Here is a 72,089-nt window from a genome sequence, read left to right on the forward strand (position 1 = left end):
CTAAAACAACTTAAACAAGATATTTTCAAATTTGTTCCATTTATTATTCGAATTTATTTTTCGAATTAAATAATAATTGAAATTTAATTAAAGTTGATTTTTTATTTAAACCAACTTTGATTTGTAATTTTTCATTATTATAATATGGAACTTGTTCGATATTTATTCGAATTTATTTTTCGAATTAAATAATAATTCAAAATTAATTAAAGTTGATTTTTTATTTGAACCAACTTTAGTTTGTAATTTTTCATTATTATAATATCGAATAAAATGATTATACAAAATACATAGATTTTCTTTAAATAATGAGCTTTTAAGCAAGAGACATTCGATCTCCATTGTTGGTTTTACATCGCGTTTGTTTTAGTGAGTAATCCTCCCTAATGGAGGAACGTTCATTAGCGATTTCGCACCGTTTAATCTCGAAAGATAAGTAGTTTGTAAGTGTTTTGTATGGTATAGATCACCCTAATGGTGGCGACCATACTTGATTTGCAAATTATGAAACAATGGTGGATGCTCATAAGATAGAATTGCCTTGACTCTCGCCTAAACGGGACAACGCTGAATTCCAATCTTGATCGAATAAAAGGTTGCTAGAATGGTTATCATTTTAGATGAGTTGAAAACTCTATTCAATGGATGATGCTTTGACTCTCGCCTAAACGGGACACTGTATCAGTTTGTTAAAAGATCTTGGAAAATAAACTATGTTAGATTTAGTATTTCTATAACATATGTCATTATTTGTTATTTTCTGAACTGTGTGTGAATTTATGAGCCAAAACCTTACTTCTGTTTTATTGATGTGTTGTAGTGTCATTATGAATAACCCTCACCCCGATCCTCTCCTAGTTAATATATGTTAGCAAAAGAACTCTATAGTGTGAAAATGCATCCTGGTAGTTGCATAAACTCGCACCTGTTGATGATGAATCTGAAGTTCCAAAAGGCAAATCTACTAGGAATTGATTTATCAAGAGAACAATGGGTCCAACTCTTCGTTAATAGTCTTCCTCCGGAGTATAATGAATTTATTATTTCTTATATGATCAACAATTTCAACTCCTCCGACATGGACAAGCTCGAAGCAGAATTACGAGCCCATGAACGTAATCTGATTGCAATAGGTCCCCCTGGGTTTGCAATTCATAATCAGAGGAAAAGGACTAGGTATGAAGGATCTAGCAAAGCTGCTTCTTCAAGTACAATTATCAGACATAATCTTCTATGTTCGAATTGTAATGAAAAGGGACATCAAGAAGAACGATGTCCCAGGCTTCTAAACAATTCAAACGAAGGTAATGCTTTTGTCTTTGAATCATGTGTTTTAGAGAACGACAAATCCGTCTGGATTGTTGATTCTGTTGGGTTTTATGCCCTAAATAAAAACTCATTTCAATATAATCAGATTTACTTATTAATATAGATCAGAAATAACATTTAATATTGCATGGTTCACATGATTTATTTCATGATTATATGTACATAATGTATAAATTCATCTGAAACCCTTTTCACATACTTGATCCTGTTTATTGTGCCGTCAACACATTAGAAAGTAAACATGACTATGTGAATAAAGTTTCCTAGATTTATCAGACATAGGGTTTTACTGATATGATAATCTACAACAGAGTTTACTTGCATTTGGAGAAGTGCTATGTTCTTTCCAGAACATTGGTTAAAGTAAAGCTCAGGTTGGATGCATGGAGTATGCATCGGAAGGGACCGATATTGAACTTTAACTTAGATTTAATTAAATTTACCGTAAAATCTATTCAAGTCAATATCGCCAAGTTGATCCTAGATCAAATGTTCTTAATCCTGTTATGATTAGGCTCAATCTTGAAAGGCTATTCGTGTTCTTTGATTTTTTAGTTAAGCCTACTTTTAGGTCAGGGTGATACGTACATTTTGGGAACACGGTAGTGCAATTGAGTGGGAGCGCTAGCATAAACATGGAATCTATAGCTTCTATCTGGCGAATAGTAAGCAAAGGAAGATCTCCTTCGAGCTTGACCAAACGAACATAAATGGTGGAGTACTCATTTCACATAAGCTGAAATATCATTTATACGGGGTCAAGTGTTTTAAGGAATAAATACATTGTAGGGTGTAACGGTAATTTAATTCCTTTACAGTGTAGATCATTCATATAGAGGATCATTGATCAAATTAGGATTATAACAATGGATAACTAATGATGCGTCTATATGGTGGAACATATAGAGCATTCTATATACTGAGAGTGCAATTCTAAGTTCTATGCGTAGATTCAACGAAGAATTAATAAGTTAGTGAATTTTAGTAATAAATTCTTGATCTACTTATTGGAAGCTCGGTTATATAGACCCATGGTCCCCGCACTAGTTGAGATAATATTGTTTGTAAGACTCATGTAATTGGTTTTGATTAATCAATTATAATTCTCAAATTAGACTATGTCTATTTGTGAAATTTTCACTAAGTAAGGGCGAAATTGTAAAGAAAGAGTTATTAGGGGCATATTTGTCAATTATGATACGTTGTATGGTTCAATTAATAAATATGATAAATGACAATATTATTTAATAATTATTTATAGTTATTAAATAGTTAGAATTGGCATTTAAATGGTTGAATTAGAAAATTGGCATTTTTGAGAAAATCAGATACAAAAGTGATAAAATTGCAAAATTGTAAAAAGTTAGGCCCAAATCCAATAAGCCATGGCCGGCCACTTTTATAGGAGTTGTACCTGTGATATTTTCATTATTTTAATGCCAAATAATTCAAACCTAACCCTAGTGGAATACTATAAATAGGTAGTGAAGGCTTCAGGAAAATTACACACTTTTCATTCAGAAAAACCTGAGCCTCTCTGTCTACCTTGGCCGCCACTCTCTCTCTCTCTTCTTCCTTGAATATTTCGAAACCCCTTAGTGATTAGAGTAGTTCCCACACACAGCAAGCAATACCTCAATCATAGTGAGGAAGATCGTGAAGAAAGATTTTCAGCAAAAGGAGTTTCAGCAATAAAGATTCAGAGAAAGAGATCCAGGTTCAGATCTTGATAATACTCTGCGACTGAAAGGATACAAGGGTTAGAGATCTGAACGGAAGGAGTCATTTAATTCCGCTGCACCCAAAGTAAGGTTTCCTAAACTTTATATGTGTTTATTTCATCGTTTTAGAAAGTTCATATTTAGGGTGTTAATCAACATACTTGTGAGTAGATCTAAGATCCTGGTAAAATAATTTCCAACAACTGTCCTCAGAGCCATGGTAATTGATATGCTTACAAGAAATTTGGACTTTAAAACGATTGTTTGATGTTTTGGATGGTATCATGTTGTATTGAGTGTTATTTGATAATTGATTGATGTTTATGAATTTTCGTGAACAACAATTGAATATCTGTTTTTGGAATTATTTTTATTGGATAGTATGGAAAAAATTAAGCAAGTTACGTTTTTACAGAACTCAATTTCGATTTAATTTGAATTAGTTATGATTTTTTGAAGTTTTGAAACAATTAGGGTTGAGCAGCACACCTCATGCGCGCGCGAATTTCATGCAAATCCTGCTGCCGCCGAGGTTGCACGCGCATGACACCCCAGCACGCGCGCGCGAACGGGTATGCACAGCGTCCCGTCCGTACAACTTGCAATTTTTTCGTTTTTCTTCGTTTTTTCATGCTTTTTCATGGAATTAACTTTCGAGTTTTTGTGTAGTTCTGTATTTATACATTTACTATTCCTAATTCAATTCTAATTATCATAATTAATTTAATTAATATTTTTTAAATTTAATTCATGATATTAGTGTAATTTTAATTTAAAAATAGTTAGTATCTATCTTTTTTGCTTAATTATCTATCTTATTTTTAAATTTTATTATATCTTATCTTATTTTTAAATTTAAAGTCAGATTTTAAATTTTTAAATTATTTTTTTTTTAAATAATTTGGCCTTATTTAAATTTAAAATAAGATAACTATAATCATGTAATTTTAAATAGATGTAAGATATTTTGCAAACTTTTAAATTTTGTTATTTTATTTATTTAAATTACATTTAGAATCTGAAAAAGATATTCATTTATCTTTTTTAATTTTTTATTTAATTTTTATTTATAAAATAACATTAAACTCTTAAAAAGTAGTTAGCAAATTTTGAAATGATATTTAGGTTGGTTGAAACCTAATTTTTCAAAATTGTAGGTTTAATTTTAAATTTATTTATTTTTTTTTAAATTTCGATTTTTTTTTAATTTTTTTTTTTAAATTTTTGAAAATAAATATTTTATTTATTTAATTAATTATTTTTTCAAAATTATTTATTTAAAATTAAATAAATCCTACATCCAACTATCCACCTAACCTTGTTGCAGTAGTATGTGTTTAGCTTGTTTGTAAGTTTTCAAAACCTATTATTACTTGATTGCAAATAGCCATGGTTACTTTTTGCCAGATCTAATGATCTGATGGCTCCCTTGGTCAAGTAAATAATTTGTAACAGGTATATTTACAATCTTCTTTCATCTGTGTATGACCTAGCAACATGATAGGACCCATCCAAAGTGTGCCTGTGTGAGCCTATGTGTTTAATTTCATTATAGATGCATATAGGTTGTTATTGCTAAATAAAATGTCATAGTTCTAGATAGATTTTATTTAGGCCCATTTAGTTTTTGGGCCTATTCAATTAATAACAGTTGTTCATTTTAAGGTTAAATTCCTCTCTTTTGGTCCTTGTGTGAGAATTGGGAGCCATAGAAGTGGGTTCGACATACTGAACCCAGCACCCCCTCACATGAACCACCCCGATTGTGAAGGCCCATTTGCCTGATTTGAATAACTGTACTAGGTTAATTAAATTAGTTTAACCTAATAAAATTGATTAGCAACATAATTAATTTCATTTATTTTGAAATTAATTTAAGAAAATCATAGTTTAAAGAATTTTATATTCTAAGCTAAACTATATGTATTTTCTTGTATTTAATTAAATATAGAATTATGACCATCTAGATTCTTTCTGAAGCTTAATTTAAATTTTTCATTAAATATTCCTATTTAAGTTGATATTTAGTTATCTATGACTAACCAACTTAAATCTGAATATCTTTTGGATTTAAAATTTCAAAATTAAGTTGAGGAATTTTAGGCATTGGTTATTAAGATTCTTTAGATATTTTTTAAGTTAATATCTTTTCGAATATTAACTTAAAATGGAATATTTTCAAATTAAGTGTTTATAACTTAATTTTAATTTAATTAAATCTGATTTGAAAGATATTTAAGTTGATTTTTTGGATTCTTCTAAAACAACTTAAACAAGATATTTTCAAATTTGTTCCATTTATTATTCGAATTTATTTTTCGAATTAAATAATAATTGAAATTTAATTAAAGTTGATTTTTTTATTTAAACCAACTTTGATTTGTAATTTTTCATTATTATAATATGGAACTTGTTCGATATTTATTCGAATTTATTTTTCAAATTAAATAATAATTCAAAATTAATTAAAGTTGATTTTTTATTTAAACCAACTTTAGTTTTTAATTTTTCATTATTATAATATCGAATAAAATGATTATACAAAATACATATATTTTCTTTAAATAATGAGCATTTAATCAAGAGACATTCGATCTCCATTGTTGGTTTTACATCGCGTTTGTTTTAGTGAGTAATCCTCCCTAATGGAGGAACGTTCATTAGCGATTTCGCACCGTTTAATCTCGAAAGATAAGTAGTTTGTAAGTGTTTTGTATGGTATAGATCACCCTAATGGTGGCGACCATACTTGATTTGCAAATTATGAAACAATGGTAGAAGCTCATAAGATAGAATTGCCTTGACTCTCGCCTAAACGGGACAACGCTGAATTCCAATCTTGATCGAATAAAAGGTTGCTAGAATGGTTATCATTTTAGATGAGTTGACAACTCTATTCAATGGATGATGCTTTGACTCTCGCCTAAACGGGACACTGTATCAGTTTGTTGAAAGATCTTGGAAAATAAACTATGTTAGATTTAGTATTTCTATAACATATGTCATTATTTGTTATTTTCTGAACTGTGTGTGAATTTATGAGCCAAAACCTTACTTCTGTTTTATTGATGTGTTGTAGTGTCATTATGAATAACCCTCACCCCGATCCTCTCCTAGTTACTATATTTTAGCAAAAGAACTCTATAGTGTGAAAATGCATCCTGGTAGTTGCATAAACTCGCACCTGTTGATGATGAATCTGAAGTTCCAAAAGGCAAATCTACTAGGAATTGATTTATCAAGAGAACAATGGGTCCAACTCATCCTCAATAGTCTTCCTCCAGAGTATAATGAATTTATTATTTCTTATATGATCAACAATTTCAACTCCTCCGACATGGACAAGCTCGAAGCAGAATTACGAGCCCATGAACGTAATCTGATTGCAATAGGTCCCCCTGGGTTTGCAATTCATAATCAGAGGAAAAGGACTAGGTATAAAGGATCTAGCAAAGCTGCTTCTTCAAGTACAATTATCAGACATAATCTTCTATGTTCGAATTGTAATGAAAAGGGACATCAAGAAGAACGATGTCCCAGGCTTCTAAACAATTCAAACGAAGGTAATGCTTTTGTCTTTGAATCATGTGTTTTAGAGAACGACAAATCCGTCTGGATTGTTGATTCTGTTGGGTTTTATGCCCTAAATAAAACTCATTTCAATATAATCAGATTTACTTATTAATATAGATCAGAAATAACATTTAATGTTGCATGGTTCACATGATTTATTTCATGATTATATGTACATAATGTATAAATTCATCTGAAACCCTTTTCACATACTTGATCCTGTTTATTGTTCCGTCAACACATTGGAAAGTAAACATGACTATGTGAATAAAGTTTCCTAGATTTATCAGACATAGGGTTTTACTGATATGATAATGTACAACAGAGTTTACTTACATTTGGAGAGTGCTATGTTCTTTCCAGAACATTGGTTAAAGTAAAGCTGAGGTTGGATGCATGGAGTATGCATCGGAAGGGACCGATATTGAACTTTAACTTAGATTTAATTAAATTTACAGTAAAATCTATTCAAGTTAATATCGCCAAGTTGATCCTAGATCAAATGTTCTTAATCCTGTTATGATTAGGCTCAATCTTGAATGGCTATTCGCGTTCTTTGATTTTTTAGTTAAGCCTACTTTTAGGTCAGGGTGATACGTACATTTTGGGAACACGGTAGTGCAATTGAGTGGGAGCGCTAGCATAAACATGGAATCTATAGCTTCTATCTGGCGAATAGTAAGCAAAGGATGATCTCCTTCGAGCTTCACCAAACGAACATAAATGGTGGAGTACTCATTTCACATAAGCTGAAATATCATTTATACGGGGTCAAGTGTTTTAAGGAATAAATACATTGTAGGGTGTAACGGTAATTTAATTCCTTTACAGTGTAGATCATTCATATAGAGGATCAATGATCAAATTAGGATTATAACAATGGATAACTAATGTTGTGTCTATATGGTGGAACATATAGAGCATTCTATATAACTGAGAGTGTAATTCTAAGTTCTATGCGTGGATTCAACGAAGAATTAATAAGTTAGTGAATTTTAGTAATAAATTCTTGATCTACTTATTGGAAGCTCGGTTATATAGACCCATGGTCCCCTCACTAGTTGAGATAATATTGCTTGTAAGACTCATATAATTGGTTTTGATTAATCAATTGTAATTCTCAAAGTAGACTATGTCTATTTGTGAAATTTTCACTAAGTAATGGCGAAATTGTAAAGAAAGAGTTTTAGGGGCATATTTGTTAAGTATGATACTTTGTATGGTTCAATTAATAAATATGATAAATGACAATATTATTTAATAATTATTTATAGTTATTGTAAAGCCCGCTTAGTTTAATTTGGAAATTAGCAGTTAATTATGATTAATTATGAAAATTATTTATAGCTATTTAAATAATTTATTATACTGTTATTTATTGAATTCAGTGATGCATTTAATGTCATTCAGTAGTTTTCATATTTTGCATTTCCGGTGCCCGATATTTTTGGAACCCGGCGTTTGGCTCAGTAGAAATCACAACTTAGTATGTTAGTAGTTTGGGACGGTTTATTAGACATTGGGAATGTCGGGAATGGCCGGGAATTTAGAATTTCCCAAAATACCCTTTTAGTGTTTATTATGTGGTTTTAGTGTGGAGGGGCAAATTGGTCTTTTGCCCCAATGATATTTTTGTCTTTTAGTGATTTTTATTATTTGAAAATAAATGTTTATTTTATTGTTTATTTGGCTGAAATGGAGTTGATTTATGTTATTTAGCTTTTTATTCATTGGATCAAAAAAATCACAAGTTAGAAAAGTTAGAAAATTTTCACTCAAAGCTCTCTCTCTCTCTCTCTCTCTCTCTCTCTCTCTCTCTCGGCTTGGTGTGAGCTGCTAGGGCTGGGAGTTTTTCTTAGCAATTCAAACACTTTTCAACCATTCTAAGTGTAGTTCTATTGTTGGTAAGGTTCTTGAACTTGTCCTTCTTTGTTTTCTTGGAATTTTTGATGAAAAGATGAGTAAATGCATGTTGATTTGGAGTTTGTTGTCATTCGTAATTTTAAGTTGTTTTCTATGATTTTCTATGCTTGAATTGAGGGGATTTAAGTAGGTTTCATGCATGCTAGTTGCTTGATTTAAGTTTGTGAAATTTTGTACAAAACTATGATTTTTGGAGAAGTATGTGAATCTGTAAATTGTTTGCTGTAGTTAATAGATTTCATTTTCAGAGAGTTATTCTATGCTTGATTAAGTAGAATTAAGCTGGTTTGAATGCATGTTGTTTAGATTTGCTCAAGTTTGAGTTTAGAACTCAAAGCTTGAGCTCCAATGGTGATTTTTGTTTCTGTGTATTCTGGGTAGGTTTGATGCTTTTGAAATGTTCTAGGGGAGGTATAGAACTGGTCTGGAAGGTTTGAATACATTTGGAGTTGAATTGGTTGAGATATAAATTTTTGAAATTCTGTCTGCGAGGAACCGGAATTCCGATTGTGCATCCGGAATTCCGGATGGGCTTCGAAAATTCCCAGAACCGGAATTCCGGTTGGGCAACCGGTCTGCCGATTGGGGAAATTTCGAAAACCCGTGTTTTCCTCATTTTTATGTTTTAGGGGGTATTGCCATGCTCTTTATCGATAGGGAAACTTTTAGTTCCTAGTTTAAGTCCCCGGAAAGTGATTTAGCGTGTCACTTATAGTGTTGTGATTTTTATGGTTTAGGAGCACATGTCCGCCGCTCGGCTAAAGTTCCGGTCGAGGTTGACGGCACACCGAATTCGGAATCCGGAGTAAGATTAGTATAACAGTATGCATAAGTAGATTACATGTTTAGCGTGCATGTAGGAAGCCTGTTAGATTACATTAGTTGTATGTTGGCTTCGAACCATCCAACCCTGTCACGTCGGTACGAGCCGGAGTATGACCAGCCGGAGTATGACCGGGTTCGACCGATCAGTGACACTTGGTTGGTGGTTCCGTACTATTGACGTATCCCGTCGGTACAGCCGGAGTATGACCAAGACGGAGTATGACCGGTTCGACCGATCGGGAGGATATAGTAACACGTCGGTACAGTGGAGTATGACCAAGAATGCGGAGTATGACCGGCTCGGCCGATCGGGTTGTTACGTGTCAATAGTACCGTCCCTATGAACGTTCAGAACTCAGTACCATGTTGGACATGGCAGTAGTGGCTCAGTACCGTGTTGGACACGGCAGTAGCGGGACTCAGTATCGTGTTGGACATGGCAGTTAGGGTTATGATCAGGGGTATGGGCGTCTGATCATGACCGGGATTTATGTATGAGTATTATTATGCTTTTCTTACTGAGTCTGTCGACTCATAGTTCTACGTTTATGTGTAGGTAAAGGCAAGGCTAGAGCTGATAGACCGTGAGCGAGCTTGTGAAGATTGTACATGTCGGGGCGGTTAGGCCTGGAGCGTACGATCATCGGGACAGCGAGGCTGATTTTGTAACTGGTCGCTAGGCGACATTTATTTTGTGTATCAGTTAAACAGTTAAACCTTTTTGTAAATTATTTTATAATCGGGATCCCAAATTAGATATGTTTTTTCAAATTTTGTGGAAAAGATACTTAGTCAAATAAGATATTTTCTAGATAGTTATTTCTAGACTACTTATTATTTCTAATATTAAATAGGAAAATATTATATATTGTGAAATTAATTATTTTAGATAATTAATTTTGGTACAATTTATTTTTTCCTAGTATTAAACTAGAGATTAATAATTAAGCCTTCTCTACACTTAGATATTTATTTCTTGAATTTAATACATTTAATTAATTTGAAAATGAAATATCTAAGTTGATTTTCATCATGATACTTAAATATTTCTTTTTGATGAAACTTAATTAAATAGAAAATTATTTTTTGGTTGAAATTTATTTTTTCAACTAAATTTAAATAATTTTCAAAATATATTTTTCTTTATTTTATTAATCAAATTTCAAAATTGCATTTCTTAAATGCTGGAATTTCGAATTTTATTTGAAAAATAGATTAAAGTTGTAAATTATTTATTTTAATTTTGGACCAACTTAAATCAATGATTTTTTCATTTAATGATTAATTAAAATAAATGAAGTAAAATATATTTTTCTTTATTTTATTAATCAATTTTCGAAATTGCAGTTCTTAAATGCTGGAATTTCAAATTTTATCTTGAAAAATAGATTAAGTTGTAAATTAATTATTTATTAATTTTTGGACCAACTTAAATCAATGATTTTTTCATTTATTGATTAATTTAAAATAAATTGAATTAAAGTATATTATTAGAAATTGAATTAATTAGTCAAAGGAAAATCTAGATAGGTGATATTTTTTTGCTTGAAGTATTTTTCTAGTGTATTTAATTAAATAGAAAATTAATATTTAAGTTGATTTTCATCATCATACTTAAATATTTGAAATTTTTATTATATATTTAATTAAATAGGAAAATTATATTTTTTGTTGTAAATTAATTTTATTAATTAATTTTGGGCCAACATTAAATTAGAATAATTTTTCCAGGATTAATTTTTTATTTTAACATGCATTTTCGAAGATTGTATCCTTGAATACTTCAATTTTTCGAAATGCAATATATATTTATAGAAAATTAAATTTGAGCTGTAAATTAATTTAAATTAATTTTGTAACAACTTAAATTGAATATTTTTCTAAATATTTATTGGAAATTATTACTAAGATGGAAATAATTCATGTTATTTTCTTATCCATCTAAGTAAAATTTATAAATATTAAATTAAAATTTATATTTAGAATTTTTTATTCTAAATTGGAAATTTTAATTAAATAAATATATATTTAAAATAAATAGATTAAATAAAAATCAAAGAAAATACAACTCTCTTTAAATAATGAGCTTTATTATTAAGATATTCGATCACCATTGTGGGTTTTACACCGCGTTTGTTTTAGTGAGTAATCCTCCCTAATGGAGGAACGTTCATTAGCAATTTCGCACCGTACACCTCGCATGATAAGTAGTTTGTAAGTGTTTTGTATGGTATGGATCACCCTAATGGTGGCGACCATACTTGACTTGCAAATTATGAAACAATGGTGGAAGCTCATAAGATAGAATTGCCTTGACTCTCGCCTAAACGGGACAATGCTGAATTCCAATCTTGATCGAATAAAAGGTTGCTAGAATGTTTAACATTTTAGACGAGCTGACAACTCTATTCAATGAATGGTAGCTTTGACTCTCGCCTAAACGGGACACTAATATCAGTTTGTTGAAAACCTTGGAAATTATTTAGGATTGTATGTTTTAGTATTTTCACTTGTCATTCCAACTTGCTATATGCTTATAATTTCTGAATTGTGTATGAATTTATATTGAACCATGTTATTTTCTGTTATTAAGTTGTAGTTTAATTTCGAATCTTCATTGTTGGTCTAACTTGGCTTGTTTATCTAATGAGATAAATCCCTAGTGGATTTTCACCATTAGACATACATAATAGTGTTAGATCTCGAAAGATAAATATTGTATATGCGACATCTAGCTGTTCATCAATTGATGACACCTTAGACTAGTATTTTTACGATATGAAACAAGAAGATTGTATAAATAAGATTATTTTGACTTTCGCTAATCGAAGCATCGTTGGATTCTTATTTATAAACGAAATTATCCTAATTCCTCTTAGCTTATTCATTTTGAATTAACTTCAAAACATATCATTGGATGAATGGTCTATAAATCATTTCATGTCATTCTATATTTTCTCTTAAGGAATTAAATGACACTTATGATTATAATCCCGAAATTCTATTCCCAATTGATATAAATCCTCAATCTTAGAAATCTCATACTTGTATGGGCAAATCAGACTTAGAATTAAATTGTAGTGGTGGTCCAAGATAGAATTACTCATTATATTTGGTATAAATTTTAAGTCTTTGACTTTAATTTTAGATTCCAAATAGAAATTTTCTTATTCCAGATACAATACAGTTACACTTTCTCAAGTGTTTAATATCCATCTTTTATTAATGGATTCAAACTGTATGGAATATGAGTTAGGTATTCTGTGACCAGGATCCACTTGCACTATTCTAAGAATTCTTTGAGGTAACTAAACCTAAGTCATCAAAAGACACTACCACATGTTTTTTAATCTATGGCATTTGTATCTTGTTCATAGTGGATTTGACAAGATCAATCTCTGCAAAGAGTTAATATGCCTATATCCACTGAAAGTAGTTCATCTCATTCGCAGATGGATGTACATTCAGGGGTGGATATGAGTTTTTCGTTGTATTCTTAAAACGATAACTCTAGATTATCCCTTTTAGCAAGAAATTTGAAATGTTTGAAAAATTTCATTAGTTTCTAGCAATGGTTAAAACCATTAAGGTAAGTGGTTAAAGATCTTGCGAACTGATAGGGGTGGAGAACTAGTTAGTAGATATGCAGTTCAAAGATCATTAAATTGATTTTTGAATTATATCCAAACTTACCTCCCCAGAAATTTCGAGTTGCATGTTGATGATTAGTTACTAGTCGTTGCCTAATTCCTTCTATGGTAATACAATTTCAGAATGATGCAATGGTTGTATACTTAATGTAAATCATTACTAGATTCATGGATGACCTAATCAAAATCTTAAGAAAAGCTAGAACTGTTAACCATGGTTTGTTAGCTATTCTAAATGATTAGGGGTGGACCATCCCATAGTCAATAGTGAGAAAGTGTTTGTTCAAACAAATACTACTTTTCTAAGAAAATGACTAAGTCTGAAAATAAAGTAGCAAATAAAGGAGATATTTAATTCTTGATTCCAAAAGTGTTCTATCATCTTATTTGACATATGATGATCCCACTGCCTCTGTTGTCTTGTCACAACCGAAGAGATCAATACCATTTAGTTTTCTTCGACATAATTCCCGGTACCTTGTCGTAGTGGGAGAGTTTCTAGGAACTCACCTTCTTATGACTTGGGAGACACTAGTGATTAAAATCCATTGTGAGTTTAAACAAGTAATGGATTGTCAAGATAAGAAACTAAGAAGAAAGCCAAAAAGAACTATGGTTTAATCCAGTCACATGGAATAACCTAAAGTTTTCTATTACAAGGACATAAAAGGAAATTTTCGTTTATAAGTCTATTCAATGGACTTAACAAACTTCCTGTTCCTAGTATTATAGGTTTGAGTTTATCTAAACCTATTGCTTGTGGTATACCTGGTAATTACTTACTCTAATGCAAGCAACTTACTTTAGTAAGATGCTAAAGCATTTTCTTTCTAATGGCAATCTATAGAAGCTTCACAACTTCTTAGACATAGATTTTATTTATTTAAGGAAAAGTCTCAACTATTCCAGAAAAGATAAAGCCATGAAAGAATTTCTTAAATCAACAGTGAGAGGTCTTAGATATGCTTTTGTATGCCTTAGACCAGACACCTGCTGTTGAGTGGGAGTAATGAGTAGGTATCAGATTAATCCAGGAGAAGAACATTGGAAGACAATCAAGTATATCCTAAGATTAAGAAGAGGAACTATATGTTAGTCTATAAGGGTGTGTTTAAAACTCTTAGACTACACCATATCAGATTTCAAAATTTGCCTTTGTGCTAGTAAATCATTCTGATAAGATGGTGATTACTCTGGGGGTGGAATAGTGATTTTGGAGAAGTGTAAAAACCTATCTGAAGTCTCTAGCTGTACCAGATAGGGATTAAATGTTAAAGTTGCAGGAAACGTTCTTATTCAGTCTAAGGAAAGTTCTATACATTTTTGGCACCATTCCAAATTGCCTTTACTACTTGTGTTACTTCCTGAATAACCAAGAAGTAGTTGCCAAAGGTATAAAATCCACTATCCCAAGAAGAGTAGACATATAGAGAGGAATTTCACATTATCAATGATTTTGTGATTAAAGGAAGAGTAATAGTGGAGGAAAGGTTGTGGTTAATTCAACCTTTCAGATCCTATTACGAGGAGTTTACTACTACTACACTTGATTTGCATATCAAGGTGTTGAGATTATTTGAAACGCACTTTTTGTTTTATATTAGTGCAAGTGGGAGTTTGTTGCGTTTTATGCCCTAAATAAAACTCATTTCAATATAATCAGATTTACTTATTTATATAGATCAGAAATAACATTTAATGTTGCATGGTTCACATGATTTATTTCATGATTATATGTACATAATGTATAAATTCATCTGAAACCCTTTTCACATACTTGATCCTGTTTATTGTGCCGTCAACACATTGGAAAGTAAACATGACTATGTGAATAAAGTTTCCTAGATTTATCAGACATAGGGTTTTACTGATATGATAATCTACAACAGAGTTTACTTGCATTTGGAGAAGTGCTATGTTCTTTCCAGAACATTGGTTAAAGTAAAGCTAAGGTTGGATGCATGGAGTATGCATCGGAAGGGACCGATATTGAACTTTAACTTAGATTTAATTAAATTTACCGTAAAATCTATTCAAGTTAATATCGCCAAGTTGATCCTAGATCAAATGTTCTTAATCCTGTTACGATTAGGTTCAATCTTGAAAGGCTATTCGTGTTCTTTGATTTGTTAGTTAAGCCTACTTTTAGGTCAGGGTGATACGTACATTTTGGGAACACGGTAGTGCAATTGAGTGGGAGCGCTAGCATAAACATGGAATCTATAGCTTCTATCTGGCGAATAGTAAGCAAAGGATGATCTCCTTCGAGCTTGACCAAACGAACATAAATGGTGGAGTACTCATTTCACATAAGCTGAAATATCATTTATACGGGGTCAAGTGTTTTAAGGAATAAATACATTGTAGGGTGTAACGGTAATTTAATCCCTTTACAATGTAGATCATTCATATAGAGGATCAGTGATCAAATTAGGATTATAACAATGGATAACTAATGATGTGTCTATATGGTGGAACATATAGAGCATTCTATATAACTGTGAGTGCAATTCTAAGTTCTATGCGTGGATTCAACGAAGAATTAATAAGTTAGTGAATTTTAGTAATAAATTCTTGATCTACTTATTGGAAGCTCGGTTATATAGACCCATGGTCCCCCCAATAGTTGAGATAATATTGCTTGTAAGACTCATATAATTGGTTTTGATTAATCAATTGTAATTCTCAAATTAGACTATGTCTATTTGTGAAATTTTCACTAAGTAAGGGCAAAATTGTAAAGAAAGAGTTTTAGGGGCATAATTGTTAATTATGATACTTTGTATGGTTCAATTAATAAATATGATAAATGACAATGTTATATAATAATTATTTATAGTTATTAAATAGTTAGAATTAGCATTTAAATGGTTAAATTTGAAAATTGGCGTTTTTGAGAAAATCAGATGCAGAAAAGATAAAACTGCAAAATTGTAAAAAGTGAGGCCCAAATCCACATATATAGGGCCGGCCACTCTTATAGGAATTTACCTGTGATATTTTCATTATTTTAATGCCAAATAATTCAAACCTAACCCTAGTGGAATGCTATAAATAGATAGTGAAGGCTTCAGGGAATTTACACACTTTTCTTCTGACACTTCTGATTCAGAAAAACCTGAGCCTTCTCTCTCTTTATCTGGCCGACCACTCCTTTCTCTCTTTCTTCTCTCTTAAATTTCGAAATCCTTAGTGTATGAGTAGTGCCCACACACAGCAAGTGATACCTCAATCATAGTGAGGAAGATCGTGAAGAAAGACTTTCAGCAAAAAGGAGTTTCAGCATCAAAGATTCAGAGAAAGAGATCTAGGTTCAGATATTGATAATGCTCTGCTACAGAAAGGAATCAAGGGCTAGATATCTGAACGGAAGAAGTCATATTATTCCGCTGCACCCAATGTAAGGTTTCTTAAACTTTATATGTGTTTAATTTATCGTTTTAGAAAGTTCTTATTTAGGATATTAATAAACATACTTGTGAGTAGATCTAAGATCCTGGTAAAATAAATTCCAACAGATTCTGGGTCTACTAACCATGTATGTTCTTCACTGCAGTTGCTTGAAACTTGGGAAAATCTGCTTCCAGGAGAGTTAAAGCTTAAAGTTTGCAATGGCGAGTTAGTGTCGGTCAAAGCTAGAGGAAAAGACCGCATCAAGTTTCAACAAAGATTTTTCATTTTAGAAAATGTTTTATTTATTCAAAACTTTAGTAGAAACTTGATTAGTGTCTCATGTTTGCAAACACAATCTTATATATTTAATTTTTCGAGTACAAACTGTACAATTTCTCGTAATGGATTTCAAATATGTGTTGCTACAATGGAACAAGGGCTTTATGTTTTAAGACCGAATACTCAAATCTCACTAAGTAGTGAACTTTTCAAGGTAGCTAAACCTAGAAACCTCAAAAGAAAAGAGATTGATAATGATGATCAAACTTATCTATGGCATTTACGTTTAGGTCATATAGGCTTTGATAGACTCAATAGGCTAACCAAAGGCGGTCCATTGAAAAATGTCATCTTAGGTGAACTGCCAGTATGCGAGTCCTGCCTAGAAGGAAAAATGACTAAACGTTCTTTCTCTGCAAAGGGAGAGCATGCCAAAATGCCCCTAGGGTTAGTGCATTCCGATGTCTGCGGACCTTTGAATGTCAAAGCCCGAGGTGGTTATGAGTATTTTGTCACTTTCATTGACGATTTCTCTAGATATAGTTTTCTTTACCTAATGCAAAAGAAATCTGAAACGTTTGAAAAGTTTCAAGAATTTAATGCTTTGGCCCAAAACCAATTAGGTAAATCATTAAAGATCTTGCGAACTGATAGGGGTGGAGAATATATGGATATTTAGTTCAACGATCATTTAATTGAACTTGGAATTGAATCCCAATACACTGCCCCAGGCACTCCACAACAAAATGGAGTTGTAGAAAGAAGAAATCGCAGTCTTTTGGAAATGGTTAGGTCTATGCTGAGTTATTCAACTCTGTCTACGTCCTTCTAGGGATATGCTATTCAGATGGCAAATGACATTTTAAATGTTGTTCCATCTAAAGCAGTCCCTAAGACACCCGTTGAACTTTGGAATTGTCGTACACCTAGTTTACGCCATTACAGAATTTGGGGGTGCCCTGCTCATGTCTTAAGAAAGAAAGAAGGCAAACTTGAATCACGTACCGAAGTATGCATGTTTGTCGGAAATTCTAAAGAGACTAGGGGTGGACTATTTTATAGTCACAAGGATAACAAAGTGTTTGTTTCTACAAATGCTACTTTCCTTGAAGAGAACTATATTAAAGACAACAAACCGAAAAGTAAAGTTGTTCTAGAGGAATTGCTATCAGATTTAAGTCATTCCAATGTTCCGTCCTCCTCCACACGTGAAGAGGATAATCCTACTCCCTCAGTTGAACAAACTGAGAAATCTACTACTAAAGTTTCTGTTCAGAAGATCACCGCACCTCGTCGTAGTGGGAGGGTTTCAACAAAAACAGCTCGTTATTGCTTGGATGGTGAAATCAATATGGTCGTAAGTGACGGTATTGATGACGATCCATTAACCTATAAACAGGCAATGGCTAGTCCGCAACGGAAACGATGGTCGGCCGGCATGGATTCAGAAATGGATTCCATGAAAAAGAACATAGTCTGGGAATATGTAGACACACCTGACGACTATCATCCGATAGGATGCAAGTGGGTTTACAAGAAGAAAAGAGGAGCTGGAGGCGAAGTCGAAACTTTTAAAGCTAGACTTGTAGCCAAGGGTTATACCCAAAGAGAAGGCGTGGACTATGAGGAAACTTTTAGTCCTGTTGCCATGCTCAAATCCATCCGAATTCTTCTCTCCATTGCTGCTGCTTTCGATTATGAAATCTGGCAAATGGATGTCAAGACTGCCTTCCTTAATGGGGTACTTGAAGAAACCATATATATGGAGCAACCAGAGGTTATGTTCTTCCTGGGCAGGAAAAGAAAGTTTGCAAATTAAATAGGTCTATCTATTTACTTAAGCAAGCTTCTCGCTCATGGAACAAAAGGTTTGATGAAATCATTAAGACCTACGGCTTTCTTCAGAATGAAGATGAACATTGTGTTTACCAACTCAAGGAAGACCAAATAGTAGTATTCCTGGTGCTTTATGTTGATGACATTTTGATTATTGGAAACAATGTCAAGAAAATGACTCACATCAAAGAATGGCTCAACACTCAATTCGATATGAAAGATTTGGGTGAAGCAGCCTACGTTCTTGGTATTCAGATTATCAGAAACCGGAAGAACAGATCTCTTGCTCTCTCTCAAACAACCTACATAGACAAAGTCTTAGAGAGATTCTCCATGAATAACACCAATGGCGCAAACATGCCTTCTAGATATGGTATTCGTCTATCTAAGGTACAGTCTCCGACTGATCCTCAAGAGATAAAGGACATGGCAAAAATTCCCTATGCCTCTGCAGTTGGAAGTCTAATGTATGCAATGTTATGCACTAGACCTGACATCTGTTATGCAATGGGAATCGTGAGCAGGTATCAGTCTAATCCAGGACATGAACATTGGAATGCAGTTAAGTATATTCTGAAATACTTAAAGAGTACAAGGAATCTTGTGTTAGTCTACAAGGGTGGTGCATAAATCCCATAGGCTACACTGATTCAGATTTCCAAGCAAGTCTTGAAGACAGGAAATCTAAATCTGGGATGGTGTTTACTCTTGGGGGTGGAGCAGTGGTTTGGAGAAGTGCAAAACAAACCACGATATCGGACTCAACTATGGAAGCTGAATACATAGATGCAGCTGAAGCTGCTAAAGAACTTGTCTGGCTAAGAAAGTTCTTCACCAGTATAGGTGTCGTTCCTGGAATGGAAAAGCCTCTGGTCCTACTTTGTGATAACAATGGAGCAATAGCAAACAGTAAAGAACCTCGAAGCCACAAGAGAAGCAAACCCATTGAAAGGAAGTATCACATTATCAGAGAATACGTGGCAAGAGGGGATGTACTAGTTGAGAAAGTTGACACAGAGGACAACCTAGCTGATCCATTCACCAAAGTCTTGGCCGTGACAGCCTTTGAAAAGCACCGTCAGAATTTAGGATTAATTGATATGTACTGATTAGTTTTATATTAGTGCAAGTGGGAGTTTGTTGGGTTTTATGCCCTAAATAAAACTCCATTTCAATGTAATCTATTTTATTCAACATCAATAAAGAAACAGAAGTATTTTTCATTCATTTGTGTATGTTTTGGTTCATTCTATCAATTGCTTGTCTATGTGATTTATAAATTCATCTTAAACCCTTTTCACATACTTGATCCTGTTTATTGTGTTGTCATCACTTTGGAAAGTAAACATGACTATGTGAATAAAGTTTCCTAGATTTATTAGACACAGGGTTTTACTGATATGATAATCTTCAACAAGAGTTTACTTGCATTTGGAGAATTGCTATGTTCTTTCCAGAACATTGGTTAAAGTAAAGCTCAGGTTGGATGCATGGAGTATGCATCGGAAGGGACCGATATAGAACTTTGACTTAGATTTAATTAAACTTACCGTAAAATCTATTCAAGTCAATATCGCCTAGTTGATCCTAGATCAAATGCTCTTAATCCTGTTATGATTAGGCTCAATCTTGAAAGGCTATTCGTTTTCTTTGATTTGTTAGTTAAGCCTACTTTTAGGTCAGGGTGATACGTACATTTTGGGAACACGGTAGTGCAATTGAGTGGGAGCGCTAACATAAACATGGAATCTATAGCTTCTATCTGGCAAATAGTAAGCAAAGGATGATCTCCTTCGAGCTTGACCAAACGAACATAAATGGTGGAGTACTCATTTCACATAAGCTGAAATATCATTTATACGGGGTAAAGTGTTTTAAGGATAAAATACATAGTAGGGTGTAATGTTAATCTAATCCCTTTGTAGTGTAGATCATTCATTTAGAGGATCATTGATCAAATTAGGATTATAACAATGGATGACTAATGATGCGTCTATATGGTGGAACATATAGAGCATTCTATATACTGAGAGTGCAATTCTAAGTTCTATGCGTGGATTTAACGAAGAATTAATAAGTTAGTGAATTTTAGTGATAAATTCTTGATCTCCTAATTGGAAGCTCGGTTATATAGACCCATGGTCCCCGCACTAGTTGAGATAATTTTGTTTGTAAGACTCATGTAATTGGTTTTGATTAATCAATTATAATTCTCAAGTAAGGGCGAAATTGTAAAGAAAGAGTTTATAGGGGCATATTTGTTAATTATGATACTTTGTATGGTTCAATTAATAAATATGATAAATGACAATATTATTTAATAATTCTTTATAGTTATTAAATAGTTAGAATTGGCATTTAAATGGTTGAATTAGAAAATTGGCGTTTTTGAGAAAATCAGATACAAAAGTGATAAAACTGCAAAATTGCAAAAGTGAGGCCCAAATCCAATAAGCCATGGCTGACCACTTTTATAGGAGTTTCACCTCTGATATTTTCATTATTTTAATGCCAAATAATTCAAACCTAACCCTAGTGGAATGCTATAAATAGGTAGTGAAGGCTTCAGGAAAATTACACACTTTTCATTCAGAAAAACCTGAGCCTCTCTCTCTACCTTGGCCGCCACTCTCTCTCTCTCTCTTCTTCCTTGAATATTTCGAAACCCCTTAGTGATTAGAGTAGTGCCCACACACAGCAAGCAATACCTCAATCATAGTGAGGAAGATCGTGAAGAAAGATTTTCTGCAAAAGGAGTTTCAGCAATAAAGATTCAGAGAAAGAGATCCAGGTTCAGATCTTGATAATACTCTGCGACAGAAAGGATACAAGGGTTAGAGATCTGAACGGAAGGAGTCATTTAATTCCGCTGCACCCAATGTAAGGTTTCCTAAATTTTATGTGTTTATTTCATCGTTTTAGAAAGTTCATATTTAGGGTGTTAATCAACGTACTTGTGAGTAGATCTAAGATCCTGGTAAAATAATTTCCAACATATACGAAGATTAATCAAGATGAGAGATTAGGGAGGTGAATCCTGTTAATAAGTTACCAATGTTAATACCTAATTGCTATCCTTATCTTAATACGAATGACAGATTATGAATTAACCTAACTCTTTTCAGATCTTTTAGGTTCTAAATCTCATGTTCTCTAATTAACTTCTTAATGAAATCAACATCAAATCAGCATTAAGCAATAATCTAATTGTCACTAAGTCTATGTAAATACTTTCATTTTAGATCAAAACCTAGATTATCCAATTTTAGCATTCTCAATTCTCACTTTTTCAGATTTCGAATTGAGATCATTAAACATGTAAAAGGTGATCAAACTTGCACATGGAATTAAACACAAATATAGATAGTATTCACAAACAAGATGGAGGAATGGCAATTATTTATTAACTAGGCATAAACTTAAACAACATTCATCATCACCCCTTAATGGGAAATTTAGCTCATAAAAATAATGAAAACATCCATGATTAAATCTGAAACAAAACTAAACATAAAAGAAAGAAATAAGGGTAAAAGAAAGAAACTAGAAAGTGATATCGCTCCGGGTCTTCAAGATAGCTTCCTCTCCACCTTCATCCACTTTTTAGGTCTTTTTCTGCTTAGGTTGACCTTCTGAGTCGTATTCCTTATATAGGGATGAGAGGTGTGCCTCCAATTGAAAGAAAAATCAAAATTAGGTCAAAACTGCGTTTTCCGTACGTAGTCGCGACTACAGGCAAACCTCGAAAATTCACGGTCCCGCCAAAATCTCGAAGTCGCGACCAGAGTCGCGACCATGAAAAAGGGTCGCGACTACTGATGCTTCTCGAGCAAAATTTTCCAATTTTTTGCCAAATTGTCCCGTCTTTTCACCATTTGACTGAATTTGAAGTTTGACACCCCAGGAACCTGAAACAATGAAAATCAAGCGTAAAACTGCTCCAAAAGACACCAATGGACGAGAAAATGCTTACTTTACAGACCCAAAACATAGGCTAAATATAACCTAACAAAATTCCCCCAAACTAGATTCTTACTCGCCCCCGAGTAAGGTAAAAAAAACTAACTACGCTATCAGATAATCACTACACTGCTGACTCATGCTCTGCTTTCTTCTTCGCATAAACTAGAATTTCGATCTTACTAACTCTAACAATTAACTCAGATGCTCACTTCATAACACTATGTATAACCACAAAATTTATCCCTATGTGAAACATTGTTATAAAAGTTTTACTCTTTCCAACAGTTTCACAGCCCGATAACTCATAAGCTTGCATGCTTACCTTTCTCCACTAATGTTGACACTATCCTTTGGAATCATTAGGTCTTTTCAATGTTTAGGAATTATGGCTCAGATATTCAGAAATAGACAAAAGACAGTTTTGGCTCAAGATATCATAAGCACACAAACAGAACCCACAAGCTTCTTACTTTTCTCCTTTTTTTTTTTCAAACCCCATAATGTTCCCGCATTTACCAAGATTGAGAGAAGATATCTCTATTATTTTTTTCAACATCACTGAATTTTTTATTTCAAACACATTCTTACTTTTTATTGTGGTTTTTTTTTCATCATTCATATTTCATTTTTTTTCCAGTGACAGTGAATTATACATTCTTTCTTTTCTCAATCTTGCAAGTTCTTCTCCCTCTCACTATTTTCTCACACTAAATATTTCTCCTCCCCCAAACTAATTATTAAGCTTATGATATCATGGATAAAATGGTGAAGAAAAATTAATAGTGTGGTTATAATTTTTCGAGTCAATGGGTGAAAAACATAACGGGTTTAGGCTCAAAAGGTTAACTAGGGATACACATTATTCCGGTAGGCTTGAAAGGCTCAAACTATCCAACAAATGCCTAAGTCATATTCCAATTGAACACTATCAAGGATTTCGTCTCAAAAGAATAAACATGCAAGTTCTAAGCTATCCTGTCAATCTTACCACAAACCATATTATAACAATTATAACAATTTTCACAGATTGAGTAATTGTAAATATACACAGGTTTCTATGCATCCAAACTAATCCAAAGAGTTAACAGAATCAAGCACACAGTTATTTTACAATTTCAGATCACATTACACTAATCAGCAGTATACAACTATCCTCTAGCTTATTGCCATTCCTTAACTAAAACAAAAACTAAAACAGAAAATTAAAGTGCAGAAAATTAAAATGCAGAAAATAAAATTTTTAAATCTCTCCCCCCAAACTAAATATGACATTGTCCTCATGTTGCTAAAATTTATTAATTACTACGCAAGTGCACGCAATCAAGTAGTATACTCACGCAAGTGAGGTCGAACCACTGGGAATTGGATTAATTACTACTAAACTATACTTATAATTCTATTTGGCAAATCGAAAGTATTTATGATTTAAAAAGAATGAAAGTAATTTAGAAAACTTAAATAACACAATTAAAAGTTGAGCAAGATGAGATAATAGGGAGGAGAATCCTGTTGTTGTTTATCCAAATCGTTGAGGCCTAATTGCTATCCTATTCTTGAAGTGAATGACAGATTATAAAGTAACCTAGCTCTTTTCAGATCTTCTAGGTTCTAAATCACATGTTATCTAATTAATTCCTTAATTAAACTAACATGAAATCAGCATTAGGTAATAATCTACTTGTCACATAAGTCATGTGAATACTCTCGTTTCACATAGAACATCGATTATCCAATTTTAGCATTCTCAATTCTCACTTTTCAGATTTTGAATTGAGATCATAGAACATGCACAAGGTGATCAATCTTAAAAATGAAATTAAACACAAATTAAGATAATTTCACAAACAAGAATGGAGGAATGGCAATTAAACATTAACTAGGCAAAACATTAAACAACAATCATCATCCTCCCTAAATGGGAAATTTAGTTCAGAAATAAATCCATAACCATTCCTATGACAATATTCAACATAAATAAATTAAAGAGGAATAGAGAAAGAAACTGTTGGTGGATGAATTCTGGATCTTCACTTTGATTTCCTCTGCTCTTCCTGCCGCTCTCTGCTGTGTTTTAGGGTTCCAAATCGCTTCCCCTGACTTCCAATCCCAGTTTTCTATTTATATCTAATTTTTAGGGTTCGTCGGACAAAAATACCCCTAACCGTACGGACGCTCGCCGCGGCCAAAAGTGCATCAAAAAACCACGTTTCTGCCAAGACTTTCTAGCCGCGGCCATGGAAATCTCGCCGCGGCGAGATGGAATTTTCTGCTTTGATCTGTTTTAGTAAAATGAGCATAACTTTCTCATCCAAACTCCAAATAAGCTGATTCAAGATGCGTTAGAAAGATAAAAAAGAGAGCTAAAACTTTTATGTTTTGACTTTTTTCCAAAATATGATCAAAACATAGTCGAATTTAGGCTTGAAGTTTTCAGCTTTATTCTCTTTCAAAATTTTCTCTATTTTATAGATCACTGTTTTCCGAAATTTGTCCAATTTATACATTCCAAGTGTAGAAACCTGAAATCATAGAAAACAAGCGTAATTCTATTCCAAAAACAATAATAAAGAAGAAAAACAACTATAAAATGTGACCCAAAACTTAGGCTAAAAATAGTCTAACACCTCTATGTATACAATAAAATGCAGAGAGAAGAGACTTACCTGAGACCTTCTCAGAAAGGGTTGGGTGGCGACGGCTGATCATATGGGTAGAACCGAGGAGGTTGCACCAAATAATTTGGGTCATCAATCCCGATGTTCATTCTATTGATGAGAGAGTTAAGTTGTTGAACTTGTCCCTCATTATGGATAATCCTCTGCACCATGTAGTTTTGCATGTGGTTATTCTACTGAATTATATAACTCAGCTGTGCATGAGTGTATTGCATCGTTGGATCGATAGGCCCAAGCAATTGCAGGGGCTGCTCCTCTTCTTCTTCAACACTAGGCTCTCGTTGCCTCCTGCGTCCTTGCGGTGCATCAGGTGGAGGCTGGCCATAAGGATGTGGATCTTTTAGCCTATTGACAAATGTGATGTCCATCTTGCGAAGTGGCAACACCGTGTTGTCATACTCCAATTGGGGAACTTCATATGCCCCGTAGAGTTCTGTTATAACACCCGCCAAACCAAAACTATCTCCCGTGGCTCCTTGTACAATTCGGTCAATGCTATGTCGGATGACTTGTCCAATATTTATGTTGTACCCCTTCATAATGGCGTACACATATTTTAGGTGATTCATTTGGACATCGGAGAAGTGCTTATTTGGCACCAACCGAGCACTTACGAAGTACAACCATGTCTTCGCCACTAGGTTTAATTCACACCGATAAAGGATGTTTGGCGACCCCTCTTGGCCATCGTTGTCGTGGAACCTCAACCCTGGAAATCTCATTGTCTCAGCCACATCCACCATATCAGACTGCTCTTCCTCCTCAATAATTCGGAGGCGTTGCTCTTCCCTAGAATAATCTTGGACCAAAAACATAACATTAAAAGCATCAGCAGTAGCGGGAACCTTCTTTCCTCGCACCTTTACCTCCCCATTTCGGCGCTCGAGGCAATTGGCAAGAAATTCACAGGCCATAGTCACATTAGCCTGGCCCCGAGCATCCACAAAGCTCCCCCACTTCATCCTCTCAATTTGGGCTCAAATTGTCTCGAACCGTGGTTGACGTCTCAAAGGATTTTCAGGGAATTCAATACCCCGGTCATCAATGTATGCCCTATTTTTCAGCCTCATAAAACGATTCTAGGCCTCCTCATTAACAAACCGGGCTCTATCAAAACCCGTAGTTGGTGGGTTTGATGACGAACCCTCCTCAACATGCCTAGTTCTCTTAGGTGCCATTTTCCCTCTTTCTAACAATAATAGAATACGTTTTTTTCTTTTCTTTTTTTACTTCTCATTTTTTTTCTGATTTTTTTTTTCTAAATAATGCTAAGAAAAAAAAAATGGGCAGCACCTCTCCTTAATTTTCTACTTTTCCAAAAATTCACAACCACTTAATAACTATGCAAATTATATCCCCAATAACTCAACACCACAATACAATACCAACAAACCCGATATCAACAATAATTCTATCACAATAGCACTATTACCACCCAAAATCTATAAAAGAATAAATGAAATTCCTTAAAGATTGTAGGAAGTGATACTTACAAACCCAAAGACGCTTTACTCCACCTCCATTGTTGAATGTCCTTGAAAGCTTAAGGTTGAAGATGAAGACAATGGTATTTTCGGATTTGGGGTATTATTGGTGATTTTTGGGATGGTTTTTGATGGAAAGTGAGGATTGATGAGTGAAAGTGGGTTTTAGGATGGATTGGAATTGAGAATTTGAAGAAAAGATTAGAAAGTTGAAGATTGGTGATGAAAATTTGAATTTTTGGAAGGGAGAATGGCTTGGGCGGCTTAGAGGTTATTTTGAATGTGTGTACGGTTGAATGGGGGGGAAAATAGGGCTTTTATAGAATTTCGAAAGCTGGTCGCGACTTGCCCAAAGGCTGGTCGCAACTAGCTTAAATTCAACAATAAGGGGGTTTCTGGAAAAGTGGCTAGTCGCGACTTGGAAAAAGGGTTGCGACTTCCAAAGGCCCAAGTCGCGACTTCTAGAACTTAAAATTTTCTTCGTTTCTGTAAAACCCGAAGTCGCGACCACGGTCGCGACTGCCAAAAAAGGTCGCGACCCAAGAACCTGATGTTCGCGACCACTCGGTTCCCAGTCCCGAAAAATATATATATATAATTTTTTTTCACGTTTTTCACGATTCAACTGAAAAAAATAATATCTGGTACTTAGCTAAAAATTGAAAATACTAAAAATACTAACACATAAACTAAAAACATAATCAAAAAGTCTGAAAAAAATTAAAGAGAACACTTGGGTTGCCTCCCAAGAGCGCTGTCTTTATCGTCATATAGCCGAACGCTGAGCTGTCTCTAGAGAGGCGCCAGAATAATGGCGGACTTGGCTTGGTCAAATTGACCTCCCAAGTAGAGCTTTAAACGATGTCCATTAACTTTGAAAGTTGCTGGACCTTCACCTTTTAACTCCACAGGTCCATAGGGAAATACCTTGACTATTGTAAATTGTCCTGACCACCTTGACTTCAACTTTCCAGGAAACAACTTCAACCTTGAATTGAATAGTAACACTTGCTGCACAGGTTGAAACTCCTTCCTTACTAAACCTTGGTCATAACAGTAATATTCTTGCCCCGCCAATCTGTCTAGCATTTGATCAATAAAGGGCAAGGGGAAGTGATCTTTTCGGGTTGCTTTGTTGAGTCTCCTATAGTCGATAAAAATCCTCCAACCAGTGACTGTTCTTGTGGGAATCAACTCATTCTTTTCATTCTGGATCACGGTCATTCCACCTTTCTTTGGAACCACTTGCACCGGGCTAACCCACTTACTATCTGAGATGGGATAGGCCACTCCAGCATCCAACCACTTGACTACTTCTTTTCTGACAACTTCCTTCATAGGTGGATTGAGTCTACGTTGTGCGTCGATTGTTGGTTTGGCATTGTCTTCCATCAAGATTCGGTGCATCACAGTTGAAGGACTGATTCCTTTGACATAATCCAGTGTCCAAGCAATGGCCTTGTTGTGAGCTCGTAGTACCCTAAGTAGTCTATCAGTTTCCACATCAGAAAGAGAGGCTGACACAATAACTGGCAACTTTTTGTCTTTACCCAAAAACTCATACCTCAAGTGACTAAGAAGCACCTTCAGTTCAAGTTCTGGAGGTTTTTCTGTAGATGGCATCAGCTCTTTTGGAACTACTCCCAACTCCTCATAATACCTTCTGTTCAAGGGCCCACAGGAGTCAAGCCATTTCACATAACCCATGACATCTTGCCCCTCTTGCTCCGTCAATTCATCTTCAGTTAGGCTCAGTTCAAGAAGATCATCTAGCAGCTTTTTCTCACTCAAAATTGTATCAATCAAATCAATGAAGAGATAGTTATCACTTGCCTTTGGGTATGTCACAGCCTTTAACACATTAAAGACCACTTCTTCTCCTTGGACTCTCAACTTTAATTCACCCTTCTGGACATCGATCAAGGCTTGGCCAGTTGCCCAGAATGGTCTCCCAAGAATGATTGGGACATTTCTATCGTCTTCCATATCCAGAACAATGAAGTCAGCTGGAGAGATGAACTTGTCAACTTTAACTAACACATCCTCAATGACTCCTCTAGGATGAGCTAGTGATCGATCGACCAATTGGAGAGTTACCGTGGTTTGCTTTGCTTCTCCCAACTACAATCTTTTAAACACTGACAGAGGCATCAAGTTAATGCTGGCTCCCAAGCCGCATAGTGCATTTATTCCTTCAATTCTCCCAATGGTACAAGGAATAGTGAAACTCCCTGGATCTCTTAGTTTGGGAGGGAGTTTCTTCTATAGAATGGCACTGCACTCTTCAGTTAGAGCCACTGTCTCGTAATCCTCCATCTTTCTCTTCTTTGACAGAATCTCCTTCATGAACTTCATATAACTCGGCATCTGTTCTAAAGCTTCAGCAAAGGTAAGGTTAATGTGTAGTCTTTTGGAAACCTCTAGAAATTTGGTGAACTGCTTGTCTAGATTGGTTTTTCGGAGTCTCTGAGGATAGGGTATTTTCACATGATCATCAATACTGATTATTGGAGACTGTTGTGGTGGTGCTGGGCTATCAGTAACCTTCTCTACTGTTGGTGTTGGGGTTGGCACTTGTTGAACTTTAATGTCCTCATCTAATGGTTGTGTCAATTCAGGCCCATCATATTTCTTACCGCTCCTCAGGGTAATTGGCTTGCAGTATTCTTCGGGATTGACTTCAATTGTGCTAGGCAAATTTCCTTGAGGACTATCTGAGTTGCTAGTTGGCCCATTTGAGTCTGCAAGTCTTTGATGGAAGATCTAGTTTCAGTCATGAATTGTAGCAATAAATCTGTTTGCAGACTAGTATTTCCACAGAGGCTTGTTGCTGAGTGTACTGTTGGTTCTGTGTCTGGTTCTGATTTCGTTGCTGATAGAACCCACTGTTTCTTCGGTTACCTCCTTGGTTGAACCCATAATTGTTGTTGTTGTTCTGCGAATAATTTCCAATGGCTTTTGCTTCATCAATTGGCAAATCATCCACATATACTTGACACTCTGAAAAGTGATGATTTCCTCCACATATCTCACAGACAACTTGGGCTTGTTTAGCTTGCGCAGCGATTAGCTTTGTCAAGGCCTCAACCTGAGCTGTCAACTTTGTAATGGCATCAACCTCTAGCACACCAGCTACTTTTTTAGTTTGACTCCTTTCAGTTGGCCACTGCTGATTGTTTAGAGCCATCTCCTCCAATAGATCGTAAGCCTCATTCGCACTCTTTCTCATAAAATCTCCACCAGCTGCTGCATCTATAAGAGTTCTAGTGTTACCAACCAACCCGTTGTAGAAATTGTGAACCGACATCCAGTTCTCTATACCATGATGAGGGCACTTTCTGATTAGATCTTTAAACCTCTCCCAAAACTCATGGAGAGATTCATTATCTTGTTGGCAGAAGTTGTTGATTTCTCCTCGTAGCTTGGCAAACTTTGCTGGAGGGAAGAACTTTGATAAAAATTTCGTTGCCAGATCATTCCAAGTGGCAATAGAGTTGGGTGGCAAGGAGTTTAACCAGCTCTTGGCTTGTTCTCTGAGTGAGAATGGAAACAGTCTCAGACGAATGGCATCATCACTAACTCCATTAACTTTAAAAGTCTCACAAAGTTGCATGAAGTTAGAGAAATGCAGATTAGGATCTTACGAAGGGAGGCCACCAAACTGAACTGAGGACTGCACCATTTGAAGTATGGCAGGTTTGATCTCAAAGTTCTTAGCATCCACTGCCGGTGGCCTGATACATGACTGCACTCCTGTTACAGTAGGGAGAATGTAATCTCTCAAGCTACGACCATTAGCTTGATCTTCAACGGCACCACCATTATTACTGTTATTTGCAGCATTCGCATTCACATTAGCAGCCATGATTTCTGATGTTTCAGCAGTTTCTGAAACTCTTTCTTGCCTCTTGTTCCTTCGGTTTCTCCTACAAGTTTTCTCAATTTCAGGGTCAGCTGGTAATATAACTGCTTGCCCTTGGCGGCGCATGCACTCAAAAATCCCTGAAATAGATAATAACAGTTTTGCAAGAGAAATGTTAGAAATTCAGCAAGAGAAAATATACCAAAGTATAAGTTAGTATAATTTTGTGTAATATTAATCTTTAAAAAATTCCCCGGCAACGGCGCCAAAAACTTGTTACGAATTTTATAATTACTATGCAAGTATACGCGCAAGTGAGGTCGAACCACAGGGAATTGGATTAAGTACTACTAAACTATACTTATGATTCTATCTGATAAAACAATACTTTTTGCAATTTAAAGAAAATAATTCAGAAAATTAAAAAGAATATACGAAGATTAATCAAGATGAGAGATTAGGGAGGTGAATCATGTTGATAAGTTACCAATGTTAATACCTAATTGCTATCCTTATCTTAATGTGAATGACAGATTATGTATTAACCTAACTCATTTCAGATCTTTTAGGCTCTAAATCTCATGTTCTCTAATTAACTTCTTAATTAAATCAACATCAAATCAGCATTATGCAATAATCTAATTGTCACTAAGGCTATGTAAATACTTTCGTTTCACATCAAAACCTAGACTATCCAATTTTAGCATTCTCAATTCTCACTTTTCAGATTTCAAATTGAGATCATTAAACATGTAAAAGGTGATCAAACTTGCACATGGAATTAAACACAAATATAGATAGTATTCACAAACAAGATGGAGGAATGTCAATTATTTATTAACTAGGCATAAACTTAAACAACATTCATCATCCTCCCTTAATGGGAAATTTAGCTCATAAAAACAATAAAAACATCCATGATTAAATCTGAAACAAAACTAAACATAAAAGAAAGAAATAATGGTAAAAGAAAGAAACTAGAAGGTGATATCGCTCCGGGTCTTCAAGATAGCTTCCTCTCCACCTTCATCCACTTTTTAGGTTTTTTTCTGCTTAGGTTGACCTTCTGAGTCGTATTCCTTATATAGGGATGAGAGGTGTGCCTCCAATTGAGTGAAAAATCAAAATTAGGTCAAAACTGCGTTTTTCGTACCTAGTCGCGACAAGCCTTTGAGCTGGTCGCGACTACAGGCAAACCTCAAAAATCCACGGTTCTGCCAAAATCTCAAAGTCGAGACTAGAGTCGCGACCATGAAAAAGGGTCGCGACCTGGCTCATTGGTGGTCGCGACTACTGATGCTTCTCGAGGAGATTTTTCCAATTTTTCGCCAAATTGTCCCGTCTTTTCACCATTTGACTGAATTTGAACTTTGACACCCCGGGAACCTGAAACAATGAAAATGAAGCGTAAAACCGCTCCAAAAGACACCAATAGACGAGAAAATGCTTACTTTACAGACCCGAAACATAGGCTAAATATAACCTAACAATTATTTTACCAGGATCTTAGATCTACTCACAAGTATGTTGATTAACACCCTAAATATGAACTTCTAAAATGATTATAAAATTAAACACATATAAAGTGTGAGAAACCTTAAATTGGGTGCAGTGGAATATAATGTCTCCTTCCACTCAGATCTCTAACCCTTGTATCCTTTCTGTCCCAGAGTATTATCAAGATCTGAGCCTGAATGTCCTTCGTGTTGAATGTCTTTCTTCACGATCTTCCTCACTATGATTGAGGTATCACTTGCTGTGTGTGGGAACTACTCTATCACTAAGAGGTTCGAAATTATTCAAGGAAGAAGAAGAGGGTGAAGGTGGCGGCTAGGTTTTGAGAGAGAAGGCTCAGGTTTTTCTCTGAAGGAAACAAGATGTGAAAGTGTATATTTCCTGAAGCCTTTACTTTCAATTTATAGCATACCACATAGGGTTAGGCTTGAATTATTTGGCATTAAAATAATGAAAATATAAGATGATATTTCCTATAAAAGTGGCTGGCCAAGGCTTTATGGATTTGGGCCTCACTTTTGCAAATTTTGCAATTTTATCAATTCTGCATCTTACTTTCTCAAAAATGCCAATTTTCAAATTCAACCATTTAAATGCCAATTCTAACTATTTAATAACTATAAATAATTATTAAATAATATTGTCATTTATAATATTTATTAATTGAACCATACAAAGTATCTTAATTAACAAATATGCCCTAAAAACTCTTTCTTTACAATTTTGCCCTTACTTAGTGAAAAATTCACAAATAGACATAGTCTAATTTGAGAATTATAATTGATTAATCAAAACCAATTAAATGAGTCTTACAAGTAATATTGTCTCAACTAGTGGGGGGACCATGGGTCTATATAACCGAGCTTCCAATAAGCAGATCAAGAATTTATAACCTAAATTCAATGACTTATTAATTCTTCGTTGAATCCACGCCTAGAACTTAGAATTGCACTCTCAGTATATAGAACGCTCTATATGTTCCACCACATAGACACGTCATTAGTTATCCATTGTTATAATCCTAATTTGATCAATGATCCTCTATATGAATGATCTACACTGTAAAGGGATTAGATTACCGTAACACCCTACAATGTATTTAATCTTAAAAAACACTTAACCCCGTATAAATGATATTTCAGCTAAGTGAAATGAGTACTCCACCATTTATTTTCGTTTGGTCAAGCTCGAAGGAAATCATCCTATACTTTCTATTCGCCAGATAGAAGCTATAGATTCCATATTTATGTTAGCGCTTCCACTCAATTGCACTACCGTGTTCCAAAAATGTACGTATCACCCTGACCCAAAAGTAGGCTTAACTAACAAATCAAAGAACACGAATAACACTCTTGAGATTGAACCTAATCATATCAGGATTAAGATCATTTCATTTAGGATCAACTAGGCGATATTGGCTTGAATAGATATTACGATAAGTTTAATTAATTCTATGTCAAAGTTTAATATCGGTCCCTTCCGATGCATACTCCATGCACCCAACCTGAGCTTTACTTTAACCAATGCTCTGGAAAGTGTTGGGTTTTATGCCCTAAATAAAACTCATTTCAATATAATCAGATTTACTTATTAATATAGATCAGAAATAACATTTAATGTTGCATGGTTCACATGACTTATTTCATGATTATATGTACATAATGTATGAATTCATCTGAAACCTTTTTCACATACTTGATCCTGTTTATTGTGCCGTCAACACATTGGAAAGTAAACATGACTATGTGAATAAAGTTTCCTAGATTTATCAGACATAGGGTTTTACTGATATAATAATCTACAACAGAGTTTACTTGCATTTGGAGAAGTGCTATGTTCTTTCCAGAGCATTGGTTAAAGTAAAGCTCAGGTTGGATGCATGGAGTATGCATCGGAAGGGACCGATATTGAACTTTGACTTAGATTTAATTAAACTTACCCTAAAATCTATTCAAGTCAATATCGCCAAGTTGATCCTAGATCAAATGTTCTTAATCCTGTTATGATTAGGCTCAATCTTGAAATGCTATTCGTGTTCTTTGATTTGTTAGTTAAGCCTACTTTTAGGTCAGGGTGATACGCACATTTTGGGAACACGGTAGTGCAATTGAGTGGGAGCGCTAGCATAAACATGGAATCTATAACTTCTATCTGGCGAATAGTAAGCAAAGGATGATCTCCTTTGAGCTTGACCAAACGAACATAAATGGTGGAGTACTCATTTCACATAAGCTGAAATATCATTTATACGGGGTCAAGTGTTTTAAGGAATAAATACAATGTAGGGTGTAACGGTAATTTAATCCCTTTACAGTGTAGATCATTCATATAGAGGATCATTGATCACATTAGCATTATAACAATGGATAACTAATGATGTGTCTATATGGTGGAACATATAGAGCATTCTATATACTGAGAGTGCAATTCTAAGTTCTATGCGTGGATTCAACGAAGAATTAATAAGTTAGTAAATTTTAGTGCTAAATTCTTGATCTACTTATTGGAAGCTCGGTTATATAGACCCATGGTCCCCCCACTAGTTGAGATAATATTGCTTGTAAGACTCATGTAATTGGTTTTGATTAATCAATTATAATTCTCAAATTAGACTATGTCTATTTGTGAATTTTTCACTAAGTAAGGGCGAAATTGTAAAGAAAGAGTTTTAGGGGCATAGTTGTTAATTATGATACTTTGTATGGTTCAATCAATAAATATGATAAATGACAATATTATTTAATAATTATTTATAGTTATTAAATAGTTAGAATTGGCATTTAAATGTTTGAATTAGGAAATTGGCATTTTTGAGAAAATCAGATACAAAAGGTGTTAAAATTGCAAAATTGCAAAAAGCAAGGCCCAATCCATTAGTGTATGGCCGGCCACCTATTGTAGTATTTTAAGTTGATTTTTTCATTATTTTAATGCCATATAATTCAAATCTAACCCTAATGGAATGCTATAAATAGATAGTGAAGGCTTCAGGAAAAACACTTCTTCTGATTCAGAAAAACTGAGCCTCTCTCTCTCCCTATCCTTAGCTACCACTTCTTCTTTCTCTTCCTTTGAATTTCGAACTATCTTAGTGTATGAGTAGTGCCCACACACATCAAGTGATACCTCAATCATAGTGAGGAAGATCGTGAAGAAAGATCATCAGCAAAGGAGTTTCAGCATCAAAGATTCAGAGAAAGAGATCCAGGTTCAGATATTGATAATGCTCTGCTACAGAAAGGAATCAAGGGCTAGATATCTGAATGGAAGGAGTCATTTAATTCCGCTGCACCCAATGTAAGGTTTCCTAAACTTTATATGTGTTTATTTCATCGTTTTAGAAAGTTCATATTTAGGGTGTTAATAAACATACTTGTGAGTAGATCTAAGATCCTGGTAAAATAAATTCCAACAGAAAGAACATAGCACTTCTCCAAATCGAAGTAAACTCTGTTGTAGATTGTCATATCAATAAAACCCCGTGTTCTGATAAATCTAGGAATCTTTATTCACATAGTCATGTTTACTTTCCAATGTGTTGACAACACAATAAACAGGATCAACTATGTGAAAAGGGTTTTAGATGAATTTATAAATCAAATAGACAAGCAATTGATAAGATGAACTAAAACATACACAAATGAATGAAAAATACTCCTGTTTCTTTATTAATGTTGAATAAAATGGATTACATTGAAATGGAGTTTTATTTAGGGCATAAAATTCAACAGTATCATGTTTCTTGATACTTCAGCTGAGATGTGGATTGAACTTAATTCTCATTTTGACCAAGGTAATGGCCCCATAATTTTTTGAGCTTCGAGAAACACTTATCACTCTTCGTCAAGGTGATGATTCGGTTAGTTCAAACTTTACAAAACTTAAATGCATGTGGGATGAAATTGAGGAATTAAGACCACGGATTCCTTGTACTTGTGCTGCCTCTATTGACAATTTGGTCTTCTTGAATCAAGAACAAGTTCACCAATTTCTTACAGGGTTAAGTGAATCTTATTTCCCTATTCGAGCATATATCTGTTGGAAATATTTTACAAGGATCTAGATTTACTAGCAAGTATGTTTTATTTACATCCTAATATGAATTCTAAAACAATGAAATAAACACATATAAAGTTCAAGAAACCTTACATTGGGTGCAGCGGGATATAATGAATGTTAGGTTTTATGCCCTAAATAAAACTCCATTTCAATGTAATCTATTTTATTCAACATCAATAAAGAAACAGAAGTATTTTTCATTCATTTGTGTATGTTTTGGCTCACTTTATCAATTGCTTGTCTAATTGATTTATAAATTCATCTTAAACCCTTTTCACATACTTGATCATGTTTATTGTGCTGTCATCACATTGGAAAGTAAACATGACTATGTGAATAAAGTTTCCTAGATTTATCAGACACAGGGTTTTACTGATATGATAATCTACAACAAGAGTTTACTTGTATTTGGAGAAATACTATGTTCTTTCCAGAACATTGGTTAAAGTAAAGCTCAGGTTGGATGCATGGAGTATGCATCGGAAGGGACCGATATTGAACTTTGACTTAGATTTAATTAAACTTACCCTAAAATCTATTCAAGTCAATATCGCCAAGTTGATCCTAGATCAAATGTTCTTAATCCTGTTATGATTAGGCTCAATCTTGAAAGGCTATTCGTGTTCTTTGATTTGTTAGTTAAGCCTACTTTTAGGTCAGGGTGATACGCACATTTTGGGAACACGGTAGTGCAATTGAGTGGGAGCGCTAGCATAAACATGGAATCTATAGCTTCTATCTGGCGAATAGTAAGCAAAGGATGATCTCCTTCGAGCTTGACCAAACGAACATAAATGGTGGAGTACTCATTTCACATAAGCTGAAATATCATTTATACAGGGTCAAGTGTTTTAAGGAATAAATACAATGTAGGGTGTAACGGTAATTTAATCCCTTTACAGTGTAGATCATTCATATAGAGGATCATTGATCACATTAGCATTATAACAATGGATAACTAATGATGTGTCTATATGGTGGAACATATAGAGCATTCTATATACTGAGAGTGCAATTCTAAGTTCTATGCGTGGATTCAACGAAGAATTAATAAGTTAGTAAATTTTAGTGCTAAATTCTTGATCTACTTATTGGAAACTCGGTTATATAGACCCATGGTCCCCCCACTAGTTGAGATAATATTGCTTGTAAGACTCATATAATTGGTTTTGATTAATCAATTATAATTCTCAAATTAGACTATGTCTATTTGTGAATTTTTCACTAAGTAAGGGCGAAATTGTAAAGAAAGAGTTTTAGGGGCATAGTTGTTAATTATGATACTTTGTATGGTTCAATCAATAAATATGATAAATGACAATATTATTTAATAATTATTTATAGTTATTAAATAGTTAGAATTGGCATTTAAATGTTTGAATTAGGAAATTGGCATTTTTGAGAAAATCAGATACAAAAGGTGTTAAAATTGCAAAATTGCAAAAAGCAAGGCCCAATCCATTAAAGTATGGCCGGCCACCTATTGTAGTATTTTAAGTTGATTTTTTCATTATTTTAATGCCATATAATTCAAATCTAACCCTAATGGAATGCTATAAATAGATAGTGAAGGCTTCAGGAAAAACACTTCTTCTGATTCAGAAAAACTGAGCCTCTCTCTCTCCCTATCCTTAGCTACCACTTCTTCTTTCTCTTCCTTTGAATTTCGAACTATCTTAGTGTATGAGTAGTGCCCACACACATCAAGTGATACCTCAATCATAGTGAGGAAGATCGTGAAGAAAGATCATCAGCAAAGGAGTTTCAGCATCAAAGATTCAGAGAAAGAGATCCAGGTTCAGATATTGATAATGCTCTGCTACAGAAAGGAATCAAGGGCTAGATATCTGAATGGAAGGAGTCATTTAATTCCGCTGCACCCAATGTAAGGTTTCCTAAACTTTATATGTGTTTATTTCATCGTTTTAGAAAGTTCATATTTAGGGTGTTAATAAACATACTTGTGAGTAGATCTAAGATCCTGGTAAAATAAATTCCAACCAAAAGAACATAGCACTTCTCCAAATCGAAGTAAACTCTGTTGTAGATTGTCATATCAATAAAACCCCGTGTTCTGATAAATCTAGGAATCTTTATTCACATAGTCATGTTTACTTTGCAATGTGTTGACAACACAATAAACAGGATCAACTATGTGAAAAGGGTTTTAGATGAATTTATAAATCAAATAGACAAGAAATTGATAAGATGAACCAAAACATACACAAATGAATGAAAAATACTCCTGTTTCTTTATTAATGTTGAATAAAATGGATTACATTGAAATGGAGTTTTATTTAGGGCATAAAATTCAACAGTATCATGTTTCTTGATACTTCAGCTGAGATGTGGATTGAACTTAATTCTCATTTTGACCAAGGTAATGGCCCCATAATTTTTTGAGCTTCGAGAAACACTTATCACTCTTCGTCAAGGTGATGATTCGGTTAGTTCAAACTTTACAAAACTTAAATGCATGTGGGATGAAATTGAGGAATTAAGACCACGGATTCCTTGTACTTGTGCTGCCTCTATTGACAATTTGGTCTTCTTGAATCAAGAACAAGTTCACCAATTTCTTACAGGGTTAAATGAATCTTATTTCCCTATTCGAGCATATATCTGTTGGAAATATTTTACAAGGATCTAGATTTACTAGCAAGTATGTTTTATTTACATCCTAATATGAATTCTAAAACAATGAAATAAACACATATAAAGTTCAAGAAACCTTACATTGGGTGCAGCGGGATATAATGAATGTTAGGTTTTATGCCCTAAATAAAACTCCATTTCAATGTAATCTATTTTATTCAACATCAATAAAGAAACAGAAGTATTTTTCATTCATTTGTGTATGTTTTGGCTCACTTTATCAATTGCTTGTCTAATTGATTTATAAATTCATCTTAAACCCTTTTCACATACTTGATCATGTTTATTGTGCTGTCATCACATTGGAAAGTAAACATGACTATGTGAATAAAGTTTCCTAGATTTATCAGACACGGTGGTTTTGCGATATGATAATCTACAACAAGAGTTTACTTGTATTTGGAGAAATACTATGTTCTTTCCAGAACATTGGTTAAAGTAAAGCTCAGGTTGGATGCATGGAGTATGCATCGGAAGGGACCGATATTGAACTTTGACTTAGATTTAATTAAACTTACCCTAAAATCTATTCAAGTCAATATCGCCAAGTTGATCCTAGATCAAATGTTCTTAATCCTGTTATGATTAGGCTCAATCTTGAAAGGCTATTCGTGTTCTTTGATTTGTTAGTTAAGCCTACTTTTAGGTCAGGGTGATACGCACATTTTGGGAACACGGTAGTGCAATTGAGTGGGAGCGCTAGCATAAACATGGAATCTATAGCTTCTATGTGGCGAATAGTAAGCAAAGGATGATCTCCTTCGAGCTTGACCAAACGAACATAAATGGTGGAGTACTCATTTCACATAAGCTGAAATATCATTTATACAGGGTCAAGTGTTTTAAGGAATAAATACAATGTAGGGTGTAACGGTAATTTAATCCCTTTACAGTGTAGATCATTCATATAGAGGATCATTGATCACATTAGCATTATAACAATGGATAACTAATGATGTGTCTATATGGTGGAACATATAGAGCATTCTATATACTGAGAGTGCAATTCTAAGTTCTATGCGTGGATTCAACGAAGAATTAATAAGTTAGTAAATTTTAGTGCTAAATTCTTGATCTACTTATTGGAAGCTCGGTTATATAGACCCATGGTCCCCCCACTAGTTGAGATAATATTGCTTGTAAGACTCATGTAATTGGTTTTGATTAATCAATTATAATTCTCAAATTAGACTATGTCTATTTGTGAATTTTTCACTAAGTAAGGGCGAAATTGTAAAGAAAGAGTTTTAGGGGCATAGTTGTTAATTATGATACTTTGTATGGTTCAATCAATAAATATGATAAATGACAATATTATTTAATAATTATTTATAGTTATTAAATAGTTAGAATTGGCATTTAAATGTTTGAATTAGGAAATTGGCATTTTTGAGAAAATCAGATACAAAAGGTGTTAAAATTGCAAAATTGCAAAAAGCAAGGCCCAATCCATTAGTGTATGGCCGGCCACCTATTGTAGTATTTTAAGTTGATTTTTTCATTATTTTAATGCCATATAATTCAAATCTAACCCTAATGGAATGCTATAAATAGATAGTGAAGGCTTCAGGAAAAACACTTCTTCTGATTCAGAAAAACTGAGCCTCTCTCTCTCCCTATCCTTAGCTACCACTTCTTCTTTCTCTTCCTTTGAATTTCGAACTATCTTAGTGTATGAGTAGTGCCCACACACATCAAGTGATACCTCAATCATAGTGAGGAAGATCGTGAAGAAAGATCATCAGCAAAGGAGTTTCAGCATCAAAGATTCAGAGAAAGAGATCCAGGTTCAGATATTGATAATGCTCTGCTACAGAAAGGAATCAAGGGCTAGATATCTGAATGGAAGGAGTCATTTAATTCCGCTGCACCCAATGTAAGGTTTCCTAAACTTTATATGTGTTTATTTCATCGTTTTAGAAAGTTCATATTTAGGGTGTTAATAAACATACTTGTGAGTAGATCTAAGATCCTGGTAAAATAAATTCCAACAGAAAGAACATAGCACTTCTCCAAATCGAAGTAAACTCTGTTGTAGATTGTCATATCAATAAAACCCCGTGTTCTGATAAATCTAGGAATCTTTATTCACATAGTCATGTTTACTTTCCAATGTGTTGACAACACAATAAACAGGATCAACTATGTGAAAAGGGTTTTAGATGAATTTATAAATCAAATAGACAAGCAATTGATAAGATGAACCAAAACATACACAAATGAATGAAAAATACTCCTGTTTCTTTATTAATGTTGAATAAAATGGATTACATTGAAATGGAGTTTTATTTAGGGCATAAAATTCAACAGTATCATGTTTCTTGATACTTCAGCTGAGATGTGGATTGAACTTAATTCTCATTTTGACCAAGGTAATGGCCCCATAATTTTTTGAGCTTCGAGAAACACTTATCACTCTTCGTCAAGGTGATGATTCGGTTAGTTCAAACTTTACAAAACTTAAATGCATGTGGGATGAAATTGAGGAATTAAGACCACGGATTCCTTGTACTTGTGCTGCCTCTATTGACAATTTGGTCTTCTTGAATCAAGAACAAGTTCACCAATTTCTTACAGGGTTAAATGAATCTTATTTCCCTATTCGAGCATATATCTGTTGGAAATATTTTACCAGGATCTAGATTTACTAGCAAGTATGTTTTATTTACATCCTAATATGAATTCTAAAAGAATGAAATAAACACATATAAAGTTCAAGAAACCTTACATTGGGTGCAGCGGGATATAATGAATGTTAGGTTTTATGCCCTAAATAAAACTCCATTTCAATGTAATCTATTTTATTCAACATCAATAAAGAAACAGAAGTATTTTTCATTCATTTGTGTATGTTTTGGCTCACTTTATCAATTGCTTGTCTAATTGATTTATAAATTCATCTTAAACCCTTTTCACATACTTGATCATGTTTATTGTGCTGTCATCACATTGGAAAGTAAACATGACTATGTGAATAAAGTTTCCTAGATTTATCAGACACAGGGTTTTACTGATATGATAATCTACAACAAGAGTTTACTTGTATTTGGAGAAATACTATGTTCTTTCCAGAACATTGGTTAAAGTAAAGCTCAGGTTGGATGCATGGAGTATGCATCGGAAGGGACCGATATTGAACTTTGATTTAGATTTAATTAAACTTACCGTAAAATCTATTCAAGTCAATATCGCCAAGTTGATCCTAGATCAAATGATCTTAATCCTGTTATGATTAGGCTCAATCTTGAAAGGCTATTCGTGTTCTTTGATTTGTTAGTTAAGCCTACTTTTAGGTCAGGGTGATACGTACATTTTGGGAACACAATTGAGTGGGGGCGCTAGCATAAACATGGAATCTATAGCTTCTATCTGGCGAATAGTAAGCAAAGGATGATCTCCTTCGAGCTTGACCAAACGAAAATAAATGGTGGAGATCTCATTTCACATAAGCTGAAATATCATTTATACGGGGTCAAGTGTTTTAAGGATAAAATACATGGTAGGGTGTTACGGTAATTTAATCCCTTTACTGTGTAGATCATTCATATAGAGGATCATTAATCACATTAGGATTATAACAATGGATAACTAATGATGTGTCTATATGGTGGAACATATAGAGCATTCTATATACTGAGAGTGCAATTCTAAGTTCTATGCGTGGATTCAACGAAGAATTAATAAGTTAGTGAATTTTAGTGCTAAATTCTTGATCTACTTATTGGAAGCTCGGTTATATAGACCCATGGTCCCCCCACTAGTTGAGATAATATTGTTTGTAAGACTCATGTAATTGGTTTTGATTAATCAATTATAATTCACGAATTAGACTATGTCTATTTGTGAAATTTTCACTAAGTAAGGGCGAAATTGTAAATAAAGAGTTAATAGGGGCATATTTGTTAATTATGATACTTTGTATGGTTCAATTAATAAATATGATAAATGACAATATTATTTAATAATTATTTATAGTTATTAAATAGTTAGAATTGGCATTTAAATGATTGAATTAGGAAATTGGCATTTTTGAGAAAATCAGATACAAAAGGTGTTAAAATTGCAAAATTGCAAAAAGCAAGGCCCAGTCCACTAAAGCCATGGCCGGCCACCTTTATAGGTATTTTAAGTTGATTTTTTCATTATTTTAATGCCATATAATTCAAATCTAACCCTAGTGGAATGCTATAAATAGATAGTGAAGGCTTCAGGAAAATTACACTTTCTGAATCAGAAAAACCTAAGCCTCCACTCTCTCTTCTCTAGCCGCCACTCTCTCTCTTGCTTCTTCCTTTGGATTTCGAAATTACCTTAGTGATTAGAGTAGTGCCCACACTCATCAAGCAATACCTCAATCATAGTGAGGAAGATCGTGAAGAAAGATCATCAGAAAAGGAGATTCAGCATCAAGGATTCAGAGAAAGAGATCCAGGTTCAGATCTTGATAATACTCTGCTACAGAAAGGATTCAAGGGTTAGAGATCTGAACGGAAGGAGTCATTTAATTCCGCTGCACCCAATGTAAGGTTTCTTGAACTTTATATGTGTTTAATTTATCGTTTTAGAAAGTTCTTATTTAGGATGTTAATAAACATACTTGTGAGTAGATCTAAGATCCTGGTAAAATAATTTCCAACAACTGGCCTCAGAGCCATGGTAATTGATTTACTTGCAAGAAATTTGGACTTTAAAACAATTGTTTGTATGTTCTTTGGATGGTATCATGTTGTATTGAGTGTTATTTGATGATTGATTGATGTTTGTAAAATTTTCGTGAAAAATAATTGCGATTTTATCTCTGGAATTATTTTTATTGGATAGTATGAAAAAAATTAAGCAAGTTAGCCTTTTACAGAACTTAATTTGGATTTTATTTGAATTAGTTATGATTTTTTGAAGATTTGAAAAAATCGGGGCTGTGCTGATATTTTCTTGCGATCGCAAATCTGTCCGTACAGTTCACAATTTTTTCGTTTTTCTTCGATTTTTCATGCTTTTTCATGGAATTAACTTCCAATTTTTTGTATAGTTTTGTATTTATACTATTACTATTCCTAATTCAATTCTAATTATCATTTTGAATTAATTTAATATTTTTTAAATTTAATTCAAGATATTAGTGTAATTTGAATTTGAATAGAATTAGTATCTATCTTCTTGCTTAAAAAAAAAATCTATCTTATTTTAAAATTTGATTATATCTTATCTTATTTTAAATTTAAAAATAAGATATTTATAATCTTGTAATTTTTAAATGATATAAGATATTTTGCTAATTTTTTAAATTTTATTATTTTATTTATTTAAATTACATTTAAAATTTGAAAAAGATATTTATTTATCTTTTCTAATTTTTTATTTAATTTTTATTTATAAAATAACATTTAAAATTTAAAAGTATTAGCAAATTTTTGAAATGATATTTAGGTTGGTTGAAACCTAATTTTTCAAAAATTGTAGGTTTAATTTTAAATTTTTATTTAAAATTTCGATTTTTTTTTTCAATTTTTTTAAAAATTTTCGAATTTTTTTTTATTTTAATTTATTTAATTAATTATTTTCGAAATTAAATATTTAATTTAAAATTAAATAAATCCTACAGCCAACTATCCAACTAACCTTGTTGCAGGAGTATGTGTTTTAACTTGTGTGTAAGTTTTCAAAACCTATTATTACTTGATTGCAAATAGCCATGGTTACCTTTTGCCAGATCTAATGATCTGATGGCTCTCTTGGTCACGATAATAATTTGTAACAGGTATATTTACAATCTTCTTTCATCTGTGTATGACCTAGCAACATGATAGGACCCATCCAAAGTGTGCCTGTGTGAGCCTATGTGTTTAATTTTATTATAGATGCATATAGGTTAATGTTGCTAAAATAAATTATCATAGTTCTTAATAGAATTTATTTAGGCCCATTTAGTTTTTGGGCCTATTCAATTAATAACAGTTGTTCTTATTAAGGTTAAATTCCTCTCTTCTGGGCCTTGTGTGAGAGTTGGGAGCCATAGAAGTGGGTACGACATACTGAACCCAGCACCCCCTCACACAAACCACCCCAATTGTGAAGGCCCATTTGCCTGATTTGAATGACTGTACTAGGTTAATTACACTAGTTTAACCTAATTAAAATTGATTAGAAACATAATTAATTTCATTTATTTTGAAATTAATTTAGAAAATCATAGTTTAAAGAATTTTATATTCTAAGCTAAACTATATGTATTTTCTTGTATTTAATTAAATATAGAATAATAACCATCTAGATTCTTTCTGGAACTTTATTTAAATTTTTCATTAAATATTCCTATTTAAGTTGATATTTAGTTATCTACAACTAACCAACTTAAATCTGAATATCTTTTGAATTCAAAATTTCAAAATTAAGTTGAGGAATTTTAGGCATTGGTAATTAAGATTCTTTAGATATTTTTTAGGTTAATATCTTTTCGAATATTAACTTAAAATGGAATATCTTCAAAATTAAGTGGTTACAACTTAATTTTAAATTTAATTAAATCTGATTTGAAAGATATTTAAGTTGATTTTTTAGATTCTTCTAAAACAACTTAAACAAGATATTTTCAAATTTGTTCCATTATTATTCAAATTTATTTTTTGAATTTAATTAATAATTGAAAATTAATTAAAGTTGATTTTTTATTTAAATCAATTTTGATTTGTAATTTTTCATTATTATATTATGGAACTTGTTCGATATTTATTTGAATTTATTTTTCAATTTAAATAATAATTGAAAATTAATTAAAGTTGATTTTTTTATTTAAACCAACTTTAGTTTGTAATTTTTCATTATTATAATATCGAATTTAAATGATTATACAAAATACATATATTATTTTTAAATAATGAGCTTTTATTCAAGAGACATTCGATCTCCATTGTGGGTTTTACACCACATTTGTTTTAGTGAGTAATCCTCCCTAATGGAGGAACGTTCATTAGCAATTTCGCACCGTTTAACCTCGCATGATAAGTAATTTGTAAGTGTTTTGTATGGTATAGATCACCCTAATGGTGGCGACCATACTTGACTTGCAAGTTATGAAACAATGGTGGAAGCTCATAAGATAGAATTGCCTTGACTCTCGCCTAAACGGGACAATGCTGAATTCCAATCTTGATCGAATAAAAGGTTGCTAGAATGGTTATCATTTTAGATGAGCTGACAACTCTATTCAATGGATGATGCTTTGACTCTCGCCTAAACGGGACACTGTATCAGTTTGTTGAAATACCTTGGAAAATAAACTATGTTAGATTTAGTATTTCTATAACATATGTCATTACTTGTTATTTTCTAAATTGTGTATGAATTTATGAGCCAAAACCTTACTTCTGTTTTATTGATGTGTTGTAGTGTCATTATGAATAACCCTCACCCTGATCCTCTCTTAGTTACTATCTTAGCAAAAGAACTCTATAGTGTGAAAATGCATCCTGGTATTTGCATTAACTCGCACCTGTTGATGATGAATCTGAAGTTCCAAAAGGCAAATCTACTAGGAATTGATTTATCAAGAGAACAATGGGTCCAACTTATCCTTAATAGTCTTCCTCCGGAGTATAATGAATTTGTTATCTCTTACATGATCAACAATTCTAACTCCTCCGACATGGACAAGCTCGAAGCAGAATTACGAGCCCATGAACGGAACTTGATTGCAATGGGTCCCCATGGGTTTGCAATCAATAATCGAAGGAAAAGGACTAGGTATGAAGGATCTAGCAAAACTGCTTCTTCAAGTACAATTATCAGACATAATCTTCTATGTTCGAATTGTAATGGAAAGGGTCATCATGAAGAACGATGTCCCAGGCTTCTAAGCAATTCAAACGAAGGTAATGCTTTTGTCTTTGAATCATGTGTTTTAGAGAACGACAAATCCATCTGGATTGTTGATTCTGGGTCTACTAACCATGTATGTTCTTCACTGCAGTTGCTTGAAACTTGGGAAAATCTCCTTCCAGGAGAGTTACAGCTTAAAGTTGGCAATGGCGAATTAGTATCGGTCAAAGCTAGAGGAAAAGCCCCCATCAAGTTTCAACAAAGATTTTTAATTTTAGAAAATGTTTTATTTATTCCAAACTTTAGTAAAAACTTGATTAGTGTCTCATATTTGCAAACACAATCTTATATATTGAATTTTTTGAGTACAAATTGTTCAATTTCTCGTAATGGATTTCAAATATGTGTTGCTATAATGGAACAAGGGCTTTATGTTTTAAGACCGAGTACTCAAATCTCACTAAATAGTGAACTTTTCAGTGTAGCTAGACCTAGAAACCTAAAAAGAAAAGAGATTGATAATGATGATCAAACTTATCTATGACATTTACGTTTAGGTCATATAGGCTTTGATAGACTCAATAGGCTCACCAAAGACGGTCCATTGAAAAATGTGAACTGCCAGTATGCGAGTCCTGCCTAGAAGGAAAAATGACTAAACGTTCTTTCTCTGCAAAGGGAGAGCGTGCCAAAATCCCTCTAGGGTTAGTGCATTTCGATGTCTGCGGACCTTTGAATGTCAAAGCCCGAGGTGGTTATGAGTATTTTGTCACTTTCATTGACGATTTCTCTAGATATAGTTTTCTTTACCTAATGCAAAAGAAATCTGAAACTTTTGAAAAGTTTCAGGAGTTTCATGCTTTGGCCCAAAACCAATTAGGTAAATCATTAAAGATCTTGCGAACTGATAGGGGTGGCGAATATATGGATATGCAGTTCAAAGATCATTTAATTGAACTTGGAATTGAATCCCAATACACTGCCCCAGCCACTCAACAACAAAATGGAGTTGCAGAAAGAAGAAATCGCACTCTTTTGGAAATTGTTAGGTCTATGCTGAGTTATTCAACTCTGTCTACGTCCTTCTGGGGATATGCTATACAGATGGCAAATGACATTCTAAATGTTGTTCCATCTAAAGCAGTCCCTAAGACACCCGTCGAACTTTGGAATGGTCGAACACCTAGTTTACGCCATTACAGAATTTGGGGGTGCCCTGCTCATGTCTTAAGAAGAAAGAAGGCAAACTTGAATCACGTACCGAAGTATGCATGTTTGTTGGAAATTCTAAAGAGACTAGGGGTGGACTATTTTATAGTCACAAGCATAATAAAGTGTTTGTTTCTACAAATGCTACTTTCCTTGAAGAGAACTATATTAAAGACTACAAACCGAAAAGTAAAGTTGTTCTAGAGGAATTGCTATCAGATATAAGTCCTTCCAATGTTCCGTCCTCTTCCACTCGTGAAGAAGACGATCCCACTCCCTCAGTTGAACAAACTGAGAAATCTACTACTAAAGTTTCTGTTCAGAAGACAACCGTACCTCGTCGTAGTGGGAGGGTTTCAACAAAACCTGCTCGTTATGGCTTGGATGGTGAAATCAATATGGTCGTAGGTGACGGTATTGATGACGATCCATTAACCTATAAACAGGCAATGGCTAGTCCGCAACGGAAACGATGGTCGGCGGCATGGATTCGAAATGGATTCCATGAAAAAGAACAAAGTACGGGAATATGTAGACGCACTCGACGACTATCATCCGATAGGATGCAAGTGGGTTTACAAGAAGAAAAGAGGAGCTGGAGGCGAAGTCGAAACTTTTAAAGCTAGACTTGTAGCCAAGGGTTATACCCAAAGAGAAGGCGTGGACTATGAGGAAACTTTTAGTCCTGTTGCCATGCTCAAATCCATCCGAATTCTTCTCTCCATAGCTGCTGCTTTCGATTATGAAATCTGGCAAATGGATGTCAAGACTGCCTTCCTTAATGGGGTACTTGAAGAAACCATCTATATGGAGTAACCAGAAGGTTATGTTCTTCACCGGCGGGGAAAAGAAAGTTTGCAAGTTAAACGGAGTCTATCTATGGACTTAAGCAAGCTTCTCGCTCATGGAACAAGAGGTTTGATGAAATCATCAAGACCTACGGCTTTCTTCAGAATGAAGATGAACCTTGTGTTTACCAACTCAAGGAAGACCAAATAGTAGTATTCCTGGTCATTTATGTTGATGACATTTTGATCATTGGAAACAATGTCAAGAAAATGACTCACATTAAGGAATGGCTCAACACTCAATTCGATATGAAAGATTTGGGTGAAGCAGCCTATGTTCTTGGTATTCAGATTATCAGAAACCGGAAGAACAGATCTCTTGCTCTCTCTCAAACAACCTACATAGACAAAGTCTTAGAGAGATTCTCCATGAACAACACCAATGGGGCAAATATGCCTTCTAGATATGGTATTCGTCTATCTAAGGAACGATCCACCGACTCGATCCTCAAGAGATAGAGGACATGGAGAAAATTCCCTATGCCTCTGAGTTGGAAGTCTAATGTATGCAATGTTATGCACTAGACACGACATACGTTATGCTTGTTGGAATCGTGAGCGAGGTATCGGTCTAATCCGGGACAAGAACATTGGAATGCGGTTAAGTATATTCCGAAATACTTAAAGAGTACAAGGAATCTTGTGTTAGTCTACAAGGGTGGTGCTTTAAATCCCATAGGCTACACCGATTCGGATTTCCGAGCAAGTCTTGAAGACAAGAAATCAACATCTGGGATGGTGTTTACTCTTGGGGGTGGAGCAGTGGTTTGGAGAAGTGCTAAACAAACCGCGATATCGGACTCAACTATGGAAGCTGAATACATAGCAGCAGCCGAAGCTGCTAAAGAACTTGTCTGGCTAAGAAAGTTCTTCACCAACATAGGTGTTGTTCCTGGAATGGAAAAGCCTCTGGTACTACTCTGCGATAACAATGGAGCAATAGCAAACAGTAAAGAACCTCGAAGCCACAAGAGAAGCAAACACATTGAAAGGAAGTATCACATTATCAGAGAATACGTGGGAAAAGGGGATGTACTAGTTGAGAAAGTTGACACAGAGGACAACCTAGCTGATCCATTTACCAAAGTCCTGGCCGTGACAGCCTTTGAAAAGCACAGTCAGAATTTAGGATTAATTGATATGTACTAATTAGTTTTATATTAGTGCAAGTGGGAGTTTGTTAGGTTTTATGCCCTAAATAAAACTCCATTTCAATGTAATCTATTTTATTCAACATCAATAAAGAAACAGAAGTATTTTTCATTCATTTGTGTATGTTTTGGCTCACTTTATCAATTGCTTGTCTAATTGATTTATAAATTCATCTTAAACCCTTTTCACATACTTGATCATGTTTATTGTGCTGTCATCACATTGGAAAGTAAACATGACTATGTGAATAAAGTTTCCTAGATTTATCAGACACAGGGTTTTACTGATATGACTATGTTCTTTCCAGAACATTGGTTAAAGTAAAGCTCAGGTTGGATGCATGGAGTATGCATCGGAAGGGACCGATATTGAACTTTCATTTAGATTTAATTAAACTTACCGTAAAATCTATTCAAGTCAATATCGCCAAGTTGATCCTAGATCAAATGATCTTAATCCTGTTATGATTAGGCTCAATCTTGAAAGGCTATTCGTGTTCTTTGATTTTTTAATTAAGCCTACTTTTAGGTCAGGGTGATACGTACATTTTGGGAACACGGTAGTGCAATTGAGTGGGAGCGCTAGCATAAACATGGAATCTATAGCTTCTATCTGGCGAATAGTAAGCAAAGGATGATCTCCTTCGAGCTTGACCAAACGAAAATAAATGGTGGAGATCTCATTTCGCATAAGCTAAAATATCATTTATACGAGGTCAAGTGTTTTAAGGATAAAATACATGGTAGGGTGTTACGGTAATTTAATCCCTTTACTGTGTAGATCATTCATATAGAGGATCATTAATCACATTAGGATTATAACAATGGATAACTAATGATGTGTCTATATGGTGGAACATATAGAGCATTCTATATACTGAGAGTGCAATTCTAAGTTCTATGCGTGGATTCAACGAAGAATTAATAAGTTAGTGAATTTTAGTGCTAAATTCTTGATCTACTTATTGGAAGCTCAGTTATATAGACCCATGGTCCCCCCACTAGTTGAGATAATATTGTTTGTAAGACTCATGTAATTGGTTTTGATTAATCAATTATAATTCACGAATTAGACTTTGTCTATTTGTGAAATTTTCACTAAGTGAGGGCGAAATTGTAAAGAAAGAGTTAATAGGGGCATATTTGTTAATTATGATACTTTGTATGGTTCAATTAATAAATATGATAAATGACAATATTATTTAATAATTATTTATAGTTATTAAATAGTTAGAATTGGCATTTAAATGATTGAATTAGGAAATTGGCATTTTTGAGAAAATCATATACAAAAGGTGTTAAAATTGCAAAATTGCAAAAAGCAAGGCCCAGTCCACTAAAGCCATGGCCGACCACCTTTATATGTATTTTAAGTTGATTTTTTCATTATTTTAATGCCATATAATTCAAATCTAACCCTAGTGGAATGCTATAAATAGATAGTGGAGGCTTCAGGAAAATTACACTTTCTGAATCAGAAAAACCTAAGCCTCCACTCTCTCTTCTCTAGCCGCCACTCTCTCTCTTGCTTCTACCTTTGGATTTCGAAATTACCTTAGTGATTAGAGTAGTGCCCACACAAATGAAGCAATACCTCAATCATAGTGAGGAAGATCGTGAAGAAAGATCATCAGCAAAGGAGATTCAGCAACAAAGATTCAGAGAAAGAGATCCAGGTTCAGATCTTGATAATACTCTGCTACAGAAAGGATTCAAGGGTTAGAGATCTGAACGGAAGGAGTCATTTAATTCCGCTGCACCCAATGTAAGGTTTCTTGAACTTTATATGTGTTTAATTTATCGTTTTAGAAAGTTCTTATTTAGGATGTTAATAAACATACTTGTGAGTAGATATAAGATCCTGGTAAAATAATTTCCAACAATGAATCCTTCCATTCAGATCTCTAGCCCTTGATTCCTTTCTCTAGCAGAGCATTATAAAGATCTGAATCTGGATCTCTTTCTCTCCTTCCTTCGATGTTGATTCTCCTTCTTGTTGTTTGGATTGTCCTACAGTCTTACACACTATGATTGAGATACAACTTGATGTGTGTGGGCACTACTCATTCACTCAAGGATTTCGAAATTGAAGAAAGGAAAAGAGAGAGAGGGGCGGCAAAGGCTTTTCTGAAGGAAACAAATGTGCAAGTCATGAGTTTCCTGAAGCCAATACTTTCTATTTACAGAATGCCTTCTAGGTTTAGGTTAGAATTGTATGGCAATAATGGAAAAATAAAATGGCAAACCCTTAGCATAGTGGGCCATATAAGGAAATTGGGCCTCACTTTGCAACTTTCCCATTTTGTTATTTTTCATTCCCATTTTCTCAAAAATGCACATTTTCCAATTTTAACCATTTAAATGCCAATTCTAATTATTTAATAGCTTAAAAATAATTAATAAATAATATTGTCATTTAATATATTTATTAATTTAGACATATAAAGTATCTTAATTAATAAATAAACCTAGAATCTCTTTTCTTTACAATTTTGCCCTTGCTTAGTGGAAATTCATAAACTAGACATAGTCTAACTTTAGAATTATAATTGATTAATTAAAATCAATTAACTGAGTCTTACAAGCACTATGGTCTCAACTAGTACGGGGACCATGGGCCTATATTTCCGAGCTTCTAATAAGTCGAACCGAATTTACCAAGTAAATTCCTAACTTATTAATTCCTTATTGAATCTACACTTAGAACTTGGAATTGCATTCTCTGTCATATAAAACGCTCTATATGTTCCACGATATAGATACGTCATTAGTTATCCATTTTTATAATACTAATTTGATCAATGACCCTCTAATAGATGATCTACATTGAATAGGCACTAAGTTACCGTTACACCTTCAATGTATTTTATCCTTAAAACACTTAGCTCTGTATAACTCATATTTCAGCGAAGTGAAACGAGATCTCCACCATTTATCTCTGTTTAGCCAAGCTCAAAGGATATAATCGTTTCACTTCTAAATTCCTATATAAGTTATAGACTCCATATTTATGTTAACGCTCCAACTCGATTATATTATCATGTTTCCAAAATGTACGTATCACCCTGACGCAAAAGTAGGCTTAACTAACAAATCAAAGAACATGTATAGTACTCTTGAGATCGAACCTAATCATATCAGCATTAAGATCATTTGATCTAGGATCAATGGGTGATATTGAATTGAATAGATATTACGGTAAATTATAATATATGTAATCAAAGTTCAATATCGGTCCCTTCCGATGTATACTCCATACATCCGATACTGGTAAACTTTGCCAATGCCATGGAAAGGACATAACACTTTTCCATGGTGTAAGAATACCTATCGGTGATTATCATGTCAGTCTAAATCCAATGAACTAACAAATCAGGGAATAAACTTTCGAACATATAATTAAGATTATATTCCACTGTGCTGACAACACTATAATCCTTAACAAATTCATATGTTATGGACTTAAATAGAATTCATACATTATATATATATAATCATGAAATAAATCATGTGAACCATGCAACATAAAATGTTATTTCTGATCTTTATTAATAAGTAAATCTGATTATATTGAAATGGGTTTTATTTAGGGCACAAAACCCAACAAACTCCCACTTGCACTAATATAAAACAAAATGGGCATTTTAAATAATCTGAACACCTTGATTTACAAATCAAGTGTAGTAGTAGTAAACTCCTCGTAATAGGATCTGACAGGTTTAATTAACCACAACCTTCTCTCCACCATTACACTTCCTTAATCACAAAATCCTTGATATTGTGAAATTCTTCTCTATATGTCTACTCTCTTGGGATGCTAGATTCTATACTTTTGGAAACTACTTTTTTGTTATTCAGGAAATAACACTAGTAGTTAAGACAAGTTGGAACGGTGCCACAAATGTATAGAACTTTCCTTAGACTGAATAAGTACCTTTCCTGCATCTTTAACATTCAGTCTCTCATGGAAGACCTAGAGACTTTAGATAGGTTTTTACACTTCTCCAAAATCACTACTCCACCCCAAGAGTAATCACCATCTTATCAGTAGACTTTCTAGCACAAAGGCAAGTCTCAAAATCTGATGTGGTGTAGTCTAAGGGTTTTAAACACACCCTTATCGACTAACATATAGTTCCTCTTCTTACTCTTAAGATTTAATTGATTGTCTTCCAATGTTGTTCTCCTAGATTAATCTGATACCTACTCATTTCTCCCACTCAACAGTAGGTGTCTGGTCTAAGGCATACTAAAGCATATCTGAGACGTCTCACTGTTGATTTAAGAAATTCTTTCATGGCTTTATCTTTTCTGGAATAGTTGAGACTTTTCCTTAGATAAATAAAATCTATGCCTAGAAGTCGAGAGGCTTCTATAGATTGCCATTAAAAAAAGAATGCTTCAGCATCTTGCTAAAGTAAGTTGCTTGCATTAGAGTAAGTAATTACCAGGTATACCAGAAGCCATAGGTTTAGATAAACTCAAACCTATAATACTAGGAACAGGAAGTTTTGTTAAGTCCATTGAATAGACTTATAAACTAAAATTTCTTTTCATGTCCTTGTAATAGAAAACTTTAGGTTACTCCATGTGAATGGATTAAACTATAGTTCTCTTGGCTTTTCTTCTTAGTTTCTTATCTTGACAATGCATTACTTGTTTAAACTCACAATGGATTTTAATCACTAGTGTCTTCCAAGTCATAACATGGTGAGTTTCTAGAAACCCTCCCATTACGACAAAGTACCGTTAATTGTGTCTAAGAAAACTAAATTGTATTATCCTCTTCAGTTGTGTGAAGACAACAGAGGCAGTGGGATCATCATGTAAAATAAGATGATAGAACACTTTTGGAATCAAGAAAAAGAATATCTCCTTTATTTGCTACTTTATTTTCAGACTTAGTCATTCTCTTAGAAAAGTAGTATTTGTTTAAACAAACACTTTCTTATCTAATGACTATGGGATGTTCCACCCCTAATCACTTAGAATAGCTAACAAACATGCAAACCGTGATTATCAGTTCTAGCTTTTCTTAAGATTTCGATTAGGTCATCCATGAATCTAGTAATGATTTACTTTAAGTATACAACCATTGCATCATTCTGAAATTGTATTACCATAGAAAAATTTAGGCAACCACTAGTAACTAATCATCAATATGCAAAACGAAATTTCTGGGGAGGTAAGTTTGGATATAATTCAAAAATCAAATTAATGATCTTTGAACTGCATATCTACTAACTTTTGCTCCACCCCTATCAGTTTGCAAGATCTTTAACCACTTTCCTTAATGATTTTCCACCATTGCTAGAAATTCATGAAATTTTTCAAACATTTCAAATTTCTTTGCATAAGGTGAAATCTAGAGTGATCGTTTTAAGAATACAACGAAAACTCATATCAACCCCTGAATGTACATCCATCTGCGAACAAGATGAACTACTTTCAGTGGATATAGGCATATTAACTCTTTCCAGAGAATGATCTTGTCAAAACCACTATGAACAAGATACAAATGCCATAGATTTATAAAATATGGTTGTGTCTTTTGATGACTCAGGTTTAGTTACATCAAAGAGTTCTTAGAATAGTGCAAGTGGATTCTGGTCACAGAATACTAAACTCATACAGTTTTAATCCATTGAAAGAAAATGGTTATTAAACACTTGTGAAAGTGTAACTGTATAATGAGTAATTTTTTCTTGGACCACCACTACTAATGTAACTCTAACTTGAATTGCCCATACAAGTAGGAGATTTTTAAGCTTGAGGATTTATATCATTTTGGGATAGAATTTCGGGAATATAATCATATGCGCCATTTAATATCTTAGGAGAAAATATAGAATGACGTGAAATGATTTATAGACCATTCATCCAATGATATGTTATTGAGCTAATTCGAAATGAATAAGCTAAGAGGAATTAAGATAATTTCGTATTTAAATAAGAATCCAACGATGCTTCGATTAGCGAGAGTCAAAGTAATCTTATTTATACAATCTTCTTGTTTCATATTGTTAATACTAGTCTAAGGTGTCATCAATTGATGAACAGCTAGATGTTGCATTTACAATATTTATCTTTCGAGATCTAACACTATTATGTTTGTCTAATGGTGACAATCCATTAGGGATTTATCCCATTAGAACAACAAACCAAGTTAGACAAACAATGAAGATTCGAAATTAAACTACAATTTAATAACAGAAAATAACATGGCTCAATATAAATTCATACACAATTCAGAAATTATTAAACATATAGCAAGTAGGAATGACAAGTGAAAATACTAAAACATACAATCCTAAATAATTTCCAAGGTCTTCAACAAACTGATTTCAGTGTCCCGTTTAGGCGAGAGTCAGTGATACCATCCATTGAATAGAGTTGTCAGCTCATCTAAAATGATAAACATTCTAGCAACCTTTTATTCAATCAAGATTGGAATCCAGCGTTGTCCCGTTTAGGGGAGAGTCAAGGCTATTCGATCTGATGAGCTTCCACCATTGTTTCATACTCTTGCAAGTCTTATATAGTCGCCACCATTAGGGTGATCAATACTATGTAAAAAACTTACAAGAATACTTATCTTTCGAGATTAAACGGCGCTAACTTGCTAATGAACGTTCCTCCATTAGGGAGGATTACTCACTAAAACAATAGCTATGTAAAACCAACAATGGAGATCGAATATCCTAATCATAAAGCTCATTATTTAACGTGTATTTTCTTCTAATATTTATTTTAAATATATACTTATTGAATTAAAATTTCCAATTTAGAATGAAAAATTCTAAATATAAATTTTAATTTAATATTTATAAATTATACTTAGATGGATATGAAAATAACGTGAATTATTTCCATCTTAGTAATAATTTTCAATAAATATTTAGAAAATTATTCATATTAAGTTGTTTCAAAATTAATTTAAATTAATTTACAGCTCAAATTTAATTTTCTATAAATATATATTGCATTTCGAAAAAATTGAAGTATATATAAGAATACAATTTTCCAAAAATGCTTGTTAAAATAAAATAAAAAATAAATCCTGGAAAAAATTATTCTAATTTTATGTTGGCCAAAAATTAATTAATAAAATTAATTTACAACAAAAAATATAATTTTCCTATTTAATTAAATATTAAAGAAAAGTTTCAAATATTTAAGTATCATGATTAAGAATCAACTTAAATATTAATTTTCTATTTAATTAAATACACTAGAAAAATACTTCAAGCAAAACAGATAATAACTATCTAGACTTTCATTAACTGATTAATTCAATTTCTAATTATATTATATTTTAGTTCATTTATTTTAATTAATCATTAAATGAAAAAATCATTGATCTAAGTTGGTCCAAAATTAAAAAAAATAATTTTCAACTTTAATCTATTTTTCAAATAAAATTCGAAATTTCTGCATTAAAGAAATGCAATTTCGAAATTGTGGGAAAAAGATTAATAAAATAAACTAAAATATATTTTGAATTTTTTTCAAATTTAAGCTATTCTGAAATAAGATTTCAAACTTAAAATAATTTTTTATTTAATTAAATATCATGAAAATAACAATATTTAAGTATCATGATTAAAATCAACTTAGATATTGAATTTTCAATTTAATTAAATGTATTAAATTCAAGAAATAAATGATTAAGTATAGATGAGTCTTAATTATTAATTCTAGTTTAATACTAGGAAAAATATACTTAACTTAGATTGTACCAAAATTAATTATTAAACAATTAATTTCACAATCTATGATATTTTCTTAATTTAATATTAGAAATAATAATTAGTATAAAAATAACTATCTAGAAAATATCTCAATTTAACTAAGCATCTTTTCAAGATTTGGAAAATATCTAATTTAGGTTGTTATAGAAAGAATCTATAATAACCAACTTAAAAAGTTTCATTATGAAATTTAATTAAATATCAAAATTAAGTGGCAACTACTTAATTTAAGAATATTCCATTTTAACTTCAAAATCAACTTAAAAAAATATTTTAAGAATCTTCAATAACCAATTCCTAGAATTCCACAACTTAATATTGAATTCAAAAGATATTCAAATTTAAGTTAATAAGAAAAATTAGTTAGAAATAACTAATTTATAACTAAAATAGGAATATTTAATGAAATCATTAAAGTAAGTTTTAGAAAGAATCTAGTTAGTTAAAATTCTTTATTTAATTAAATATAAGAAAAATACAAATAGTTTATCTAGCAATTAATTCATTAAACTAAGTGTGCTTTTCTTAAATTAATTTTTAAAAAAATGAAATTAGTTATGTTGCTAATCAATTTTATTAGGTTAAACTAATTTAATTAACCTAGTACAGTTATCCAAATCAGGCAAATGGACCTTCACAGTTGAGGTAGCTCATGTGAGGGGGAGCTGGGTTCAGTATGTCGTACCCACTTCTATTGGCCCCCAACTCTCACACAAGGCCCACAAGAGAGGAATTTAACCTTAAAATGAACAACTGTTATTAATTTAATAGGCCCAAAAACTAAATGGGCCTAAATAAAATCTATCATGGTGTGACATTTTATTTAGCAACAACCTATATGCATCTAAACATAAAGTAAACATATAGGCTCACACAGGTACACAGATTTGGATGGATCCTATGATGTTACTAGGTCATACACAGATGAAAGAAGAATGTAAAATTTACCGGTTACAAATTATTTACTTGACCTATTTGTTGGAATTTATTTTACCAGGATCTTAGATCTACTAACAACTATGTTGTTTAACACCCTAAATATGAACTTTCTAAAACGATAAATAAACACATATAAAGTTAAGAAAACCTTACATTAATGGCAGCGGAATAATGTCTCCTTCCACTCAGATCTCGAACCCTTGTATCCTTTCTGTCGCAGAGTATTATCAAGATCTGAGCCCGAATGTCTTTCTCTTTGTGTGTGATCCTTCACAGTCTTCCAATCTATGATTGAGGTACCACTTGCTGTGTGTGGGCACTACTCTATCACTAAGGGTTTCAAAATTTTTGAAGAAGAAAAGAGAGAGGGTTGATTTCGGCTATAGAGAGAAAAGGGAAGGCTCAGTTTTTCTGAAATGTTGATTTTCTGAAAAAGTAGTTGTTTTGACTAAGCCATCACTTTCTATTTATAGGCAAATACTAGGTTTAGGTTAGTAATTATTTGGCATTAAAATAATGAAAATATCAATTTGAAAACCATCCCAAGTGGCCGGCCATAGGTGTTAATGGGACTTACTTGGATTTTGCAGTTTTCACAAATTTTATTTCTATTTTCTCAAAAATGCCAATTTTCCAATTCTAACCATTTAAATGCCAAAACTAATTATTTAATAACTAAAATAGATTATTAAATAATATTGTCATTTAATTTAATTATAAATTAGACATATAAAGTCTATTAATAAATAAATAAACCTAGAATCTCTTTTCTTTACAATTTCGCCCCTACTTAGTGAAAATTCACAAATCAGACATAGTCTAACTTTAGAATTATAATTGATTAATCACAAATCAATTACTGAGTCTTACAAGAAGTATAGTCTCAACTAGAATGGGGACCATGGATCTATATGCTGAGCTTCCAATAAGTGAACCGAATTTACTAAGTAAATCCCTACTTATTAATTCTTCGTTGAATCCACTCTTAGAACTTAGAATTGCACTCTCAGACTTATATAGAGCATATTATATGTTCCACGATATAGATATGCTATCTCATTTAACCATTGTTATAATCTTATTGTGATCAAAGATCCTCTATATAGATGATTTACATCGAGATGGGATAATTTGACCGTTCTCACCCCTCAATGTATTTTGTCCCTTAAAACACTTAGCAACCTTTAAATGATGTTTAGTGATCTAAGAAGTAGTCACTTAAACAAGAGCTCATCCATTCACTTCTATTTAGCTAAGCTCGAGGGGAATCATCACTTGACTTCTATACACCAGTAGAAGCTATAGATTCCATATTTATGTTCAGCACTCCCACTCAATCATACTATCATGTTCCCAAATTATACGTATCACCCTGACCCAAAAGTAGGCTTAACTAATAAATCAAAGAACATGAATAGTACTCCTGAGTTGAGCCTAAGCATATCAGGATTTAGATTCTTTTAATCTTAAGATCAACTACTGATATTGACTTGAAAAGATATAACGGTAAGTTTCTAATATCTTAACTAAGTTGCAATATCGGTCAAGTCCAATGTATACTCCATACATTCGAAACTAGTATACTTTACCAATGTCCTGGAAAGAACATAACACTTACTCCAAGTGTAAGTACACATCTCATAATTCGAATGAGTTGGGGTAGATACTAGGATAACTGATATACAGTTCCTTAATATCTAACACATAGATCACTTTCATAAATCTTTCTTGAATATCTTCTAATGTTCCTTATTTGATTACATCTCAGATAGCTCCCACTCAATAGCAGATGTCTGGTTAAATAATTCTTTTAACCTCTTTATTGTTTGGAGAGTTATCTAGTTGTGACTTATTGTATTAGTCCGAAAGTTTAAGTTTCTTTTAATACTAAATCATCAACATAGCAGACTAGTATTTGAAGTGAAAAATACTTGCTAGAGATTAAGTAATCAAAATTAAGACACCATAAAATGTTATGAGAATTAAGAATTCTTGGTTCAAGTCATTCGAATAGACTGAACTATAATTCCCTTATCTTATTATCATAATTCTGATAAGTTATATTTATCCACATGAATGGTTAGATTTGCTTTTCAGTAGTGTTCTTAAGTTCCTATCACAAGTGTCAACCAAATGAAGATGGGTAAAGAATTTTAAAATTCTCCCACTCAAATAAGGTAATGTGAAACATTATCAAAGAACTTTTATAGGTATCATTTTTACTACAACAGTAAAACTAAATTGGAACATACAATCAAGATCAAGGATTTATATTGAGATTGGATAATTTTACCGTTCTCACCCCTCAATGTATTTTGTCCCTTAAAATACTTAGCAACCTTTAAATGATGTTTAGTGATCTAAGAAGTAGTCACTTAAACAAGAGCTCATCCATTCACTTCTATTTAGCTAAGCTCGAAGGGAATCATCACTTGACTTCTATACACCAGTAGAAGCTATAGATTCCATATTTATGTTCAGCACTCCCACTCAATCATACTATCATGTTCCCAAATTATACGTATCACCCTGACCCAAAAGTAGGCTTAACTAATAAATCAAAGAACATGAATAGTACTCCTGAGTTGAGCCTAAGCATATCAGGATTTAGATTCTTTTAATCTTAAGATCAACTACTGATATTGACTTGAAAAGATATAACGGTAAGTTTCTAATATCTGAACTAAGTTGCAATATCGGTCAAGTCCAATGTATACTCCATACATTCGAAACTAGTATACTTTACCAATGTCCTGGAAAGAACATAACACTCACTCCAAGTGTAAGTACACATCATCGTTGATTATCACATTAGTGTAAATCCAAAACATTGATGAAACAGGGACTTAGTCTTTTGATTCATATGATCACAATCACATTCCACTGTAATGACGAAATTGTAATTGTGAATAAACATATGATCTAGACTTAACAGATTTTGTGTATAAATGTAATAAACATATTAAACCATTAGCATGTAAAATTCAGGCAAACATAACTCACTTCAAATTTTTTATATTGATAACTAATCAGATTGTAAAGGGTTTTATTTAAGGCACAAAACCCAACACTATTGACAATTGAACCATGGGTTAAAATAAGATCATTGGATCTGTCAACAAGTTAACCATGGCAATTTAGATCAAGCAATAATAGGTTTTAGAAAAACTTACAAACAATCTAAAACACATACTCCTGCAACAAGTTAGATTGGATAGTTGGATGTAGGATTTGTTTAATTTAAAATATTAATTTCGAAAAATAATATATAAATAAAAAGAAATTCATTTTTAAGTAAAATAAAATAATATTTAAAATTAAACCTACAATTTTTGAAAAATTGGGTTTCTACTAACCTAAATATAATTTCCAAAAATTGCTAAACACCTTTTAAATTTTCATGTTATTTTATAAATTAAATATTCAATAAAATAAAGTGATAAATACATACCTTTTTCTCATTTTATAATTTAATTTAAGTAAAAACAACAAAATTTAAAAGTTAGCAAAAATATCTTATTTCCTTTTAAAATACCATGATTATAGTAATCTTATTATAAATCTAAATAAGGTGAAATTACTTAAAATAAAATATTTTTAATAAAAGGAATTTAATATCTTACCTTAGATTTAAAAAAAAAATAATAAAATTTTAAAAAATAAGAAAAGAAGTAAGCGAAAATAGATTTTTACCTATTTTCAAATTCTAATTACACTAATTTCTAAAATATATTTTTTAAAAAAATTAATTTATTTATGATAATTAGATTTGAAATATGAAAAGTAAAAATCAAAATACAAAACTACACAAAAAATCGGAAGTTAATTCCATGAAATAGCATGAAAAATCGAAGAAAAACGAAAAAATGGTGAGCTGTACAGATGGTTGCAAAGCACACCATCCATGTGCACATTCTTGGGCGCAAGGGGCTGCTTGGGCGCACAAAGGGTTCTACCAACAGCCAGCCACGCGCACAAGGGTGTGTCACCACTCCCGATTTTTTCAAAACTTCAAAAAATCATAACTAATTCAAATAAAATCAAAATTGAGTCTTGTATAAAAGGAAATTGCTTAATTTTTTTCCAAACTATCCAATAAAAATAATTCCAGATACGAAAAATCAATTATTTTTTATAAAATTTTACAAGCATCAATCAATCATCATATAACACACAGATCAACATGAAACCATCCAAATCAATACATATCATCGTTTTAATTCATATTTCATGAAAGTAAATCATTACCATGGCTCAGGTGCCAGTTGTTGAAAATATTTTACCAGGATCTAGATTTACTACCAAGTATGTTTTATTAACATCCTAATATGAATTCTAAAACAATGAAATAAACACATATAAAGTTCAAGAAACCTTACATTAGGTGCAGTGGAATATAATGACTCCTTCCATTCAGATCTCTAGCCCTTGATTCCTTTCTGTAGCAGAGCATTATCAAGATCTGAATCTGGATCTCTTTCTCTCCTTCCTTTGATGCTGATTCTCCTTCTTGTTGTTTGGATTCTCCTACAGTCTTACACACTATGATTGAGACACCACTTGATGTGTATGGGCACTACTCATTTACTCAAGGATTTTGAAATTGAAGAAAGGAAAAGAGAGAGAGGGGCGGCAAAGGCTTTTCTGAAGGAAACAAACGTGCAAGTCATGAGTTTGCTGAAGCCAATACTTTATATTTATAGAATGCCTTCTAGGTTTAGGTTAGAATTGTATGGCAATAATGGAAAAATAAAATGGTAAACCCTTTGCATAGTGGGCGGCCATATAATGAAATTGGGCCTCACTTTGTAACTTTCCCATTTTGTTATTTTTCATTCCCATTTTCTCAAAAATACCAATTTTTCAATTTTAACCATTTAAATGCCAATTCTAATTATTTAATAACTTAAAAATAATTATTAAATAATATTGTCATTTAATATATTTATTAATTTAGACATATAAAGTATGTTAATTAATAAATAAACCTAGAATCTCTTTTCTTTACAATTTCGCCCTTGCTTATTAATTCCTTATTGAATCCACACTTACAACTTGAAATTGCACTCTTAGTCATATAGAACGCTCTATATGTTCCACGATATAGATACGTCATTAGTTATCCATTGTTATAATCCTAATTTGATCAATGTCCCTCTAATAGATGACCCCTTCAATGTATTTTATCCTTAAAACACTTAGCTCCGTATAACTGATATTTTGGCGAAGTGAAATGAGATCTCCACCATTTATCTATGTTTAGCCAAGCTCGAAGGATATCATCGTTTCACTTTTAAATTCCTATAGAAGTTATAGACTCCATATTTATGTTAGCGCTCCCACTCAATTATATGATCATGTTCCCAAAATGTACGTATCACCCTCACCCAAAAGTAGGCTTAACTAACAAATCAAAGAACATGTATAGTGCTCTTGAGATCGAACCTAATCATATCAAGATTAAGATCACTTGATCTAGGATCAACGGGTGATATTGAATGGAATATATTTTACGGTAAATTTTAATATATCTAATCAAAGTTCAATATCGGTCCCTTCCGATGTATACTCCATACATCTGATACTGGTAAACTTTGCCAATGCCCTGGAAAGGACATAATGCTTTTCCATGGTGTAAGAATACCTATCGGTGATTATCATGTCAGTCTAAATCCAGTGAACTGACAAATTAGGGAATAAACTTTCGAACATATAATTAAGATTATATTCCACTGTGTTGACAACACTATAATCTTTAACAAATTCATATGTTCTGGACTTAAATAGAATTCATACATTATATATATAATGATGAAATAAATCATGTGAACCATGCAACATAAAATGTTATTTCTGATCTTTATTAATAAGTAAATCTGATTATATTGAAATGGGTTTTATTTAGGGCACAAAACCCAACAATATCCTCCTCATTTATCTGTTTCCATCTTTGTCTAAAGTCTTCTCTATGGTTGTCCATGATGAAAGACAAAGAAAACTTAAAAATCCCCAACTCCCACTTCTCACTTTTGTTCAAGATTCCAGTCAACAACCTGCTGCCCTTGCTCAGAATCCTTCAACTTCTGCAGCATCCACCAATCTTCGACCCAATAAAAAGATGAGATCCTACTGTTGTAACTGTCCCAAACCAGAGCAGTTATAAGAAAAATGCTACTTCTTGATTGGATTTCCCCTAGTTATGGCGACAAGAAGAAAATTGTTCACCCTTCATTCCATAATTCATCCACTTCTGTTGATCAGTATGGTGTTCTTGCCAACCTTACAAAGCAAGAAGGCATTCAGGCCATAATTTTACTCCTAACACAGAAGTTGCAGCCCACTCCTACTACAACAGATGCTTTTGCATCCCATGTCTCTAGTAAAAACTCTAAAAACCACTTATGGGTTGTTGATAGTGGTCCTTCACAATACATATGTTGTGACTTTTGTCTTCTTTCTAATGTGCATAAGAATAATATCGTTAATATTGTTACTGTAATACCCTAGAATAAAGAAATGGATTAGCAAAGACCTAATTAGATAATTATGAATAAAATGAGGAACTATATTGTTATGTAGTTCAGTATATGTGAATTAATATGAATTTTAACATGTTAAGACCCTATTGGTGAGCCAGGGGCATTTTAGTAATTATGACCCGGGAAGGGTAAAATGATAAAACTAATTTAATTACGTGCTTAATGGAACTATATTATATAGTATACTTGTGTTTTCTTTTCAGGTGTGTTCTGACAGGTTGGCGCGGTATAGTCACAACTGGGTATTTCAGGCCGAACTGGGTTCGGGCTCGAAATGCAAATTGGATTTGTTTATTTGGCATTTTATTTGATATGTGATAATTTGAATTTTTAATGAAAATATTTGGGTATGAAATGACATGTTTACCCTTGTATGTGGTAATTTGTCGTAGGGGCATTTTGGTCTTTTGACCTTAATTAATTACATTTGATAAAATTGATTTAGAGGGGAATGGAAAGAAAATTTTGGTGTTTATCCCTCCGTCTCACCTGATCTCTCTCTCTCTCACTCAAACCCTCTTTGCATTCAATCTTGATTTTTTAAACAAAAGCTTGATCTTGGCTTGTTTTGAAGCTTAGTTGTTGTTGAATCTTGAGCTTGCTTTTGAACTGGGAATTTGAGATAATTTTCTTTGATTTAAACTTTGAATCCTTGCTGAATTTTATGGTTGTAAAAGCATGGAAAAGAGGTTTTGATATTGTAAATGCATGTTTGTCTTCTTGAGTTGATTTGAGCATGTTATTGTATAAATCTTTATTTGTATGATGCTTAGGATTTTAATTAAGCTTTAGCAGGGATTTTGGAAGTGGTTTTTAGCTTCAACCAATGTGTTTTTAAGGTTGTTTCTGTTGGAATTGTTTAAATTGAGTGAGTTGAAGCTCAAGTTCATGAGCTTGAAGGTTGCTTTGTTAAAACATGATTATGTGAAATATATGCAATCTGGTTTTGGGGGTTTTATGTTGGAATTGGTGCATGAGATGTGTTTAATTGAGTATCTATTAATTGCTAGCAACTCTATTTGTTAATTTGTGGATTTGATCAAGATTTGGGATGAATTGAAAGTTTTTAGGTTGCTGAATTTGGTGAAATTCGTGGCTGGTTTCGGAGTTTTCAACCGAGGTGCCGCCGCATGCTCTGAGCATGCCGCGGCCCGCCCCTTGCTGGTGGAACCTGGGTTTTGTCCCAGATGCCGCGGCATGACTTGGGCATGCCGCGAGCCGCCCTCGTGGTTTTGGGCAATTTTGTGTCGAACTTTGAAAATTCATAACTTTTGATTCCGAGCTCTGATTTGGGTGTTCTTTATATTGTTGGAAAGCTCATTCCAAGCTCTGTATAATTATCTGAATTTTAAATGCCATGATTGAATTTATGAGTACAGAATCAGGGGTTAACCCTAGTTGTGAAAGTTCTAGATTTGTGTGACTAGGATTACCGGCACCTGATCAGGAGCACCCACGAATTCGGAATCTCTATCAGTTTTGAGACAACAGGTAAGATAGTGATTAGCACGTAGAGTATGTGCAGTGGCTCTTATATTTAAATGCTATGTATGATTGTTTAATAACCAGGATTAGGGTTATTACCCTAATAGGAACGGTATAATTGCCTAGGGTTATTACCCTTGTGATATATGTGTGAAAATGCCATGTCATGTTATATGTAATGAAATTCAAGGGTTATGCGCTTAAGGCATAATCAGGTTGGACTCGGTAACCATAACCGAGATGAACCAATTCTAAGGCATTATTGTATACAGACGTGTGAGAGCAACACGTAGGTCTACGCCACATAGATATAAATAGATGTGTGAGCGCAACACATAGGTCTACGCCACGTAGACATAAATAGGCATGTGAGTATAACATGCAGGTGTGTGACACGCAGACATATATGAATGACATTACTGATTAAATAGTGTGATGAGCATATTAATATTGTTATGTTTTATACTATCTTGTTGGGCTTAGCTCACGGGTGCTCTACTGTGCAAGAAAGGGTAAGGCATTAGCTGATCAGCCATGAGTTTAGGAGCTGGGCAAAGAATGTACATGTCCGAGCCATATCAGACCAAGCGGGTTAAGGGTCTACCAGCGAAGTATTTTGAAACTCTATTTTGCCGCTTAGGCCGGCTGAAAGAAAAAGCCTTGTAATAAAGTTTGTAAATATTTTTGGGATCCCAAATGTTAAAAAAGTTTAAATTATTACAAGTTTTATTTCCATTCCATTTATTAAAAAAGCTTAAATTTCGCGCTATGGTTATTAGTAATCCCGCTTAGGGGATTAGGATTTCATAAAGGTTTTGGATAGTGTGCCTAATTATTTAGGGCGTTCCAATTTGCTATCAGAGTGCCAATGTTTTTAAACCTCCTATAGACTGGCCGAACATGTACATCCTCGTCAGAGACAAGCTCGACTCATGGTGCAGTAAGTATTGATAGTAAATACTTTACTGTTTGTGTGATCATTTATTTACTGCTTTCCATTTTAGGTAGTATGCAACATCTAGATTATATATGTGTTATGTGATGCCATGCTTTAAATGCTAATTGATCAAGTGAATATTTATATGGGGTAAATAGGTGAGTTAGGGTTTAAGGCAATATGTTCGTAAGTGTGATATTAACGCTTAACTCGCTGGGGTTGTTGATTACAGGGGTGCTAATTATGGACCCTCCGCAATCATCTAGACCACAGCGCGAGCAAGTAGAGCCCGGGGTTGCCTAAACTGATCCACCGGCACCGCCTCCACCTCTGCAGAATTCGGGGGATTTGCGGGGGCTGGCAATTCTAATCCTCCTGCTGATTGGCAGCAGATGTTCCAAGGAATGCAAAGTATCATACTTTGTCAAGAAGAAGAGTTGCAACATTTAAGGCATCCGGCTGCCCCAGTTGATCAAGGGTTACCACCAGCACCTGTGCCAGTGGTGGGTAACCAAGGGTATATTATGCTGCACCGGGACTCTATGTACGAGCGGTTTGTGAAGCTGCAACCTCCGACTTTTCTGGGAGGTATTGATATAATTAAGGCTGACTAGTGGATGAGCACTGTTACCCGTATCCTTGATAATATGGGGGTGACTGGAACTGAGAGGGTGAATTGTGCGGCCTTCATGTTTCAAGAGCATGCCCGCGTCTTGTTGGACATAGTTTGTCAGACTCGTGATGTCAGTGTAATGACATGGGAAGAATTTAAGAAACTTTTTGAAGAAAAGTTTTACAATGTTGCTGTGAGGACTTCACATCAGGAAGATTTTGTGAAGTTGACTCAGGGAAAGATGTCTGTGGCCGAGTATACTCTGGAGTTTGATCGGTTGTCAAAATTTGCTGGTGATCTGGTGGCTACAAATTTAACCAGGAAATAGAAGTATGTTCGAGGACTTAATTCTACAATCAGTCTGGACTTGAAAATTACCACATCACATGACACTTTGTATAAGAGAGTCGTAGACTTGTCCTTAATTGATGAGGAGGCCGAGCATCAAGTAATTAAAGAGCAGGCTGCAAGGGATGCCGTCACGATATCAAATCCTCTTCCTAGTGGTAATATCAGTAAGGGGACCAACAGTGGCAACCCTGAGCAAAAACGGAAGGCTGAGGCTTCTGGAGCATCAGGGGGAAATAGAAAGTTTTGGGGCAATAAAGGTGGTCGTTAGGGTCGCGGGTCCTCCATCCGATCATATCCCGAGTGTCCTAAATGCAAGAAGCACCATCCTGGTGAATGTCGAGCCAAAGCATGCTTTCAGTGTGGTGTAGTGGGCCACTTTATCAGGGATTTTCCTCAGGCTAAGAAAGAGGAGCCTAAAAGGAATACTATGCAGAACCTAGGGCGACTTTTCACCATGACTCAGGCTGACACTAACGCTAGTCCGTCAGTTGTGACATGTCAGTTGTCTATTAATGGTTGTTCTTATACTGTATTGTTCGGGAGCTACTCACTCTTATGTGTCAAGTAGAGTGATTAAAAGTTTTCACAAGCCATGTGATATTTATTCTTCGGGGTTTGGAACCCTATTACCCTTGGGAGACCTTATACTATCACTAGGTGGATTCGGTCCTTGTCTTTTTGGATTGACGGTTGTGAGTTGATCGCCAATCTAATTGACTTACAATTGTCTGACTTTGATATAATCCTGGGAATGGATTTTCTGCCTAAATATGGAGCGATAATTGACTGCAAGCGGAAGATGGTGGTATTTGAGCCTGATAGTGTTAACCCAGCGTTGTTCGTGGGTAATATTCAGGGGGCACGCGTATCGAGAATAACATTGTTGAAAGCTAAGGACCTGATGGGCAGAGGTTGTCTGGGGGTTCATAGTCACTACAGTGGACACCAGCCAACCTGTGACATCAGGGTTTGAGAATACAAGATTGGTATGCGAGTTCCTCGATATCTTTCCAGAAGACTTGCCAGGATTGCCACTTACTCGGGAAATTGAATTTGTTATTGAATTGGTTCCGGTAGTGGATCTAGTATCTAAGGCCCCGTACCGCATGGCTCCAGCTGAGTTGAAAGAATTAAAGTTACAATTGCAGGAGTTACTGAATCTGGGATTCATCAGACCGAGCTACTCACCTTGGGGTGCTCTGGTACTTTTGTGAAGAAGAAAGATGGGACCCTGCGAATGTGTATTGATTATCGGGAGTTGAATAAACTTACCATCAAGAATAAATGTGAAGACCGCTTAGTTAACTTGGAAATTAGCAGTTAATCTTGATTAATTATGAAATTATTTATAGCTATTTAAATAATTTATTATGCTGTTATTTATTGAATTCAGTGATGCATTTTATGTCATTTAGTAGCTTTCATATTTTGCATTTCCGGTGCCCGGTACTTTGGAACTCGGTGTTTGGCTGAGTAGAAATCACAACTTAGTATGTTAGTAGTTTGGGGCGGTTTATTAGACATTGGGAATGTCGGGAATGGCCGGGAATTTAGAATTTCCCAAAAATACCCCTTTAGTATGATTTATGTGATTTTAGTATGGAGGGGCAAAATGGTCTTTTTACCCCAATGATATTTTGTCTTTTAGTGATTTTATTATTTGAAAATAAATGTTTAATTATTTGTTATTTGGCTGAAAGTAAGGGTAATATGCTTTAAAAGCCTTTTTCTTTTCACATTTTCTACACTTAGTCAAAAAAATAGAAAAACTTCAAAATCACACACTCTCTCTTTTCCTCTCTCTCTCGGCTGGTTGTGGGAGTGCAAAGGCTGGATTTTTCTTTGGTGATTCAAGCCCTAAATTGCAACTCTAGTGATCTCTTGTTGTGGTATGTGTTTCCTAGTTCCCTTCCTTTGTTTTCTTGGAAAAATATGTTGAAAATAGTTGATGCATGCATGATTGTGGAATGTTGTTGCTGCTGTGAAATTGTTCTTACTTTCAGAGGTTTAAAGCTTGTTAGATTAAGGTTATTTAGGTTGTTTTGAAGCATGATAGTTAGGTTGAGTAAAGCTTTGGTTTTTCTATGTAAAATATGTGATTTTTGAAAGAAATGGTTATGTTTTATTGCTGGAATGTTGTTGATGTTTGTTATTGTTTTCTGAGGTTATTCTATGCTTGATTAAGTAGAATTAAGCTGTTTTGAATGCATGTTGTTTAGATTTGCTCAAGTTTGAGTTTAGAACTCAAAGCTTGAGCTCCAATGGTGTTTTTCATTTCTGTGCATTCTGGGTAGATTTGATGCTTTAGAAATGTTATTTGGGTTATTTGGAGTAGGTTTGGAAAGTTTGAATCAATTTGGAGTTGATTTGGTTGAGTTATGAAAATTTGAGTTGGCTGTCTGCAAGGAACCGGAATTCCGATTGTGCATCCGGAATTCCGGATGGGGGTTCTGAATTTTCCCAGAACCGGAATTCCGGTTGGGCAACCGGTCTACAGGTTGGGGAAAATTCAGGGATCCTAGTTTTCCTCATTTTTATGTTTTAGGGGGTATTGCCATGCTTTTTATCGATAGGGAAACTTTTAGTTCCTAGTTCAAGTCCCCGGGAAGTGATTTAGCGTGTCACTTATAGTGTTGTGATTTTCATGGTTTAGGAGCCTGTAATCCGCCGCTCAGCTAAAGTTCCAGTCAGGTTGACCGGCACACCTGAATTCGGAATCAAGGTAAGATTAGTATAACAGTATGCATATGTAGATTACATGTTTAGCGTGCATGTAGGAAGCCTGTTAGATTACATTAGTTATGTATGTTGGCTTCGAACCATCCAACCTTGTCACGTCGGTACAGGCTGGAGTATGACCAGCAGCCGGAGTATGACCGGTTCGACCGATCAGGCTGACACTTGGTTGGTGGTTCCGTACTATTGACGTATCCCGTCGGTACAGGCTGGAGTATGACCAGCAGCCGGAGTATGACCGGTTCGACCGATCAGGTGGATATAGTAACACGTCGGTACAGGCTGGAGTATGACCAGCAGCCGGAGTATGACCGGTTCGACCGATCAGGCTGTTACGTGTCAATAGTACCGTCCCTATGAACGTTCAGAACTCAGTACCGTGTTGGACACGACAGTAGTGGCTCAGTACCGTGTTGGACACGGCAGTAGCGGGACTCAGTATCGTGTTGGACACGGCAGTTAGGGTTATGATCAGGGGTATGGGCGTCGGATCATGACCGGGATTATGTATGAGTATTATTATGCTTTTCTTACTGAGTCTGTCGACTCACAGTTCTACGTTTATGTGTAGGTAAAGGCAAGGCTAAAGCTGATGGACCGTGAGCGAGCTTATGAAGGTTGTACATGTCGGGGCGGTTAGGCCTGGAGAGTACGATCCTCGGGACAGCGAGGCTGATTTTGTAACTAGTCGCTAGGCGACATTATTTTGTATAAACAGTTAAATCTTTTTGTAAATGATTTTGTAATCGGGATCCCAAGTCTTTTGTAATATTATTTTCTAAGTTTAATTAAAAAGCAAAAATTTTAATTAATCACGTTTTTCCATAAACCTCGTTGATTAGCAACGAGCTGCACAACATGTTTAAAAATCACGTAATACGCCTATGTTAGTTAGGGTGTTACAATAAATATCCTTTACCTTGAATGGATGATTTGTTTTATCAACTGAAGGGGAAGACGGTCTTCTCTAAG

The 72,089-nt window shown here is 33.8% G+C and overlaps 1 non-coding gene across 1 annotated transcript; it reads left to right on the top strand.

Annotated features, from left to right (window-relative positions):
- Positions 1–29,968: 29,968 nt before the first annotated feature.
- On the top strand, positions 29,969–30,075 carry LOC133033815 (small nucleolar RNA R71). Its single transcript, XR_009685877.1, has one exon. It is a non-coding gene; the product is annotated as a small nucleolar RNA R71 (small nucleolar RNA).
- Positions 30,076–72,089: the final 42,014 nt, after the last annotated feature.

Source organism: Cannabis sativa, chromosome 1 (genome assembly GCF_029168945.1).
Source record: "Cannabis sativa cultivar Pink pepper isolate KNU-18-1 chromosome 1, ASM2916894v1, whole genome shotgun sequence".
NCBI classification, from domain to species: Eukaryota; Viridiplantae; Streptophyta; class Magnoliopsida; order Rosales; family Cannabaceae; genus Cannabis; species Cannabis sativa.